We start from the raw sequence: 67,411 nt of genomic DNA, 5'->3' as shown, positions 1-67,411 counted from the left end.
CAGCCAGATGATGGGGTGCACTTGGGCTCCAACATGACAGTTGGTCAGAAATAAATTTGGTTTGCTTAAGCCACTATCTCACCGACTCACCTGTACATTAAAATAGGCGTGTGCTGAGGGGCATGTTACTCACCGGTTACCAGAGTCTGAGCACCATCTGTTCCTCCTTAAGTCTCTGTGCAGCTCTTACAGCCTTTGCCAGATGACACCCGTGCAGGTTAGTAGGGCCACTGGCCTTGTGTGTCTCCTGGCAGTGTATTTAAGAGAGGCTGGGCTGCAGAATTGGTGTTCTCTTCAGTTCTGTGCAGTGTTGGTGTCACCTTTGAGTCTAGATTCCTTCCACAGTTTCCATGTGGCCTTTGTCCCAAAGATCTCAGACACTTGGAGACCTCTGCTTGAGACATGCTTCTCCCTGACCTTGGGTTGCTCTTATCTGCAGGATTTTTATTCTTCTGTCTTGGACATCCTGACTCCAGATGATGTTCGCATCCTGGTGGAGACAGAGGATGAGTATTCCCGGCGTGGGCAGTTTGAGCGGGTGTTCCCCAGCCACATCTCCATGCGGTACCTGCGCTTCTTTGAGCAGCCTCGTTACTTTAACATCCTGTTGACCCAGTGGGAGATCAAATACTACTTGAACAGACACAAAGGTAACTGCCCTCCATAGCCTGGCACAGCCACCTGACTCAGGCAGGCTGCCTGCCAGCAATCATGGGAGACTTCTGAGCTGTGTATGTTGAGGGGGAGCTGCCTGCCTGCATACTAACCCCTAGGAAATGTGTTACCTTTCTAGACTGCTTCAAATATCACAAAAAGCTTATTCTGACTTGATGGGAAGTGATGACTGTTCCGTTATGCACAGCACCATCACTTCTAGGTGCTCTGGGCATGAAGCAGACTACGGTTTTGCCTTCCACCTGTAGCTTTGGCCTCTTACTGTGTTTCTCTGCTCTCTTTTGAGGGAGAAACAGCTGGATTTGTTGGGCTTTGCTCCTGACTAGTTATCTGTAAAGGAAAAATTTGGCCTATTCCCTGGTCTCCTGCAGCTTTCTAATTGGTGAAAAACAGTCAGCATACAAATGTAAATTTTTCCTAAACACTAGAAATCTTGCTAATGTTTCCATGCTTTCAGGACACAGTTCTGTATTTTAATAAAAAACGTTATCCTTTAATGAGGCATAGCTGGGCTGGACTAATTCCTTCTCACCCACGGTTGTCTCTATCAGGGTAGCAGTATAAGCTATTTGGGAGAGAGACAGTGAGGTCTAGCATGAAGGGTTAGAGAAAATAAAAAGAGTCTGGCTCAGGGCTTTCCATCCAATATCTGATCTATATGGAGAGGCTTCTGGAGGAGCTGGCCCTCCTCTGCAGTGACTATATGTGTGCTCCTCACTTGGCTGTCAAGGAGAGAAAGAAGAAAAATGCTTTTGTCACTTTTCACTGGTGTTAAAGCAAGTATCAAAGGGGTCAGTAACAGTCTTTCACAGAGAGATGGTAACATCATAGCCTTCTCCGGCTGTGTTGTCAGCATGTGTCATCCTTTGCCTTGCTAATATCTTTGCTGGATGATCTATCTTCCTCAGCTCGAAGAAAGATTCTGTCATCGTCCTCACTGAAGTCCTGCCCTGAACTTTGCTGCTCAGGCAAGGGTCCTGGTTCAGTGCTACAGCTTTCCCAAAGAAGCCAAGCGAGCAGATTTGCTCTATCCCATCATTGCTCTTTACCTCTGAGCAGAACTCACACTCCCCCTGTCCCCTTCCTGTTCCCCTGTGTTCCATGAAGTACTCTTCTTTCCCTAGCCAGCAAGATGCAAAGCCCAAGCTGGTACAAAGACCCAGGATAAGGCATCTGAGCCACCCTACTCCTCTTGTTCCCTAACCTGTGGGGGCTTTTCATGAGGTTCTGGGACTTGCTGAAAGGTCACCAAGGAACAGGCTTTGGACAGCAAGGATTTCTCCTGGTATCTTATAGAAAATCATAGTAATCCTAGCATCAATAGACTAGCCATTGCTCTGCTGGTTCTTAATTTTCAAGTCACCCTAGCCTTCTGCTATGACCCTTGGTTCTCAAATAAGAAAACAGGATGGGAGTAGTCCTGGATTTCTCAATATTTCTGGGTTGGCCAAGAGCAGTGTTCTTGGCTGTAGTGGGGACAGCTAGAAGGAAGCCCTGGAGGAAGTGGAGCCTGTTCAGTGCAGTTGAACACATGGTGGTGCTTCAAAATGACCTTGCTGTGCTCTGAAGCACCATGTCTTGTGTGTGGTGAGAGGATTGGTCCCTTCCAGTCATACCAGTGATGATCTTGGCCTGTGCCAGTCTTGCCCTCTGTCAGGGATGAAGTCTTGGCCCATGTTAAGCTCTGGATGGATCCCTGTAGGGAGGAGATGATGCAGTGGGGTGCTGCAGCTGATCAGTGCTGTGCAAGGAAGAGGTTGCCTGAGCTGCCCTCCTCTGGGAAAGGGGTCAATGACAGCAAAGCTGCTCTACATTTGCATGGTGGGAACTTTCACCAGTGCAGCCCAAATCAGGTACTGCTGTTGGCTCAGGGGGACAGCCAATCTGGTCTAATTCAGCAAATCCTGTGTTGCCCCAGTTTCCCTGTTCCGCTGAGCCTGCTGCAAGGAATGTCTTGGCTCCCTGGGAGGAAGGCAAGCACTGCAGCAGCCCACGCACTGATGTTTGCTCGTACAAAGGGTGAATGCCCTTGGTTTACCCCGTGTTTGCTGGCACTCAAGCACGTGTTCAAGTAGTTATTGCATAGCATGTGTTATGTGGTCAGTGCAGCATATTTGCATGCCCTGAGCTGGGAAGGCTTAACTCTTTGTAAACCTGGCTGTTCATTCTCACTTATTGTCTTCTGTCACTTCCCAGGTCTGGAGCTACTGAAGAACTGGTGTGTCAAAGGTTACCACACTGGGGCAGGGACAGATTTTGCCCAGATGGTACGTATAACTGTGGGTAAGGTAGGCAGAGATAGTTGTTTACCTGCACAGAGTAGGGTAGAGATCCTGCTTGTTCTGCTTCCTATGGCTCCTGTCTTACCTGTTTGCCTTCTTCCCTCTTTGCCAAGGCCTCCAGGAGTCTGGAAAATCCCATGCTGCCCTATTTCCCACAAACATGAAGCCATAAGCAGTGTATCAGATCTGCAAGTATTTTGTATCTGAATATCCTTGGGTGCACTGGGCACAGCCCTACATATTTGGCACCTGTCCTGCCCATTGTTCCTCTCTGTGAGGGAGTCGTTTCTGTCACTCCTGTGCCTTACAGCAGAATGCTACTCTGAAAGAAACCCACTCTTTCAAACCTCGAGGTGCTCTACTCCCACTTTCAGCAGAGGGATTCATTAGGCAGAGAGCAAAGATTGCTCTGTTTGCTATTCTGGGAACAGTCTGGTGGCAGTGACAATGCGCAGCAGTGAGGCAGCTCTAGCTGAAGCTCTCTAGGGCAGCCTATGGCAAAGCACAGCAGGCTTGAGGGATTTTTGCCATGACTTAAATAGCCAGTCTGTTGTCTTCCTCTCCTCCCACAGTGGTCATCGCCAAAGTCGTTCTTCCTCCAGAAGAGTAGCATTCAATCAAACAGCTTCAGCAAACTGGAACTGGGCAGACTGGGGTGAGTTTGCACTGGTCATGACATTCATGGTGTTCATAATGTGGCTTTTGGACTGGTATCCTGGTAGAAAACTGGCAGCCTGAAAAGCAGCTTTATTTAAGAGGAGAGGAGCAGGTTGGTTTGCAGGCTGTGAAGCCTCTGCTCTGTGGAGAGCCAACAGATGGGGCTGGCATGATATCTGTGCAACTGGGCATGTCTCCTTGGCACTGTACACCCAGCTTAGAATGAAGCTCAGAACAGCCAGATTAGATGATGCTTGGAGCTGTCATGGTGAGAACATGCTGACAAGATATTCCCTGCATTGGAATTTGTATCACTTCTGTGGACACTAATGTGGTTAACAGTGAGCAGAGGCTCTCAGCTGCAGCATTGGCTGGGGGAACAGTGAGGCCTCCAGGTCTGTTGCGCTCTCCTGGCTTCTCCAAGCTGAGCTGGGTTGCTGACAGCTTCCTGCAGCGGTGGAGGACTAGAGTTTGGGTAAGCCAAAGTGAAGGGGAGGCATACCCCGGGTCTCTGGTGCTACGAGAAGGGCCATCACTGTTCTTGTGCTGAGGTCAGGGTGAAGTTGGGTTTACACACAGACAGGGAGACTAAGCTGTGATCCTGAAGTCCTGCTGATATTGGAATACCTGTTGGGGTCAGTGGTGCTGCCTGGGATGGGAGATGGAGTAGGTGAGCCTGGCAGCCCTGTCTCTGAGTCCATGTGTGATGATACAGCAGATGATTATTGCACCATGATCCTTTTGGTCCTTTCTCACTGTCCCTAAGAAGCTCAGGGTCTCCTTTTCATTGCAGCACATGCCTCCCTTCAGCTGGTGAGGATCTCATGAGATGCCTGGAGCCCAGCCCTACTCAGAGCTTACCTCTCAACAAGTGCACTGGTGGAGCCAACCAGAGACCTGCTGGCTGCCTCTCTGACACTGCCCTAGTGATGTGACCAAGCAGCCACCGTCCCTCCCTGGGGACATATCAACCTACCTCAAAGGAAGAGACAGGAGCTGGCTCTGTAGAGCAAGGACTGTGGGAGCCCCTTGCACTGCACACTTGTTTTGGGGCTGGTTGTAGAGAGGGATGTTTTCCTGGGCAAAGAGGAGACCTATGTGACTTCACTTTCTAAAACAAGTGGCAAAGCCTGAGGAAGTGGGGGTTATCTGGCCTTTGTTCTAGACTGTTCTTGAAGCCTGACATGGTGGTTTCTTTGCTGCGTGGGAGCTGACTGAGCCTGCCCTTCTTGTCCCCAGTCATCACAGGCTGAGCCCTTGCTCGCCTGTGTCTGTGTCCTGAGTTGCTGGCAGCTGAGTCTGCTCTTGCCCTGCTGCAGCCTGGCCCCTGGAGATAGGTCCCTAGTCCTCACGCCTGGGAGGAAAAACTGCCCAGTTTCATCCTTTCTGAATGTCTGTGCCAGCATCTTGCTCTCCCCCAGGAACAGGCCCTGCAGGAGATGTCTGAGGCTTGCACCACAGCTCAAGAGAGACCACGAGTACTAGTGTGGCTCCAGTTTGTTGTGGGGGCAGGAGGGCTGCTGGGGAGGCAGCATCCTTCTCAGGGCCATTGGCTCTCTGGTGTGCCCTGCAGCATGTGTGCACAGACTGCAGGCTTAGTGCTCTTCTCCTGAGTCTGCTGTCCATTTTCCCTTTGTTTCTCAAGGATTTCTATTAAACTTTTAACATCCAATTGCTCTCCTTGTTCTCATCCGCCTTCCTTTCCCTGACCTCTTTGTGTCTGGTGGGAAGCTCACCCCTTCCCATGCTTCACTGGGCTCTGGTGCAGGGAGGGTTTGTGCTACCACCCCACTTTTCCCTGTCCTTCCCAGAGCTGAGGGTAATTCTTGCTGCTCTGTGGTAGGTAAACATATTCCCCTGAATGGAAGAGCAGCTCCCAGCATAAATGCCTTGGACTGGGGTCTTCCTTATGTCTTAGGGACTATCCTGTGCATCATTACCAAGGGGACCAGTACAGTCCAGCCTTACAAGAAGGGTAGGAAGGGTTGAGTGCCCAGAGCTGGCTCTTGGTGGTTCAGGGTTCTGTCCCCCCTGTATGGTAGGTAAATAATGGGTGCTTGGGCAGGTCCTTGGAACCCAGAGGAGGTGCTGATGTATGGGGCCTTGGTCTGGTAGAAAGCCCTTCCCTCCCCTCTCCTTGCAGCCCACCATTTCCCAGCTCTGGGCCCTGTTTCTCTGGTCTCCTTGGTGACAATCTCATCTCTCCTCGGCTTCTCTCCAGCACCTGAAAATAGCCTCCGAAAGTGGAGATGCCTGCTCCCTTCCCTGCTGCCAGCACCCCGGATGGCCAGGCTGGAGCCAGGCTGTTCTGCACAGCACAGCTGTAAGGGCCTGGCCCCATGGGCCCCTGCACCACTGTGGGCTTTGGGTCACCATGTAAGCCAGCACCGAGGCCCCAGCCTCATCCCTCCTCCTCATGCCTGGCTGCGCCAGGAAACTTCTTGTACACCACCATGGGCCAGTATCCAGCTGTCTCCTGTAGCCATAGCACCCTGTCCCTTTAGCCACCAACCCTGTAGCTCACTGCAGCTGCCCCGGGCCAGCCCGACAGCCTCCCAGAAATAGAAAATTGAGCCGGGAGCAGGAAGAGAGGGCGAGCAGGAGGGGGTGGCCCCGCATCAAGGAAGGAGGTAACCCCACAGGTCGGGTTGCCCCCGCCGTGGGACCAGGGTCGCCGTGGACAGTGAGCTGCAGCAGGACCCCGGGCAGGGACGGGCAGGGCTGGGCAGCTTCGAGGACAAAGGATCCGCATCCACTCAGCCCATGGCCAGACCCCGCCGTTCTCCAGCATCCCCGTGGAGAGGAGAACGCTGTGCCCCCCACCCACGATGGGGTGGGACAGCACCGGGCAGGCTGGACCGCGTCCCGACGGCGCGGAGCACCGTTCCTGGAGGACGGGGGTCCACGGAGCAGGGTCTCCCTCTGCTGTCTGCCCCCAGACATCCCTCCCTCGGGTCCCCAAGGTCAGCGCGGTCCCCGGGGCCGGGACTACCTATTTCAGCCCGGGGCTGCGGGGTGGCTGCGGGCGGTGCTCGGTGGTGTCGGCCGTGTCCCCCCCCCCGCCTTCCCCCCCGCGGCGGTGGCGGTGGGGGCATGGCTGGCATTGCTCGCTGACACTCTATCTGCCAGGGCCACGCCAGCCACGGGCCCAGAATAGCAGCGCTGCCCTGCAGATAGCATGGAGCGGCTCCGTGGCCCCGCCGCGTCCCAGGTACCGTCAGGCTGGGTGGGGAGTGCGGCCCGACAGAACCCCGACTGGGGACAGGCCACCCCGGGGTTAGGAGAATATGGGCGCCTTACAAACCCCTTCCCACGGACATGCAGCCGTGTGGACAAGGACGTCCTTGTGCAGCTGTGCCAAGTCCCTTGGGAACGGTTGGGGCAGGTGCTGCAGGGTCTCTTCCTTCTCGGTGTTGGCCACTCCTTAGGGAGTGGTCCCTGTCCCTGTGCCTTCATTATTTTAGGGTGGCCTGTAAACTTTGGCTTTGTCAGGCATGTTTGTGACTGGGGTAGCTCTTCCCTCTGCACGTGCTGCTGTGTTATAGTAGGGTCCTCTGGGGACTGAAGGAACGGGGTCAGCCATCCCTCCCTGTGGATTCCCTTCTTCCTTGGGCTGCTGCTTTGTTAATGTAGGTTTCCTGGGATGGATCTGGTCCCCGGGAGAAGCCAATGGGGTAGGTGAGGCTCTCGGCACGGGAAGAAGCAAGAATGGAATTTACATCTTGGGACTGGGAGAGGATGGGTGCAGAGCCTCTGTGGGACATACTCTGCTCCAGCAGCAAAGACCAGAGGCAGGAGGTCCTACCATCCATGCCTTATCCTGCTCTGGAGACCCCTGCTGTCTCCCCAGAGAAGAATGACAAGCTGGGTGTCCTGGGCTGGAGCCACCATGGAGACTGCAGGCTCTGGGGGTCCTGGGCTGGTGGGGGGGCCCACATCCCCACCCTGAAAAAACAGTTCTCTCTGCCTGGCTTGGGTGGGCCAGAGCAGCTGGGTGGGTGAGGCACAATCCATGGAAAAGACTGGGTTAACTCCTTCTGGCTGTGTTGCCCTCTCAGGTGGCGCTGCTGGATGCTGTTTCGTGCTCTGAGGAGGAAGGTGGGTAGCAGGAAGAGTCTAGGTGTGTAGGAGGGGGACTGCCTTACTCATGTGACAATTGCATTGGTCCTCTGCCCAACCTGCCCATACCCCTCTCCTCAGCTGGAGTCCACCCCAGGCTGGAGAACTGCAGTGCCATGTGCTGCCCCTGTGGAATGGGGAACAGGGGCACTCTGTTGGGAGCATCCCCTGCTCCCCCCAGGCAGGAGGGTGCTGAGACAGCAGCTCAGCTCACTACCTTGGGGCTGGGGTGATTTTATCTGCAGGATTTCCAAAGGCTGTATGCCCCAGGGAGGAGGAAGAGGAGGAGGAAGAATACAGGAGACCTGTCACCTTCACCCTGGGAAATGAGATAGTGGGGCTGAGCCCAGAGACCGAGTTTCAGAGCCCTGATGCTGAGGTCTATATGCACTTCTTGAGGAGCCACTGCTGTTATGATGCCATCCCCACTAGCTGCAAGCTCGTTGTCTTTGACATCTCCCTGGAGGTGATAACTTGGGGGATGAGCGGGGATGGGCAGTGAAGAAGCAGGCCTGGGGATCCTCTGAACCCCTCTGCACTCTGCCAGCAGATCAAGAAAGCCTTTTTGGCACTGGTGGCCAACGGGGTGCGTGCTGCCCCTCTCTGGGACAGCAAGACACAGAGCTTTGTGGGTGAGTGCTAGAAGCAATGTCTGGCCCCCTCCCCTGCCTGGCAGAGAGGGTACAGGCAGCACTGCCCACCCCATGTATCTTCACAGGGATGCTCACCATCACTGACTTCATCAACATCCTCCACCGCTACTACCGCTCACCTTTGGTGAGTGCTGTGAGGAGGGCTTGGGGGATCAGGACATGAATGCGGCAGGGAGTGGTTGTCCCCACCACTCCTGGTCCTTCTTAATCACTAGAAAATGACCAGGGGATGATTCTGGACCAGAGCAGCACCCACTTGTAGCTCCCCTGCTTGGCTCCCAAAATGTAATCTCTGTGCTTGGGTGATGGGGTGCAATGCCCAGGGAAGTGTCTCAGAGTGCCCTCAGTCCCCTGTGGAACCACCATGACCAGGGCATTTCCCTGCCTTCAGGTTCAGATCTACGAGGTGGAGGAGCACAAGATTGAGACCTGGAGAGGTAAAAATCCTGTGGGTGGCTGGGCTGATGTTGTCACACCGGTCATGGAGGTGGGCTGTGGGGTCGTGGGGCTGCAAGAGAGGGCTGGAGGACCTCCTCTCATAGCTCTCTTCCTTGGCAGAGGTGTACCTGCAGGGCTCCCTCAAGCCACTGGTCCACATCTCTCCGAGCAATAGGTGAGAGCCTGTCCACTGGGGGAGAGCATACCCCTTGGAGTGGGGGTGCGTGTGCGCCTGGAATGCAGCCCTATCCCACCACGATGTCCACATCACCCACAGCCTCTTCGATGCTGTCTACTCCCTGATCAAGCACAAAATCCACCGCCTGCCTGTCATTGAGCCTGTCTCGGGCAATGTCCTGCACATCCTGACACACAAGCGCATCCTCAAGTTTCTCCACATCTTTGTGAGTGCTGGGGTTGCTTGTGCACACTCATGGCTGGTGCGTAGGGGCACAGACAAGGGTGTCAAGGTACATGCAGATGCCAGCCCACCCCTGACCTGTCCCATTGTAGGGTTCTACCATCCCCAAGCCACGCTTCCTGAAGAAAACACTGCAGGAACTGTGCATTGGCACCTTCCGTGATCTGGCCGTCGTGCCTGAGACTGCCCCGATCTACACTGCCTTGGACATTTTTGTGGATCGCCGTGTCTCTGCCTTGCCTGTCATCAATGATTCTGGTATGTGGGGAGGGAAAAAAAGACATCCTCATGTCCCTCTGCTCTAACACCATCCCTACCCAAAACCCCTGTCCTGGCTCTTGGGCTGCCCTTTGGGGTGTGGGATGAACATGGCAGGTGGTCCCCAGGGCTCCTTCGGCAGCCTCTGCACTGTTTCTTTTTGCAGGGCAAGTGGTTGGCCTGTACTCGCGGTTTGATGTCATTGTGAGTACCCTGCATGTGTGCATACCCAGGCTCAAGTTTGGCCCCTTGGATGCACTGGTGGGGCATGCTCATACCTGTCTGTGCCCATGCAAACCCACCCCACTTGCAGTGTCATGCATGTGGCAGTGCACATCAGGTCTATGCATCTCCTGGGCTCAGTGTCCCTTCTGTGTTGGCACAATGGGGTGCAAGGACACCTTGGGGTGCTGAATGGGGTCATATCTATCACAGCACCTGGCAGCTCAGAAGACCTACAACAACCTGGACATCAGTGTGAGGGAGGCACTGCAGCAACGCAGTATCTGTCTGGAGGGGGTCCTCACCTGCTACCCCCATGAACCTATGGAGGACATAATTGACCGCATTGCCAAGGAGCAGGTGAGTGGCTGGGGTGCCTTGTGCCAGCCACCACTGCCAGCTGCCCAGCCTGCCTGTGATGCTCTGCCTGCACCCACAGGTCCATCGCCTGGTTCTGGTGGATGAGAACCGGTACCCGCGGGGCATTGTCTCCCTCTCTGACATCCTGCAGGCCCTTGTGCTCACTCCTGCAGGTATCGATGCTCTTAACTCTTAGCCCACGGTGCTCTACCTTTCTCCACTTGCACCCTCAATTTCTCTCCACTTCAGGTAGGCGCTACCCCCCCCATTGCTGTGTGCCTGTCCTCTCCCTGCTGCTGGGTCACCTGCCTCTGCCCCATCCAAAGTGGTCCTGGGGGATGGAGGAGGCTGGGGCTAGGGTGTGGCCATGCTGGCTGCACAGGTGAGGACAGCAGGACCCAGATGCTGCTTGTCCCAGGGGTACACAAAGATCATAGGGGATCCCTGGTGACTGTGAGGAAGGATGGGGGCACCTTCCATGGAGACACTCAGCCAGAGCCCCATTCAGGCATGTAGAATGCAGGTTTGGCAGGTTCCTGGGCTTTGGGCTGGATGAGGGCTTTACAGTGTGATGCACCCCAAGACAAAAGCCTATTTTTGATCTTGCCTAAATTCTCCCCCAATCCCCCCCCCACCCCGGGATCTGAGCACATCCAGTGTCATTCCCAAGGGACACAGAGTGAACAGACCCCCACTTGCACACCCCAGACATGCTGCCCACCATTAGCCAAAAGCAAAATGTGGCCAACTCGTGGGCCCCAGCTGGCAGAGCCCCCCATCCCCTCCACTTGCAGCAGCCCCAAAACTGTCTGTTCCAGAGTCAAGGCTCACTCCCAGGTGGCACTGGAACCACACTGCCTGGCCACCTACACTTGGCTCTGCTCACCCACTGCCTGGTGAATCCTCACTGTCTGTGGGTGGGCATGATCCTGGCACCTCTTCAGGGGTGAAATGACAAGAGGGGAGCTGGCTCCAGTTCCCAACTGCTTCCCGAAGGTAATTCTGCTTTTTCGGGTGGTGGTAGACAATGGGTTGGGACAGGCCTGTGCCTACCACTTCCCCCAGCAGTGCCCAGCTGCTCTGCACAGAAGGGGACAGGGAATGGTGTGTGTTAGCCATACATGGGATATCCCCCCTCCCCCCATTCCCCCATCATGGTGCCTTCGCTCACCCTATCCCTGTTGCCCACAGGGGTGGCTGTGTCTGGAGCTGCAGGGGGTCACTGAGATGTCCCTCTCTAGCCAAGCTGCCCTCCCTCCTACCCCAGGGCTTGCATACAAGCAAGGAATGGAGGAAAGACCCCAGTGTCCACTTGGATGGTTGGAGGGGCCATATCAGAGGGTGCCCAGTCCAGCACTGGTTTGGAGTTATGGTGTCACACGCTGTCTTACCCCACAGGCATCGATCGATCCTCACTCTGAAGACACCAGGGAAATGCCACTGTCTTGTCTGACTGGGGGACCTCCTGCATGACCTGTGAGAAGGAGGCTTGGGCCTGAAGGTTCTCTGTGAGGAGGACATGCATGTTCACCCCAGTCCTCGGGCTCGTCTTGAGTCCAGGACTAGATCCTGCCAGTCTTGGAGAGGCAGAAACACTGAAAATGGGACCCAGGGGTGCCTCCTGCCAGTGAGCACGCAGTGATGCTCAGTGGGCACTGTGCTGGAGGGGCTGCAACATGCCTGCAGCTGGGCAGAGACCCATAGAGCCCCAGAGGACCTCACCACCCCTCTGCCATCCAGCTGATGGATTTGAGCATTTCTATTGTGGCTCCCTCCTAGTGAACACAGTCCCACTGTCTGTGCCCGGTGCCTGGTAGCATAGGCTCAGCTGCACACACAGGCTTTTTTATTTTAGGGTCACATGGGGCCGGAGCTCTTTGGCAGAGGTACAGTCTGTGCCAGAGCTGGCAGCAGGATGGGCGCTTGCATGGAGACCCTGTGCACGTTTTGGGGTGGGCAGGGTGGGCAAATATTTATTTGTTAGTCTGTTCAATCTTGCTGTAACAAAGTAGCCTGATCCAAGAACTGCCTCTTGCCTTTCTGGGGTAAAGCTGGGCATGACTCCTCTGGAGAGAACCAGGCTGGGGCAGGGGTACTGGCTGCTTGCCAGCAAGTTTGGCACTGGCAGAGTAGCACCTCTGCCAGTGTGGGTAGAACTGAGGGGATGGGGATACAAGGCATGTAGTCTTAATTGTCTTGGTGGTGTGCAGGTCCCTTCGGGGGGACACACTGAAGAACAGAAGCTTTGGTACTAGCAAGGTTTCTGCCTGCTGCTTCCCTCAGTTCAGGAAGGAAAGTATGAGGGGTTTACTGTTAAAAGTGTCCCATGCCCCATCCCTTGAGGACCCTGGGCAAATGGCAGTGTATCCCCTGCCTGGGGCTGCTGCCAGCTGTGAGCCTTGCAATGGTCCTGGCTTGGGGATAGGGGATGCTGAGCTGATCTTTCTCCTCCTACTTTGCCTGCTTCGAGCCCTGCCATTCCCATGACTCCATATCAGCAACTCAGTGCAGTAATGACTAACAATGGAAAGTCCCGGGGGAACTAAACACCCCTCCTTTGCTGGCTGGCTCTGCCAGGGGACACAATACCAGTGCTGGGTGGTGACATGCCTCCTCCCATCATGGGGAATTTGCTGTATTATTGCTGTGCTTTCCCAGGACCAGGGCTGGCTCTGTCTTTGGGAAAGGTGCAAACCCAAAATGAAGCCAGCACTCAACCCTCCCCTGAGGGCAAGGGGAAAAGTGAGGCACAGAGAAGCTTCTGAGGCCAAGGTCAGCTGTTCAGACAGGACCCAGATGTCCTGGCTCCAGGCACAGATCCACGCACAGCTACACAAGGACTGGACGAAGACACCGAATGGCTGCAAGCCCCCTCCCTGCTTTCCCCCAGCCCAAAAAGAGCTCCCAGGTTCCTGATGCAGCCCAGCTGGGCATGGGATGGGGGAGACAACCCCCCTGCAGTGTGTCAAAGGCACAGCAGTTCCCCAAGCCTCCTGCTGATTTTGGGCAGGGGGATACTAGTGCCCCAGGGGTGATTTGGATGTAATCTCTCATCCCCCCCACCTTTCCCACTGTGGGGCTGTGAGCCCCCTGGCCCAAGCTGGGCAGGGAAGGGGTTTGCCTTCCTGTCCTTGTGAGGCAGTAAGGGGGATCTCCATTTGGCACCCAGGGTAGGGGTGGACGCGCAGTCAGGGGGCTCCTGGGCGAGCGATAAATTCCAGGTTGATGGGCTTGTCAGCCACCAGGACAATGCGGGACACAGATTTCACTTCCACACCACGGGGGTCCGGCCGCACCTCAAATGCCTGGATCATCTGTGGGGAGAATGGGTTGGCAGTGCCTTGGGGACTCCTTGAGTCCCCCATCCCAGCTCATGGCAAGATACCCGAAGTGGGGGGATCCCTACTTACCCTGGCAAGGGCCAGGTGCATCTCCAGCTCAGCAATGCGGCGTCCAACACACGCACGAACGCCGTAGCCAAAAGGGATGGAGCTGAAGGGGTGGTGAGGGGAGCCATGTCCCCGGAGCCAGCGCTGGGGCAGGAACCGCTCAGGCTCAGGGAAGTAGGTCTCATCATGGGACATCGCATAGTGCGCCAGGACAAAGAGGGTCTGCAGGGCAAGAATGGGGGCTTAACAACCCCACCTGACCCCACTGAGTGCAGTGGGGGTCCCCACAGCATGGCCCCCACTCACATTCTTGGGGAAGAGGTAGTCTCCGATGACAATGTCCTTCTCATAGAAGACCCTGGCGTTGGTGGGCACCACAGGGTAGACTCTGGGATATGGGGACAGTTAGTGGGGGAGAAGGACTCATCTGGAGATCCCAGAGAGAGCAAGATGCAGGCAGGACAAGGCTCAGCAACTCCCCGGGGGGGGGGAGGTGGATATTTGCAGTCCAGAGGGACTGAAATCCAGCCTTCCAACCTGCCTGCTTGGTGCATCCCCCCTGGAGCAAGGGCTGGTGACCAGGAACTCAGGGCAGGGACAAGGCTGGGATGTACCTCAGAGTCTCCTTGATAACAGCCCGAAGCATTGGCAACTTGGGGATATCCTCAGCAGCAGGAAACCGGTCGGCAGGCACAACAGCTTTCAGCTCCTGGTACAGGGTCTCCTGGATGTCTGGGTCCCGGGAGAGGTGGTACAAAGCCCAGGACAGCGTGTTGGAGGTCTGGGGGAGTGGAGCACCAGGGGGAGTGAAGGAATTGGGGCCAGTACCTGAGCAGCCTTGTGCCAAGCACAGCATCAGTATGGTACCAGAGAACTCCTGCTCTGGTGTGCAGAAAAGTCAGGGGAGAGGGGCGGCAAGCACAGGGAAGAGAGAGGCAGGGAGCAGGGCACAAAGCAGAGCAGAGGACAGGGTCTATACTGACCAATCCCTGAGGGTTTGCCCCTGTGGGGCATCAGCCCTGCAGCAACCGGGCTAGAGCTCACAAGGGCTGGGTAGAGCATGGCCCCGTGGGTTCGCTGGGGTATGGAGCTCAGCAGAGGATTCTCTGGCAGCAGCTGCCTGGCTCTCACCGTGTCCACACCGGCAAGCAGCAACTCGGCCACGCTGCCATAGACCTCGTCCAGGCTGAGTCTGCCACTGGCCAGAAGGTAGCTCAGGTAGCCGGACACCTCCTTGCCACGCTCCACCTGCCCCTCGAGCTCCTTCATTTTTCGGTCAATCAATGTCTTGCCTGCAGGGACAGAGAGTGGGAACCAGAGCTGACAGAATGAGAAAAGCTGCCAAAAAGACATTTGGCCAGGGACTATACTGCTTTTGAGGGTTCTTAGGGAGTCCAGAGCCACCACACTGGACTCCCATTGTCACAACTCACCGAAGGCGAAAATGGTGTCCCAGCTGTTCAGGTAACGGTCCCAGAAGGGCAGCACCTTGCGGCTCCATCGGGGCAAGACAGTGGCAAAGATGGAGTTCTTGAACATGAGGTTGATGGAGTCAATGAAGCGCTGGGTCTCAGCAGGGACCTGCTGCTTGAGGCACCCGATGCGGGTCTCAAAGAGGATATAAGAGATACCTGCAAGGGACAAACAGCATCCATACCTCTGGGGGAATGGGAAGAGTTGCACAGGGTAGGGGTGAGGGGGAGGACACCCCTACCTTCCAGAGCAAAGCGGTAGAGCAGGTTGGCCACGTCCCCCACCAGCACCCCTGAGGGGCTGCGGCTCCGCTCCTCGCGCAGCCGCACCATCAGGTCTGACACCACCTCCCCGATGGCATCTGCGTACAGCAGCGCCTCCGAAGGTTTCAGCAGCCGCTTGTTGAGGACCTGGCGCAGGCGGTACCAGCGCTCCCCTTCCCTGGATGGGGACGAAGCTCAGTGCTGGGGGCATGGATGGGCAGGGGCCAGAGGCTGGCAGCAGTTCCCCAGTCCCTGTGCACATACTCCCCACCCCAGGCTGGAACCATCCCAGAGGTCATTCCACCCACCGTGGCCATGCCTTTCTATTTGGCAGGGACACGCAGCTTGCAGGAGTGAGAGTAATGCAAACTGGCACCTGGGCCCTACACCTAAGGGGCAGCAGACGTGTGCTGTCCCAGAGAGCACAGCCAGGGCAGGACTCACTCGGTGAAGGGTCCGTAGGGCAAGTGCCGGGTGTCCCGGTGCTCCTTCCACAGGGCCATGTCGCTTCGCATGGGGTACTTGCCCTCCTGCCGTAGCAGCTGCTCCAGCACCACAGGGCTCCCAATGTTGATGTTCCTATAATGTCCGAAGGTTGACTTCCAGATAGGTCCATAAAGGCGTCGGGACATCACCTGTGATGCACAAAGCACAGCAGGCTCAAGCGGATGAGCTGGGTAAGATCCCCACTGTCCCAATACTGCCCTGAATGTGTCTATCTGCACCCATCCCAAGAACCCCTCAGCATCACCTGAGCTCAAGCACCTGGCTCTGACCCCCCCAAAGTGGCAGCAACCTTGAAGTACTTTGCAGATGGCCTGGGCTGGTGTCTCTGGGCTCATTTCCTCTCTCAGCACTAACTACACCAGGCACTGACTCCCCACCACAGACTGGCACATCCTTCACCCACCCCAGAGATGCAGAGAGAGCCTGGTAGGTCTTTTGGGGAAGGGAGAGCAGGGACAGAGAAAACTGCCAAGCACAAGACTGTCAAGATGCAGGACCATTGCAGCAACCACCAGCAGGACTAAGTCCTGCTGCTTCCAGCATGTCCCCAGCTCTGCTTAACCTGGGGACAACAGTCGCTGAGTGGGTCCTTGAACTCACCATCCTGTAGAGGTGGTTAATGATCAGCAGTTGGAGGCAGCACCAGACTAGGGCACGACCGGACTGCTCCCAAAACAGGCTGTGACCTCCAGGGCATGACCCTGGGGTCACAGGCTCACAAGCCAGGTAGCGGATGTTCACCAACATCAGCCCTGCTCTAGGCCCTGTTGGCTGCAGCTCCCCTCTCCTTGTCTACAGCCACAGGTGCCTGGCAGGGAGCACTGTGACCTCCAAGTGCATCCCTTGGGGGCAGCTGGGCACCCCTTTGCAAGTGGATCTGCACAGGGCCATGTCCAAAGGTCACTTTCCATCCCACTCAGGCTCTACCAGAGCCATTGCAGAGCATGGCCAAGCATGGGGGGATGCAGGGACTTAGCAGGGAAGCCCTGGTCCCCATTCCCCGTGGCTGCGGGGATGCACGTGGTACAATCTCCCTTGGTGACTGTCTGCATCGCAGCCTGCGCCTGGATTCAGCTGGATTCGTCACCACGGGGAGACGTTCCTCGAGCATGGTGGCAGGAGGAGGGGGAGGGATGGTCACCCCTGTACTGCAGGCATCTCGTGGGCATGGGGCAGCTGTGCCCCGCCTTGAAGCCTGCCCACCAGCAACTGCTGGCAGCCAGGACCTGACACAGTGCAGGCCTTGGAGAGCTGGGCTGTGAGAAGCTAGAGCTGCCTGAATATGGGGAAAGGCACCTCCAGAGCATGTGGGCATCTTTCTGCAAAGCCAGGCTGTGCTCTGAGTCCCAAGGGCAGGAGGGAGCTCCAGTGCCTACACCCCGAAATCCCACTGTCCTGTGACAGCCCCTTCTCCAACCACCAGTGCCTGGTCCTCTGCGATGCCAGGGAGGCCTGATCCCACACACTTCTCAGGTTGGTCAGAGCTCCGGGGCGCTGGAAGATGCTGCCTGGCTTGCAGCCAGCCAAGCCCATTGCTTGCTTCATCCGACGTATGAGGAAGTGTTGACAGAAGAAAACAAATACCTCTGCCTACCCCTCCCGTACCTCGGTATCATCTGCCCTAAAACCTGCCCGGTGACCTGCACCCAAAACCACTGCTCCCTCCAGCTGTCACAGCCGGGAGCCCGGGAATGCCAGGACCCTGCGAGATGCCCCCAAACCTTTGCCCTCAGCTGCCTGGCCGGCTCGGGGATGCTGGAGCAGCCCTGGGCTGGATGGACCCTCCCGAGGCCACTCTGTTCTGCTAGCCCCTCTCTGCCTGCTGGCCCCAGCACCACCCTACGATGCTGGGTGCCCCTCACCGCCCAGCTCCTCTGTTGCCCTGCTCTGCCGCCCCCGCTCAACTCCCTGCCGTCACTCGTCGGCCGCTAACACCCATCTCCCCTTGCCCCCAGCCCACACCCACTCCCTCCCTTGCAAAGCCACCCCGGGTACAGCATCCTCCCTGCAGTCCCCACGGAAGCCCCTTCATCCCACGCACCCCTCCCAGTCCTCCCCCGCACCTACGCCCCCGTGCAGGGTCGCCAGGCCCCCGCGCAGCCCGAGCCCCGCACCCCCGCAGCCCCGGGCCGGGCCGCCCCAGCGCACCTGCAGCCGGTGCGTGTGCAGCAGGTAGCCCCGCAGGAACAGCCAGACGAAAGTACGGAGCAGTCCCGGCCCCGGTAGCTCCTCCGGTCCCTTCAGCCGCGCCGGCCCCGCCGCCGCTGCCGCCGAGCTCCCGGTCCTGCGCGGCGGTCCCGGGCTGCTGCGCGGCGGCGGCGGGCGGGGGCGCAGGAGCAGCGGCAGCAGCGACCACCGGGCCCCGCCGCTCGGGCCCGCCATGCTCCGTCGGCAGCGCACGGGACGGGGCGGGGAGGGGAGGCACCGAGGGTGATGGGGGGCGGCACCGGGGGCGGTGCGGGGGGCGGCGCGGGGGCGGCAACCGGGCACCGGCACCGGGCACCGGAGACTGAGCATCTCGCTCTGGGTACGGCGCACCGCGAATAGAGAATCGCGCACCCGGTGCGTTGCGCAATGGGTAGTGGTCCTGGCTGCTGCGCTCTGGATGGGGGGTACCGGCTGCTGCTCAGTGGGGACCGGGCACCGGGCAGTCCATACCGTGCGCCTTGTGCCGGATGCGGTACACCTTCTACCGGGCCGTGGAGACCTGCTGCAGTGTACTCGGTACAGCACACTGGGTACCGTGAGTCGTACGCCAAATACTGGACATTGGTGACTGCTCTGCAGCGTGACAGGCCAGGCACCGGATGCTAGGTACTGAAATTGGCATCAACGGTACCCAGTGCCATGTACCAGGTACTGGGTGCCATGTGTTGTGCATAATGGAACTAACTGTGCACAGGGCAGCTGGCAGCCAGCACTGGTGTGGCACGGCAGGTACAGCACCCTGGCACTGTGGAGTCTCTGGCACCAGGTGCTGTGTCCTGGACATTGCACATAGGCGTGGGTGCTAGGCATTGTCTGCCAGGCACAGACACAAGGACTGCACAGCACCAGCCACGGCACATGTGACAGCACTGGCATTGCACTCTGGCACTAGGTATCACATCCCAGACCCTGCATGCCTTGATCAGCTCCATGTTCACCACTGGGTCTGCTCTTCAGGTCTGCTTACCCTCCTGGACTGAGCCATCCTGCCCTGCTTCTGTCCCCTGCCTGTCACTCACTCCCCTGTGTCTGCCTTGTCCCCCAGCAGTGCAGGGTGGTGACGTGGGTAGCTGGGTCCAAACCGTCCCAGGATCTCTCTCAACACTTCCTCCAGGTACTGCCAGCCAGGACCACAGATGGGGAGACCTTGGTAAACCCCCTGTGGCTGCTGGCAACAAACTGGAGGGACGTTTGGTATATCTTCATGCCAGGGAGAGAATGGCACCAGCTCCTGCCTCAATCTGGTGCAGGCCAAGCTGTCCAGCTCTCGAGCAGGATCCTGCTGGGATGTCTGGGACCATGCATGCAGGACATGTGGGCTCTGGCCAGCCTGGGACAGTAGGGCAGGGCAGTACTCTGTCCAGGTGTCACTCCAGGGGTGTCTGGCACCATGTCTCTGGGACGCCAGTGCTGATCATTAACAGCCCTTATCGGGCATTGGGTACAAGGTCTCCACAGGGAGGTTGCGTGAGGCTCGGCAGGTGTCTGACAGCCCCGTGAGTGGCTGCTCTTGCCCTCGGTCTTCTCTCACCAGGGGACTGGGAGTGCCCCGCGCTGTGCTCCCGGCTGATGCTATGTGTGCGTCCTTCCAGCAGGGCCGGGACTGGGATGCAGGACACGGACACCCTCGTGCCTGTAGACACACCTGAGGCACCCCAGGCTGGGACTGCCAAGAATGAGCGCCTGCTGCCATCTCATGGCTGCTCACAGCCAGCTCTGCAGCTTGCCATGTCCCGACCGGGTTCAGAGCTGGAGCAGCAGGAGAGCTTCCCAGCCTGGGAAATTGAGACCCTGTAGCTTTCACTCCCCCCCGGCAGAGGCTGTCTTGGCCTTTCACAGCCTGCTGTAACTGTGCTTCTACTTGTGCGGCAGTGGAACCCTGTGACCTCTTGCAGTTTAAAATAATTACCTCTTGCAAAAAGAGTGAAAACTAGAGTTCCTGGTAAAAGGTCTCTCTCCATCTTTCTTATAAGCCCGTTTATATATTGAAAGGTTGCAATGAGATGTTTCTGAGTCTTCTGCAGGTGAAACAACAAAAATCTCTCACCCTGTCTTCACTGGAGAGGCACTCCAGCCCACTGATCATTTTGTAGCCTTGTCTGGCTCATCGGAACCTGCTCCAACAGGTTCAACCCCTCTTTTGAGGTCTTGAGGACCCCAGAGCTGCTCTAGGGGGTGGGTTCTCACAGGTGTAGAGTGGAGCAGGAACAACCACCTTCCCTGCTCTGCTGGGCATGCTTCTTATTTTCCAGTCTCAGATGTAATCTGTGGGCTGCAAATGCACACTGTCGGCTCATTTACTATTTTTGATCCACCAGTGCCCCTGGCTCCTTCTCTGCATGGCAGCTCTCCATCCATCCATCCATCCATCCATCCATCCATCCATCCATCCATCCATCTATCCCTCCCTCAGACAAAACTGCAAAACTGATACTGGCGTCACCCCGACCTGTGCTCAGGACCTCACACTCGGCCTTGTGGAAGGGCAGGCTGTACCACCGCAGCTACTCCCCAGGCCGGTTCCCGATGCCCCGCAACCTGCTCGGGACACGGAGAGGGGCACCGTTATCCCGGCTATTTGTCGCTGCTGCCGCTAGGCTGTGCTCCCCGTCCTCGAACGGCGGGAGCGGCGGCGGGGACCAGCCGGGAGCTCCGCCGGGGCCACTGCCAGGGCTGTGGGGGAGGCCGTGCTGGAAGGGGGCCGGGAGGGTTGGGTGAATCAGCCCCTTTCAGAGTCGCCCGGCGGGGACTTCCGAAGAGAAAGGCTGGGCTATGACACATCCCCGGCCGGAGGACGCCGCGTGGAGCCGGGGACACGTCCAGCTCCAGGGAGGTCCCCCAGTGCGGGGCCAGCCCAGCTTAGCGACAAACGCAGCAGAGGCGGGAGAGCAAATGGTCTCTTTGGCCATGGGGATGTGGAGCTGGGGGTGGCAGGTCACATCCTGTGTGTCACTTTGCCCCAGGGATGCTGTGACTCTACTCATCCCATAGACCCATTGTCAGGTCTGACCTCATCTCACTGGCGGGACCTATGGGTGCAGATATAGGCACTGTGGGACTCCCTGCCTCTCTGACCCTCAATCATCCACCACACACTGCTCATGGAGGGTCCTGGCTGCTGGTCCTCCTCAGAGGGAGGGACAGCTTCTTTATGTGACTTGGGCAGTGTCACCCAGGAGCTGGAAATCTTTCCCAGAGCTGCACTCACTGACCCTGATTTGCTCTCCAACAGATGGGGGGGAGGAAGTGGGGTGTCCCAGGGGAGGGCATCCCTTGACTCATCCCCAGGAAAGCCCAGGCTGTGAGAAGGCTGATCCTGGGTCCTAAGACTATAAACAGCTCAAAACACTGAGCTGGAGATAGCCTGTTATGTCAACTGTGTGTCACCACACTGTCACTGCCTGAGTCATGAGCCATGCTGGGGCCAGTGGGGCTGCAAAGGGGGACATGGATCAAGAAGGATGTAGACAGATCCCAGTGTGGAGACAGCTGCTCTTCTCAGACACAGAGAGTTCAAGTGGGACTCTCTTGGCCCTTTCCCAAGGGTCTTCTTCCCCTCATTTCCCTCTGTCTAACCCCTCAGACCTGGGCAAGGGCATGGGAACAGCACAAAGCTATTGAAACAAGAGGCAAATCAAACAGCATGATGGTGTGTCCCCCATGACCACGATGGAGTGCTCAGCACCTGGCAGAAGGCTCTGATCCAGGCTCCCCCTGCTTTGTGCCCCATGGGACCCTGGTGGGCCAGGACCTTTCCTGAGGACGTGAGAGTGGGATGCCGGAGAGAACCCGGGGCTGGCATGTTGTTATCACAGGAGACGGGAGGCAGCCCCAGGCTGCTCTCAAGTGGTCCTGGCTGATTAGTGACTTCAAGTGCCTATGGAGTTATTCTAAGTCAAGTAGGAGCAAAGGGAGCCGACCTGAGACCAGCAAGACCAGTGCCGGTCTTTCCTGGAGTTTCCCACATCACCTCTGCTCTCTGCCAAATTCTCCAAGACAGGGAAATGTCTCCTTTTTCTATCTGCTCTCCCTGTCCCTTACTCCTCCTGCAAAAAGCTGTTTGCTCCAGCCTAAAGCAAACCTGATTTTATCTCCTGACTCCAGTTCTCTTGGCTGTGGGCCATGGTCGATGCCTCCCACGCAGAACTTGTGAAGCCCATTCGGGGACCCGTGCACAGAGCAGGCTGTGTATGCTGCCACATGACATCATGTTTACAGCCCGCGGGGGCCCAAGGACAGCGGCACTGCTTGCAGCTCAGATATGCGTGTCCTTCCCATGGATGGACAGATGGACGTGTGGGGAGCTGGAATGAGTGGGACTGGCCACATAGCCATGCCTCCCTGAAGAGGGGTGGTTTCAGCTTTGTTGCTCTGGAAGCCAGTCTCCTTGGCCTCCATTTCCCCTTTGGGCAGTGGAGAGCGGATTGTGTGTTAGCAGTGAGGGTGCACTGCTGCAGCAGCACAAGGTCAGGCCCTCAAATTGTTGTGCAGAAAGAAAGGCAAATTTTCTCCCCTTGGGATGTGGATATTCCCTTCTCTCCCAAGACAAATGCTGTGTGAAACTTAGGTTGTTTGGAAAGACCAACAATGTCCAGAGCTACACGGGCTCACTAAAGAGTACTGCCAGGGCCATCCTTTCTCCTATCCATCCATGCATACATCCATGCATCCATCCACACTTGCAAACAACTTTCTCACAGCCATCTCTCCATCCATCTACTGAGCTGTCTGTATACTCATCCATTCATCCATTGACAAATGCATACATTACTCTTCCCACCCAGCTCCTTACTCACCTGTCCACCCAGAAAGCTACCCACCCACCTGTCAGTTCATCCTCCCATTCACCCCTCCATCCATCTGTCCATCTCCCACCTGTCAGTGCCCAAAGGATGACCAGTCCTCCCTGAGGGTATTGTGTGTGCTGACACGTGTGTACACATGTGTGCATGGATCATACTGACCACACAAAGTGCTGTGGGCCGTGATGTCCCAGGCTTTGTCCAGCCATGGGGCAGGGCCAGGAGTGCTGGCCAGGGGGAGGGGGATTTGTCTAATTTAAGAATGGGCCCCAGAGTCGCTGTCAGCACCGGGCAGCTCTGATCTGGGGACAGGTCCTCATCAGCTCCGCTTGCTGCCCGCCAGCTTGACATGAAAGGGCTCTGCACCCCGATAAGCCTCCAGACGCTTGGTCCCAGAGGTGGGCAGCACTGTGGCCAGGGTTGGGGGACCCTGAGGAGTAAGTTCTAGCATGGCTGTCCCCAAATTCACTGTCACTTCAGCACTATGTAGCTTGTATGTTTGCATCAGTTGGGAGCTCAGCTCTGGGGCCCACCCTCCACTTTGAGCACTGGATCATGCCCTGTGTCATCACCATCTCCTACTGGTGACATAACCCCAGGGAAGACACCATCCTCTTCATCCCCCTGATTGCCGCAGGCCTGCCTGCTGGCTGCTGCCCCGTATTGGAGTCCCCTGGCTGTGAGCAGCCATGGATGGGGACCATGTTGTTTTAATAAGATCATTCTCCTCCTGCCGCGAGGTCGCAACCTGGGCTTATGACATCACAGCGCGCTGCCATGGAAATGCCGGGATGTCACAAACACTGCTCGATGACCTCACTGCAGGAGCAGGAGATGAGGCCAACGTGGGTTTGATTGCCAATGTCCTCAGGAATAAAGGAGGGGAGGGACGCTGGGAAAGTATGCGGCTGCTGAGCGTCGGGGTGTTTGGGTTGGAAATCACCACGCTTTCCCCACAGCAGGAAAGGCCCATTACTTCCTCCCCTGTCCACTCCCTCCCAGCAGCCAGAGCCCCCCCAACCTTGTGGCTGTGGGGTAGAAGGGTTGTTGGAGCAGGGCACACCATCCATGTCCTTGGGGCTGCATGGTTGGGTGTGAGAGACAGAGCTCAGCACAGTATCAGGGCACCAGCCTGGAGGCAGAGAGAGTTCAGTAGGGGGTGCAGGATGGGCCGCTCAGGGGATGCTTTGTCTCACAAGCAGGCTGGGGATCACTGGCGATGCAGGGGCAGAGTGTGCTGGAGTCCTGGGGAGGTCTTTTCTTCCTCAAGAGGACTTCAAAGTCATCCTGCTATTTGGGGACGATTCTCCAACACAGCACCCTCAAAACTGGACCTCAAAGCACCTCTTGGCCCTGCCCAGCCACCCAAAAACTGCCCGCCCCCAGCCCATAACCAACAGCTTCTCCTGGGGTTCTGCCCCTCTGTCCTATCACCCCTACCACAGCTGAATTCCCTATCCTTCACAGACCTTGCCGCCGAGAAAAACATGGCTGGCTGGGGGGCACCCGTCCCCCCACCTCTCTGTTGCAGGGGTGCAAGGGTGTCTGCTCTCCCCCTGTATCCTCCGTCATTAATTTCCATCAGTGGCCAAGCGGGGCCGGGGCTGCCTGGGGGTGGCCGAGGAACACGGCGCTTTCCCCTGATAGCAAAAATAAATACATTAAAATTCTTGCAGGAGGCAGAAGAATGCGGGACGGCAGGAAAAAATTGTTTTATAATTTGTAATAACACAAAAGGCGGGTGGGGGGGGGGGGGGGGGGAGTGAGCTGCAAGAGGCGAGGAAAGGCAGAGACAAAGGAGCAGCTGAGATGGTAGAGGCTGCTTCAGAGCTGCGGTGGCATCCCTGTCACCCTGGATTAGTATGACCACTGTCACCTTGCCCCCTGAAGTAGGTGTGCCTTTGGGTCTTGTTGCAGAAGGGGAGGCAGCAAGAAAATTACTGGGGCTGAGCAAACAGGCAACCACTAGCACCTGCTTAAGCAGGTCTCAGCATCTCTGTGCCTCAGTTTCCCCTTGCTAAATGAGAATTTTTATGCAGCTGTGAGAAAAGCTGCAAAATAGGGGCAAACTCTTGGAATAAACTCCATCCCAGCTCCTCTGATCCAGACACAAGACAAGGAGCCCACCTTTGTCCACTCTGCCCCACCAGCCCCTCCAAGGGGGCTTTGCCGTAGCACCCAGGCAATGGGGCCAGTTCCTATAAGTGTGCTGAGGACATCACAGCCCCCCCGGCCCCCTGCAGCCTCACGCAGAGCTGACATGATAAGGCGAGTTTCAGAGCACCAGCCGCACCTGCTCGCCGAGACGGCACCCCCCGCCCCGCTCCCCTCTTCGGGGCAAAATCAAAGGGATTTTTCTGCCCTTAGGAAATCAGATAAAGGCTTCTCACCTGCCCCGCGCTGCCTTTGCGAGGAGGCCAGGCGCTAGGGGCGGAGGGACAACAGGCACTTTCAACACGCCGGCAGATGAGTCGTGAGTTGCAGTGAGCTCTGCCGGCAGGGGCTGGGCCCCTGGGTACAGTGTCAGCCTCGCCCAGCCTTAGCAGGGATGTCCCCCTCCACGAGCTTCTTGTTGCAGACTATTCCCTTAGATTAGAGGTCGTGGAGTCCCTGTAGGACAACTAGGATGGAGGCTGTGGGTGAAAGGAAAAGGCAACAGGACAGGGCATAATGCAGCAGCCCAGATGGAGTGCCCAGCTGAGGGAAGGTCCCAGTGTCCCTGTGTTCCCATGCTGTGGCTAGGGAAGCTCAGTCGTAGTCACTATGCCAAGGGTGCAGACCAGGAGCCCATTTCCTATGTGGGAGGGCAGAGAAACAGCAGGTGTGAAACCTCCAGAGGTGGTGGGAGTCTCTTACCTCCTGTGCCCAGGAAGGAGAGAATTGTGCCAAGCTGCAGATAAAGCCTGAGTCATTCACCATCAAATGCTGTTAGCAGGGAGTAGACACGTCCATGTGAGGGGGTGAAACTGCTGGTGATCAAGGCAAAGGGAACAGTGATGGGCAAGCCAGGGGCTTGAGATGGGCAGGGTGTGAGAGGCCATGAAGGCAGACAGAGCACAGATGGCTGCTGGAGGGAGGGGCGATCTCACCATCAGCAAGGGTGCTCTGCTTTGCCCATCATGGGTGGAAGTCACCTCCTTTTCCCTTGAGGTAACACAGTGGGCTAGCTGGTTTCTCAGTGGAGGCGGGTACAGAGATCAGATGAGACTCCCCCAGAGTAGCTGTCTCAGTAACCACAGCCCAGATGCTGCAGGGCTGGAAGCTGCATCCCCAACCTCTGCTGGTAGCCATGACTGGTACAAGAGGAATCAGAGATGCAGAGCATTGGAGTGAGCACTGGAAAACCATTTCTGAGGCTCCTCTGTGGGGAGAACTGGTGTGGTAGGCTGTGGGCTCCTCCTGTCCCTAGCTGCCCAACCCTTGTGTGGCCCTTTGCTATCTTCTGGGTCTGTCAGCTTCCTCCTGCCCCAGGCAGCTCCTGCTACTCCTTCTGTTATGATCTGTTGCTGGGGACTGTCTCCGTTCTGGATCGTGGCTGCACCTGAAATTAAATTGCCATACAAGATGTCCATCACTGTACTCTTCTCCTGGTCTCCTTGCTCCTGGGGGCTGGCTCGATCATTCTTCTGTGTGTTCCTCTATCCCAGGCATGTCTCTCCAGAGCACTGGAGCTAAGTGTTGGGAGATGCTTGTGAGGGGTCACTGCTCCAGCTTTCCAAGGTGGGACAGACTGGTCTGAGGACAGGTAGGGTCATGGAGTCAGGGTTGTGCCAGGAGAATCCAGTCCAGGGACAGCGGCCAGGCAGGACTGTGCTGGGGGCAATACAGGGACGGCAGGTTTGGGCAAGGCCATACTAGGGGTGTCAGGGTCCGGCAAGAGTGTGACAGGAAGGTGTCGGGGACACCTCGAGGCCAGGTCGGGTTTGACAGGGCTGCGGCACGACCTCGAGTGGAGCCGGGCAGGGCTGCGCCAAGCAGAGCTGTGCCAGGCAGGTCCGTGCCAAGCGGGTCCGCAGCAGGTCCCGGGGCTTCGGAGGCAGGGCTGTGCCAGCCAGATCCGCAAAAAGGACTGCACGTTCAAACGCGGCGGCGGGACGCGGGACCGGACAGGCTGCGGCCGCCGTCTCCTACCGGAGGGTGCCTGTGCCCACATCGTGTCCGTGGCTCTGCGCTGGGAACGAAGCCTGGCACCCGGGAGTCCCCCCGCCCGGCCCGCCCTGTCCGTCCCCCCGGGCTCCGGTTTCCCTGTCGGAGCAGATGCTTTCGCAGCCCCGTCCCTCCTCCTCCTCCTTCTCCGGAGCAGCCTCCGCGCCGCGCTCCAGCCGCCCGGAGGTGCCTGCCCTGCCCAGCCCGGCCCGGCCCGGACGGCTCCGCCGGCCGCGTTGCCTGCCCGGCCCGGCCCGGCGGAGGGAGAGAACGGGCACCCACCCGCCGGGGCCCCGGCCGGACCTCGGGGGTGCCCGGCTCCCGGCGAGTGGCGTGGAGCGAGTTCGACGCTTTCCTCAGTCCGGGCAGGATGCTGCCTTCCTCCCGGACCCAGCTGGGGCTCTTCTTCATCCTCCTCTGCCCCGCTAACATCATCGGGCTCTGGTGGTGAGTGGGACATCCCGGGGAGTGGGTAAGCAGGAGGGTGCGCGGGATATCTCGATCTCCGGGGGTGGCCCCCCCTCTAGCTGGGGGACAACAGAGTCCCCTACACCCAGGCACCACTTGGGTGGGAATTGCTGCTCACTGACTGCTCTGATCCAGACTGGGGCAGCCACATACTGTCAGGGTTTGGGCACACAAGTGTGTTGGGGGAAGCAGGCTGGGGGATCCCCAGGAATATGGGGCGCACAGGTCCTGTGGTGAGAGTTGCGCTTTGTCTCTCCACACCCCCCATACAAGCCTGGGAGGTTTGTATGCCTGAGGGGTGGGCAAGGGGGCTTAGTGGCTTTCAGACCCCTCCAATAAGTCAAATTTAATTAAAAGCCTTAGGGTCCCTACAGTGTCCCCCCTGAATGGTGGCTTGGACACAGCAGGGACAAAACCCCTATTTGTAATGGTGCCCTCATCAAAGGCAGAGACGGTGCCTTGCAGGATACCAGTGGGGGTGGGGGATTCATTACAGGCACAGAACTGGGACCCAGCCTTGGAAAGCCCAGGTATCTGTCGAAACATGAACTATTTAAATCTATTAAGAATTTCACCCAGCCTGTCTTTATCCGGTTTTAAGTGCTTAGATTCCAGCTCCCCGGCATGCCGTCCGGGCTATCATTCATTATCTGAGGCTATTCGTCTCCACATTGTCACACTCTTTTGACCCCTAAAATAAAGCTTTCCATAAGCCTTTCCCCTCATGGTCCCCTGCCTGCCCACCAGTGATTTATTCCACATCTCCATTCCCTTTGCTAACCCTGGCTCCAGGGCTGCAGTGGGGGCCTTTATGAGTATAAATGGTGCTGTTACAGTCAGTTGTCCATCAGCTGAGAGATTGTCCGTGGAGCTCAAGCGCTGTGTTTATTGCCAGGCAAGGGTTTAACTTGGGTCTGAGAGGGGCTTGTCTTGGGTTTTTGCTAGAAGAGGGGATAGTGTGGTAGGGCAAGCCCTGGCCAAGACAGGGTGCTTGTGGAGGGTCTCCATGCTCCCTGCCACCTACCTCAGGGTAGCTGTGCCACTGCAGGGTGTATGCCCTCCTGTTGCCTGGGACCTGCTGTTTTTCCCTGGCTAATTCTCAGACACACACACACATACAACTGTTCCTTCAGCTGTCCATGCTTTCTCTGCCCCATCCTCTTCAATAGCTCCAAGTTTATGCCCTGAGCTCCAGCTTCAAGGACATCTGCCTAGGACTGGAGCAGGTAAAGGTGAAGCAGAAGCTCACTTTGCCTTCATTTCAGGGGCAGGCAGACAGCATCAACAAGGGCAGGGTGCTGGGGTACTGGTGCCCCTTGCCCCAGCTGCTCATAACTGCATCTCACCGTGGAGTTTGGGTCCTACTGGTGCCATATGTGCACAGGCAGCAGTGACCAAGGGAGATTAGCAGAATTTGGCAGAGGAGGGCAAGGGGTCAAACTTGATTTTTCTTATTTTAAAAAATAGAAGAAAGGGAACCTTTATTTTAATAATAATAATTCAGCTGCCTGGTGCACAGCGAATGCACTGGTCAGTGGAGTGGCTTCAGGAGGATCACCAGCTCACACTCTGCTTCTCTCTGGAGCCAGTGAGCTGGGAAGAGGGGGTGGGTGGATGAGGCCAGCAGCACCACCAAATGGATGTGGCAGGCTCCCTGGGACAGGACATAGGAGCAGCTGGGTGATCAATGAACTGCTTCTCTGAATTTGGTGTTTTGGCCCCTGGTTGAGATCATCTCAGGGAGCCCTGCCTGTGCTGGACAGAGGAGTCTGGGCATTTATGACTGGCATCCTCCCACATGCCTGCTCCTGGTACTGTTCCCCTCTTCCAGGTCTGGGTAGCACTGGTGTCTGTGGGTTTTACTATTGGTGGGAAGGACTTCTTGGGAGTAGCTGTGTTATGCCAGAGCTCCTAGAAACCCCACGTGGCCTTGATAGAGATGTTCCTTACTGTCAGTGATGCACAGGGACTTTGGTGGCACACCTTTGTGTGTGCATCACTGGGCATTTGTGGGTTCTTAGCCAAGGGGGCATTTCCCCCCTGGCCAAGAAAGAAATATCTTTACAACTTCCCCATCCCGCCCCTGAATACATTATCCGTGTGGTCGGGGGAATACAGAGGTTGCCTGTTTAAGCCAACTTTTTCCCCCACTGATGACCTAATTTGTGAGAGTGGTGCCCTGGGCTGTAGCTGGGCTGGACCTCAAGAGGCACAGTTCCAGCCAAGGCAAGCAGCTGGGCCTGGCCACTCAGGGGTGGTAACTGCCCATCGGGATCCTTGCAGATGGTTGCATCTATGGAAGAAGATTCAGGTATGACATACAAGCACTGACATCCTGCTAGTGACATTGTAGCCTGAGAAAGAGCATCCTCATTGTGTTAGGATGTCCCCAGAGAGCTCACTGAAGACACAGACCTTTCCATGGTAAAAGGGAGCAGGCTGTAGTTAGAGCCAATGGAAGATATGTCGCTCATGTGCTGCTGGCACCTTGATTACTGCCAAGCTGCAGGGAGTAGGCTCTCCTTGCTCCCACCAGCTCTACAAACTGTCTTTCTTCCTGCTCCCCTATTCTTTGCACATTTCTTGCTCAGCTCCTTGTGCAACAGTGATTTCTCCCTGAGCAGGACAGGTAGGGACTGCCTGGGGCTCCTGGGCTGGCCCAGAGGCTGCGGAGATACAGAGCAGGCAAACTTAGTGCCTGAGTAGCCCCAGGCAGGTTCAGGGCAGGATTTCAGCCAAGCCGGTTTGCAGTTGGGCTGCGCTTGCAGGAACAGAGGCATTCTGGGGATGGGGGCAAGCAAAGCCAGCTTCCCTGGTGCCTGTTGGTTCTCCATGGACATGGCTGAGAGAAATTGGAAGATGGAAGAGAAAGCAAAGGAGAAAATCATCTCAGCTGAGGGTCTGAGGGGTCCCAGAGGGATGGCCACCTGTCCTCCATCCCCTTCCCATCCATGCACAAGGGCAGTGCACCCCCAGGTTTTCATGGGACTTCATCAGAGGTGCTAAGGGAGGACCCCTCCCACCAGCCCCTGTGGCTGTACCCTTGTTTAAGGGGGTCCCAGTCCCATGTCCCTCAAGCCACACACACTGGGTGGTTTCATGCAACAGTGGTCTCTCCTCTTTCACTGGCCTGACCAGCACCCACACTGCAAGGCTAGAGCCTGTAGGGGCAGGCTGCTGGGCTGGAGGGTAGGCACCCCTGCCTGCATGCCTTGGGGTGAACCTTGTGAGTCACCCCCTGGGCTTGCTGACCCACAGCTGCTACCCCACAGTGCCCAACAGACTGGGCTGCCCAGCCTTCCCCAGCACCAGGTGCCCCTGGAGCAGCACCATGTGGGCAGAAATTAATCTCCCAGTAGGAGAGCCCCTGCCTGGTGCCATCTCCCTGTGTCCTTGCTGGGACAGCTGCTGACTTGCTGGGATTTTCAAGGGGACAATGTTTCTCTTGCGCTCTTCGAGATGACTACTGGCTCTAGCATTGGGCTACTTGTTTTCTTCAACAAAGGCAGCTGAACTTTCCACAATGCTGTCTCTTGTCCCATCCACTCCTCCCATGCTCCTGGTCCCATCCACTCTCCTGTGGTGATACCCAGGCTCCCTGGCTATGCCCTCAACTGGAGGGTTTGTCTGGGTTTTGCATCAGAACCATGACAGCTTCAAACACTCCTTGTGCAGGAGGGTACTGGGCACACCCTGACATCTGCTCAGGCCTTGCAGGGTCCTCCCACAACATGTAGCACCCACTTTTGGGCATGAACTAGCCAAGCCTTCGTGCTACCCCAGCTCCAGCCTCTGTCAGCACCCAGGAGAAGGACACAGTGACCACAAGTAGGTGGACTTCTTTCTTCTTATCCCAGCCCTTCCAGGGTTTGGACATGGCTTTAGGATGACCACCTCTGCAGGTGCATGCTCACTCCATCCCCCCAGTACCTGCAGCACAAGTTTGGGCAGCTCTTGCTCACGACAGCCTGGCCTCAGCATGACCCTGCAGCTAGCAGGTCCATGAGTTGATGCAATGTCATGCCAAAGCCTCTTTCCTTTAGGCATCTTCCCAGCTGTTTGCATACCATCCTTGCCAAGGAGTTATAAGGAGGAGGGCAGGGAATGGGGTCCCCCTTCTCTTCCCAACCCATGGCATTTCCTGCTCCCTCAGTGCCCCGGGTGCTGCTCAGCAGCCAAACCCTGGCTATGCCCCCCAGGGCAGTGACTTGATGCTTACTCACCACACCCTCATGGGCCTCCTGCTCTGTTTCCACACCCAGCTGCCCTGGTTAGTGGCAGCACCCACGCATCGCCCTGGGTGAGGGGCTGAGTGCCCGCCACATGCCTGCATGGACTGTAGGAAAGCTGGATTGGGTGAAAATTCGTCTGTGTGTCCCCCTTGCCCAGTTTGCATGGCTTGGAAAGAGAGAGGCCCCCTTTGGGTTTGATTTGTAGGCTGTCACTCAGTGTGACATTATTGTGTAGGGCGTGAGGTGACCTATGTCTCCAGGGATGGAGGTCAGTTCCCCAGGCCTGTTATCCTGCAGTTCTTGCCTCTCCAGTTGGGTGCAGAATTACCTATGGGCTCAGAGTGATGACCCAGGTAACCTAGGACCCTGCGTCACCCTGCTGAAGGCTTCCAGAGGCTGGGATAGAGACTTGCATGCAAGGCAAGACACAGCCTTACTACCCTAAAGCAGAGTCTCCTTGCCCCTCTGGAGTGCCCAGGCAGCAGTACTTAGTGGGTGCAGGCCTGTCAGGTCCCACATAGAGTTGGCATGGCCCAACCACTGCTCTCTCACAGGTGCGACTTTTGAAAGCTGACTATCCTCTTTCTCACTTCATAATTCTACCAGCCTCACTCCCTTGTCTTCCTGCAAACCAGGACCTCACTGGCTCCCCTTCGTAATAGTCTGCTGACAGGGGCCAGAATTCCTGCTCCACTTCATCCCCATGCCCAAGGAGAAGATGGTGACTTGGTCCAGGCTCCTTGGTCCATGATTTTGGCTAGGAATGACTGGGACATACTGGAAGCTCCATGACTAAGAGCTGAGCTGGAAAAAAATAGTGATTATGGCTCTTAGGAACCCCCGGCTCTGTTGTAGCAGGCACAGCATCCAGAGCACAGGGCTTGCATCAGAAACCCCAGTGACTGCTGTTTAATGTGCGTCACTGGGACTGGGCTCAGCCTGTGGCTGTGGCAGCCTAAGGGGTGACAGCAGCAGGCAGGCAATGGTTTGCAGCCCCTTTTCTGTGCCTCAGTCTCCCCTTTCAGCTGTGGGTGTAATTTCCCTCAAACAGGGGTGTTGGGAGGTCGGAAAGTGGGGCTCATCAGCCCATTGGCTTTTAGAGCAAGAGAGAGGCTCCCAGCAGCAGTTCTGGCAGCCAGCAAAGGGCACCAGGGGCAGGTGGGAAGGATGTTGCTGTGCTGCTGGTTGGGGGCTCCCAGGCAGGAGGTGGCAGGGGCCAGGGTGCCCCAGGCAAGTTGTGGGGAGCTGGGCTGGCGACCCTGTTCCTTCACCAGGGCAGGGGGAGGAGTGCCCGGCAGCAGAGGTGGGGCACCTTAATTGTAGATGCGGGAGGCCTTGGAGCGGGACAAGCTCAGGCAGATCTGGGCCCTGCGCCGGAGCCCTTGCCAAAGTGGTAGCAGTTTGGCAGCATTTTTCTTGCCCTTGTCTCCCCCCATTCTCCCCCCCCCCCCCCCCCCCCCACTCTGAACCCTCCAAAGCAAAACAGCTCTTGGGCTCCCGGCAGCCTTCCTGTGCCAGAAAGCAGAGTCCAGCGGAAATTAATATCGCGTTGGACTTAGGCAGCCCACCCCACGCCTTGTCGGCATGGACAGAAAGCTCCTGCTCTCTCCCACCAGCCTTGCTGCTGCCTGGACCATGGGTGGGGACCCCCGCGGTGCCGGTGAGCCGCCCATCACCCCCCAGACCCGCGGGGCTGAGCTCTTCTTCCCGGCCTGATCCAGCGGGTTGGGGTGAGCCACAGTTCATTATTTGATCTGATGGCCCCGAGGGGCTTTTATATGAGTACAAAGACTCATCTCTTAATGAAAGTCCCATCCCGGCTCCCCCTCTTCCCCACTCCACCCGTGGAGGCAGCCAAACCTCCTCCATCCTGCTGTAGTTGTTGGGAGCCCGTGGTCACAAAGGACAGCAAACTTGGAGACCAACATGGAGGCTTGGATCCCTGTGTGGTCATAATAGGATGGGACTGGACAGATTTTCTGGTCGCTTTCCATGTGGGCCTCAGTTTCCCCATCTATGGAGGACCTGTGCCAGGCAAGCTCTGCAATGCTTCCCCAGCTGCCCCATTCCTTTGCAGAGGTCCATGTGAATCATGCAGCAAAGGGAAACTGAGCTGCCAGGAGCAAAGGGAGATGGGTTCCCCTTGGCAGGAGTGTGGGCTTGCCTCAGTTTCCCTGCTGGAAGTTCCCTTTGCAGGCTATGCCTCTCTGTTGAGCTGTTTAACCTTCAAACCTCTAGCCAAAGCATAAGGGCTCCCTTTCCAGGCTATGGGAGAGGGCACGTCCTCTCCAAGCCCAGCTGAGGTCTGGTGGGCAGGAGATCCAGGCAGCTGGGGAGCCTGACATGTGGCAGGGGGGCCCTGGCAGGGCCTTGAGCTTCAAACAAGGGGCTTGGAGGGGGTTTGTTCTGGGGACAAGATTGCAAGCAGAGTACTGCAGCCTGGTGTCCCAAACACAGCCACACAGCTGCACAAGAGTGAAAAGGAAACCCAGAACACAGTTAAACACTGAGATTCAGCTTGTGATTTTTGAGCCCCTGGGGCTTGGCCAGACTATAAAGCTCTGGGTTTGGAAGCTGTGCAGCTGATGCTCTCCAGTGAGTGGGGCTGAAGGCAGCACGGGCTGCCCAAACACTGCTCCCCAGGGAATCCCAGGGAATGTAGCCTCCCAATCATCAGGCATGTCCTGGTCCTGGAATATGCTGGGTTCAGCCCTGAGGTTGTGTGGGCATCCATGGCCATGGAAATCATGTTGTTGAACAGGATGAGCTCTGAGCCTACAGGAGCAGCGCTGGAGGCAAGGGTGGGCTGAACTTAGGGTGCGCTAAATTCGTGTGGCCCATGGCTCCGGAGTTGCCCATGGCAGAGCTGGAGCATCGCCCACGCCAGCACGTGGGGAAAGTACAGGAGTTTCTGTAGCCGATGGCACACAGGGAGCACAGCGTTGTGCTCAGACTTTGCCTTCAGGGCCAGGGAGCCAGGCACCTCACTCCAGCTGTGCTGGCAAGGAAGAGCTGTCTCTGACATGGGCCCAGCCAAGACTTGCCCTCCCTCCCTGGCATTGGCAAAGCTGGCGATGCCACCTGCATCCCTCCCTTGCACTCCTGCACCCACCTACAGCTCCATTCTGTGGAGTCAGTGCCTGGATTTGGGGAGGCGAGTACAGGATTCTGGCCAGCAGCCGAGGGGCTTTATCAGAGGCAAGGTCACTCATCTAGTCTCCCACGGGGTAAAGTAGCAAATCCCCATGGAGAGGGGGAGACACACCAAGAATGCTGGCTGGGCTCCTTGTTGTGTCCACAGCTCCGGGAGATGCAGCTGCATCAGGCATCAGTCACATGGCAATGCCAGGGCTGGGTTAGGTCAGTGTCAGCCCCAAAGAGCAGATACTGAGTAGCACAATATTTCTGTGTCTCCTACTGGGGACACCATCATCGCCCCCATGGCTGTCCCCAGGGATGTAGAGTGGTATGTGCCAGCATCATCCTATAGCCTGTCCCATGGTTGGAGATCCCCCCATTCCCCAAAAGGATGGACAGGGCAAAATATTGCATGGGTGAGCTACCTACTGTCCTGCCCCCACTGCATATGTCTCTCTGTCCCTTTGTCACCCGGGGCTCAGCGTGGAGCTGGCACTGCCCTGCAGCCTTGTGGGGGTAGGTCTGGTCATGTCCCATCCACACCCTGGTATCTCCTGGGTGCTGGTTTTGCTCTGCTCGCTGTCCCCTCCTGCAGGGCAGTGGGGAGCCCCCTGGTCATGGACCCCAACAGCATCTGCCGCAAGACGAAGCGGCTGGCGGGGAAGCAGGCAGAGCTGTGCCAGCTGGAGCCAGAGATTGTGCAGGAGGTGGCCAAGGGCACCAAGCTGGGCGTCCGGGAGTGCCAGTACCAATTCCGCTTCCGCCGTTGGAACTGCACCAGCCACAGCAAGTACTTCGGCAAGATCCTGCAGCAGGGTAAGGCCAGTGCTTCCTCAGCTTCCCATTTCCCAAAAAGACCTCAGCCTGCAGGTCACGCACCTCCCTGGGACTCCTGGAGCAGAGTCTTCAAAATCTGTTTGTTGTGTGTGTGTGTGCATGTAGGGGGTTGCTCAGTGCTCCCTGGTGCAGTCACACTGAGGTTTTACTGCCGGGACATGTCTCCCTGTGTTGTAATGAAGCAATTACCAATGCTCCCAGACAGTGCAGGGCTTCATGAAGCCCAAGAATGCACCCTCGTCTGGCAGTGATTTACTGCTCCCCTGGGACCCCAGGGTGTGCTTCGGGAAGGGGCCCGGGTGGGAGGCAGCGCGCAGCCGTTAGGAGCTGCCCCTCGCCCTTTGGGTACCCTTCACATCCCTCCTCCTGACCTTGCAGGGAGCAGAGGAGTGTTTGTCTCCTGTCCCTGTCCCTGGATGGACACCCTGATGTCACCCTGAGGAACAGGGCTGGGGGGCAGGAAAGTATGGGCAGGTCTCAGGCAGCGGATACGGTGGTCCAAGCCAGGCCCAGCTGCATCAGAATCAGAGCAGGGGCAGAGCAAGAGGGTACCCGTGAGTGTGTAAGGGATGGGAAAGTCCTGCCATGCTCCTCAGGGAGAGAGACTGGGAGTGGATGGTGGATGCTCCAAGCACGGGGGAATGCTTGAAATACCTTGGGCTGGTAGGATCACTTAGTGGGAGGTGAGTTTAGACCTGCCCCTCTTCCCATGCTGGTCCCTGTGCTATGGCAAATGAAGATGCTGGAGCAAGCCCCAGTCTCCTCAGCCATCACATCTCTTGGTGCATGGCCAGCCCAAGGCAAAGTGGGTATGTCCATGGGCCATGGAGGGGGGTCAAGGTGACATCCCTGAGGGAATTGGAAAGGGCGGTGGGCCCTGGGCATCCAACTGTCTGCAGGTACTATTGAGGGTCAGAGCTGAGCCTTGAGGGAGACATTGGCCCATGGGAGGGGGATAGGCTCATTTAAAAAGCTGATTTGTATATGTGGGTTCCCCCCAACACAGTGAGATGTATTCCGTCAAGAGGCAGAGAGTCAGGGCACATGGGGGACACTCCTACCTCTGGAGTCACCTATTCTCACTATAACATGGTAGTGAGGCTGGTGGAGTCTGTGCCAGGCAGGGATCTAGGCTGGAAGTGGGGTGCTGCCAGAATGCAGGGCCAGACCAGGTGGTAAGTGAAAGGTACTGGCAGATGAGCTGCTGGGTACCCAGGAACAGCTTGTGTTGGAGGAGACACAGGCACATCAAGCATGGGGATGCTGAAGGAGCCACCACATTGGTCCAGCCTCACTGCTGGGGTGGCAGAGATAAGCAATGTTGTAGGGACAGTGGGGTGTTTGTGAGTCCCTGGCACTCTGAGAACATGGGGCAACCCAGCTAGAGGTGTGGAGCTCCCCAGGGCAACAAGATGGGTGTCAGAAGGTCACCCTCAGAGGTGCCAGCAGGCACTAGACTCCTTGTAAGCTTGAAGGAAGTGCATAAAGTATCCCAGCATTTTTGAGGTTGCCAACTCCATCGGATGGGTACCTCCCATCCAGTATCCTTTTCTATCCTAGGATGCTGCAAACCTCCCATTCCTGGCCATGGCCTCCCTGGCACAGTCATGGCTGTACCCTTTTCCCTTGCTGCCACCTGTGCCAGGTGTGGCATGCCAGAGCAGGCTGGCCTGGGGGCAGCCACGTGTCTGGAGGAACTGTCAGAGGAGCAGCATCCCCCCAGGGCCCGGCTGGCAGGGTGGCATGGGGACCTCTGCCAGCTTCAGGCTGTCTGCTGAGGGTTCTGCCAATCCCACGTGGGAGCAGGCAGGTGGTCGGGTGGCTTGCAGGGGCAGGAGGACCTGGGGAGGGGGTGGTATCCCCTCGGTGGCACTGCCAGAAAGGCCCCGGTGTGCCCACTTCCTGCTAACACCAGAGAGATGCAGGTGCTATGTTGGCTTTTGGAGGAGCGGCTCATGGAACTGGTGCCCTGGTATCCCTCTTCCTGCAGCCTCTCCAAGTCAGAATACTGAAGATGGAGGGATGGGACACCCCCCAAAGCCCACCATCCCCTCCCTCCCCAGGAATCCCCTGCAGACCACCACCCTGGGCCAGCCCTGCCCTGGCATTTGGGTGGGCAGGAGTTCGGCTGGCATGGAGCAGGGGGAGCGCGGGAGCCCCCCGAGCAGGGCGCCGCACCCCTGCTGCCAGAATCCCCCGCTGGCTGCGGCTGCGAGCGGCAGGTCCGGGCAGGGGAAAGATGCTTGGAATTCGTGTCCTGGAGCAGACAGAGACAGGAGCAAATACTAATAATAAATAATCCTGCAGGGTGGAGGCTGTGCCGGTGGAGAGAGGGGGGCAGGCAGCTCCCCATGGCAAAGAGGGTAGTGGGGGAGAGCAGGCAGCAGAGCTTCATCACTGCTGCCCTGCAGGGGGTGAGTGGCACCCTCGGCATCCCTCGAAGTGTTTGTTTCCAGGTGCCAGTTAGGAGCTGGGGTTAGGAGTTTTACTGCTTGGAGGAATATTGCAGGGTAGTTTGAGGAAGCTGTGGGTACCATCTAATCACCTGGGACCACCCTCTGCTCTCTGAGCTTCCCTCTTTCCTATGGGGCAGCACCCAGACTTGCAAGAGGAGGCGGGACATTTGTTCCTCCAGCTGAGTGGAGGAACACTGGCAGGGCCTGACCGTCCCCCAGAGTCTTAAAATCTGCTTGCAAGAGGCAGCTCCTGCTCCAGGCAGCCTGTTCCAGGGTGGGTTCATCAACCAGGGAACAGCACCAAACGCATATGAAGAGGGAGAAGGGGTGGCCTGAGCCCCTGGGATGTCAGCCAGGGGGTGATGCTTTGCTTGCTGGAGCTGACCCCACATCCCAGCCCTGTCCGTTCTCCTGCAGATATCCGTGAAACAGCCTTCGTGTATGCCATCACGGCGGCTGGGGTGAGCCATGCCATCACGCAGGCCTGCAGCATGGGTGAGCTGCTGCAGTGTGGCTGTGAGCTGACACGGAGCCGGGCCCCCCCATCACCCACAGCGGGGCCAGGCACAGAGGGCACCGCCTGGGAGTGGGGGGGCTGTGGGGATGATGTGCAGTTTGGCTACGAGAAATCCCAGCAGTTCATGGATGCCAAGAACAAGAAAGGCAAAAATGATATCCGAGCTCTTATTGACCTGCACAACAATGAAGCCGGGCGCTTGGTAAGGCCCCTGCACCCCCTGTCCCCTTCACCCTTTGTGCCCCTACCCAGCCCTCTACCTTCAGTGTCCCCAAGCCATGAACCTGCGCCAGCTTTGGCTGAAATATGACCCAATATCTTTTGGGTATTCTTTGCAGGTGTTTTGGAGCCCCCCACCCAGGCCACTCTCCACCCCCATCCCCTCCCCTCCCCCGGCCCAGGGCAGCACCAAGAGGCAGGGTTTTGGCTGGGGGTGCTGGGCAGCGAGAAAGGGAACCGAGGGCTGAGCATCGCTGTCTCTTCCCCAGGCGGTGCGCAGCTACATGAGGACAGAGTGCAAATGCCACGGGCTGTCGGGCTCCTGCACCTTGCGGACCTGCTGGAGGAAGATGCCCCATTTCCGTGAAGTGGGGGATCGCCTGCTCGAGCGCTTCAATGGGGCTTTCAAGGTGATGGGAGGCAACGACGGGAAAACCCTCATCCCTGTGGGTGACAACATCAAGCCTCCCGATAAACAGGACCTCATCTACTCGGCCGACTCACCTGATTTCTGCTCGGCTAACCGTAAGACAGGCTCGCTGGGTACCAGAGGCCGTGTCTGCAACAGCACAGCCATGGACACGAGCGGGTGCGACCTGCTGTGCTGCGGGAGAGGGCACCGGGACGAGACGGTGGTGTTGGAGGAGAACTGCCTTTGCCGCTTCCACTGGTGTTGTGTGGTGCAGTGCCGCAAGTGCTCCGTCCGTCAGGAGCTCAGCCTCTGCATCTGACAGCCTGGGGTCAGGCGAGGACAATTTGGGAGGCCAGCTCCAGGCTCACAAGGCCCCCCTGGGACAGAGACAGGTGGAGCCAGTGGAAGGGTCAGCGTGGGTGAGCTCAGCTCTGTGCTCCCGGGAGTTCTGGCTTCCCCAGAAGGCAGCATAGGGCTGCCCGGCAGCCACACGGCCCCCGTGGGGGGAGCTGTGGGCACAGAGCTTCCACTAATAAAACTATTTAAAGCTGGTATGCCTCAGCGCTTCCTGGGGAGGGCTGAGAAGCGCTGACCACCGTACTGGAATGGGACTAGCGAGAGAGCTGTCTTGCCCCAGCTGTGAGTCCCAGTCAGTCACCCTCTTGCCAGCCTCTGACCTTGCTGGGACCTGTGGCAAAGTCCAGCTCATTTTTAATCTACTCTCTGTGGCTGTCGAGCCCGAAGATGAGTGTGGATGAGGGCAAGCACTCTCCTGCCCTGTGCTGCTGATTCCATTGCCTGAGCGCTCTTCCCCCCATCATCTACAGCTGTCATTGCTTGGGGTGCCAGTTTGTGTCCTGCCACTACCTGACCTGAGATATTTGCAGTCCATGGTGCCTCCACTCGTGCCTCATGCTGGAGGTACATCTAGCTGCCCTAACACTATGGTGCTGTGCTCTGACTTTCTTGAATGGACCCTGTATTCTTTTCACTTCAGCCATGGTCACTGCAGCCCCTGCTGCAGAGCCTGGCACACAGAAGCCTTGGACAGCGCTGACACTGTTGGCTTGGTGGCATGCAAGGCATTCACTTGGCATGCCATGGGCCACGTGCAACCCCACCTGGATGGCAGGGTGCCAGGCATGTATGTCTTGATAACCTGATCAGCCTGTGCCCCTCATGGACAAACACAGGGTGAGGAGTAGCCTGCTTGGCTGCCCAGCAAGGCAAGCCGCCAAGCCTCTGTTCCAGGGGCTCCAGGGATCTCTGAGGGGGTCCCTCTCATGCTGCAAGGAGCCCACAGAAACTGGTTTCTCCAGGGTTAGCCAGCACAGGGGTTTAGGTAACTGCAGAGTGGAATGTGTGTGTGCAGTGCCTGCTCAGCTGGCAATGCCCCACTAGGCTGAGGCTCCCCAGAGGGATGTCAGCAGGGTGAGAGCCTGGGAAGAGATGTCCATGCTCCTGTGCCCACCCTCCACATTGCAGCAGTGCTGGACACTGGGGACTTTCCTGCCTACCCCTCTTCAAGAGAGCTCTAAGCTGGGGTAGCTGAGGTGGGCAGTGCTCCATGTGCTGGGTACTGCCAGGAGGCACAAAAGCAGAGCTCACAGTGCTGGGCAGACTGCAAGGCAAGGGAGGCTGCATGGGGTGCTGGAGATGCCCACTAGTGGGTCCTTCCTTGGCCATCCAAGGCAGCCAGCAGGAAAAGCCAGAAGCAGGGTGCTGGTGAACCATTAACTTGGCCCAGCAATCACTGGGGAGGGAGTCTCTAAATCTGCCAGCTGCAGCTTTGCAGCTGGAAATTCCCTTCTGACTTAGGGCTACAGTGGTGCTGGGAGAAGGGAGGTACACAGTGCTCCCAGGAGCTCCTGTCCCCATGCCAACCTATGGGAACACATGGGTGGGTGAGCAGGGTAGGGGGGGGTGCAGGGGAATGTACCTGTGCATGCAAGCAGCTTGGTGTGTGTGCATGCACAGGTAGCATGTTTACACTTGTTCATGACCATATGTGTGCATGTGAGATTGTATAACCCATCACTGTGTGTGTGAGACCCTCATGGGTGTGTAAATAAGTTGGCCCATGTATTTTCCTGCATCTCTATGAATACACAGCAAATTGCAAGTGTGTGTGTCAGTGACACTGTCCCCATGTGTGCCTACATGTCATATTGTGTTTCCTCAGATGTGTCTGGGACAGGGAGGACATGTGTGGGTGCAAAATGGCCCTCTGGGAAGGGAACTGGATAGTTGCAGGAGCTGTGTGCTGGAAGATGTGTGAGCTGTTCCATAGGCTCTGCAGGTCTCTCTGAATTGGATGCAGTTGAGTACACCTCAAGGCCTGCACTGCCTGTCAGGAGAGGTCAGTTCAGGCAGGTCCGTGAAACTTTAGGTAACCCCTGCTGTCCTCTGGAATCATAGCTGAGACCACCCATAGAGGGATTTTGAAACCCTCTATGAGATGTTTGGAGTCTGAGCTTCAACCTTCAGCAAGTTCTTTGGATTCTGTCTCAGCTCCCCCACAATGGGCTGCTTTTCTGCTCTGGCCTTCATGGACATGGCTCTGGAGATGCAGCAATGGAAAACCCCCTGGGAAGATATTTAGTACTTTTGAGTAAGGTATCTGACCTATGTTCTCTCTGCCATTGTCCCAAATCACAGCTTCTGAAGGATGGAGATCACAGAAACCAAAACTGTGGAGGGGCAGCACAACGGTCTGTGCTTGTGGGGTAACTCCTCTGCACATCCATGAGTTACCTCTGCACTGTGTCTGTGAGCCTCTTATGAGTGTGCAAACCAGTTGGGCTATGTGCCTTGTTCTCTGCCCAACTGGGGAAAAGGGACAGCTCCTGTGGGGCCTGACAGCTCCTTACCACAGCTGCCTCCTGCTCCTGATCTGTCAAAGCCAAATCCATTCGATAGCCAGGAGAAGCCTTGACACAGTCAAATGCTTCCAGTAGCTTCTCAGAGTCTGGACTGGCCCAGTGGTCTGGAAAGGGCTGAACAGCCAGCAAAGCCCCCTGGAAATCTAATTCTCCAGACCTCCACAGGTCCCCAAGAGCTCCTCACCTAATAGGATCTCACCCCAGATTCCTAACACACCCCAGCAGTCCTAAGGGCAGTTACTCCTCAGGTCCCCAGAAGTCCCCCAGGAGTCCCCCAGATTCCGTCCTGCAGCCATCCAGGCCCTCCAGGAGCCTGCTGAACCCCTTAAGACCCAGGAGCTCCCGCCCTGGGGGGCGCAGCATCCCCGCTGTCGCCATCGCAACCCGGGATGCGGGGCAGAGCTGGAGGCGCGGCGGCAGGAGGCCGCCAGGGGGAGCTGCGGCACGGCACGGGGAACATGGGAATGGGAATGGGATGGCATGGCATGGCATGGCATGGCATGGCATGGCATGGCATGGCATGGCATGGCATGGCATGGCATGGCATGGCATGGCATGGTGAACATGGAAGTGGACACAGGGTTTAGTGACGAATATAGCAGTTAGATGTTTACAGTTGGACTCGATGTTCCTAGAGGTCTTTTCCAACCTAAATTATTCTATGGCTCCATGAATGTGGCTATGTGTGGGGGCTTGTGGAGAACGGGCCTAGGAGTGTGAGTGTGTACAACCCCCTGATTCCCATCCCTGTGTTCCTGTGGGCAGTGGTCAAGCAGGACTCTGTTCTGGGCCAGGCTGGTGAAAACCAGGGGTGCACAAGGGTGGCTGTGTGGGTATGATGATGTGGGTATGATGTGGGTATGATAATGAGTAGATGGAGAGTCTGGGAGTATAGTTGTAGATGTGCGTGTATAGCCCAGATCACTGCTACTGGACAGTTTACATTGCAAAACTTTCAGGATCTTCCCAAGGGAAAAAGAGGAAGTTTATAATAATTGGATTTTAAAAAAAAAGAAAGAAAGAAAGAAAAAAGAGAGAGAGAGAATCCCAGACCCTTGTAATGTCAATGACTTTGTTTTTTGGTTTTTGGTTGTTCTTTATTTTTTACATTTTCTTTCCAAATGGGAAGAATGCATTTTTCCCTTCAATTTCCTAAGTTGAAAGCAGCTGGACAGATTAATTCAATCAAACTTGAAAAAGAAAAATCTCTCTGGACTGAGACCAAAACCAGAATATTTTTGCCCCCCAAAAAGAAGCACTTCAGAAAAGTTTGGTGTAATGCAGATAAGTCCTAAGAGGGGAAGGCCAAGAAACCAGGATGCCAGCTCAGCCAGGCTGAGTAGTCAGGCTTTGACAGTGGCACCCAAAAACTGTGTAAAAGCCTTTTCCTGTGGTTTCACTGCTGGCTCACTGCTTGTCACTGAGCAGGGGCTGCCTGGCCAGCTGCAGAGCTGGGTCCTGCCTGCCCAGCCCTGATCTCCAGGCAGGCCTCTAGCTCTCCTTCACCAGGCTCTGCTGCTCCCTCCAGGGAGCTGCCTGTAACTGTCCTGCTCTGTCCTCACTCCATTTCTCAGTGACAGATGTCACCCAGGCAGCCATGAGCACACATCAACCCCAACATGCCTAGGAGGGCCTAGCTCATCCCTGCCCATTATGGAGGTTCTGCTGACCCAATCCAGATCCTCCTGGCTCTGCCCTGTTTCTGGCACTCCGGTGTGTGCAGTGGCTGCCTCTGGAGTGGGGGACATGGGTACTGGGGGGTGTCCAGGCCTGCTGTGCTGCAGCATATCTGAGCACTCAAGCAAGGGAATATGTTGGGACACAGGGTACCTAGAGCAGAGTGCAGAGAGTAGGCATGAGCCCTCGAGGGACAGGAGATGGGGTGTACAAGGACCCCAGAGAGGCTCTTTGGAGACAGTGCCTATGAACATGAGGGTCTGTGTATTTCCTTTTGCTGTCAGAACCTCTCCAACACTGGTGTCTGGGCCCTGCTCTGTCCACATAACTCCAGCATCCTGAGACTGGCTGTGCTGGCCCAGCACACACACAAACTAGTGCTTGTGAAGGTAAGGGGCTCTGGAGGCTGTCAGGGAGCTGTGTAACACCAGGGCACCCCTTAGCTCCCCCAGCCCAGAAGAAGGGCAGAGCAGAGGCTGCCTCACTCCTGGGTCCTGTCTCTGAACTGCCAACATCTCACCTTTTCCATGTATCTTCCACTCCATGGCCTCATTACTTACCCTGCAACAAAGGCAGCAGCCATCCTCCATCTCTAGGGAGGGGGCTCTACCTATGCACACCCCTGGAAGGCAGAGACACAGGAAAAGTGATTGCTGAGGTGGATTCATGCCCTGATCACTCCACATGGGGACTAGCACCTCCCGCCTACCCTTGTGGTTGTGCATCCCTCCCCACAAGAGGCACCTGGAGCAGCCCTGCACAGATGTGCTCGGAGAGTCATATCCAGCCACCTCCCTGCTGCCTCAGCCAGCAGCCTGGCCCTTTTGGGGACATGGTGTCCTTGCCAAAGGCAGTGCAAGGGTTGGGATCCCCCATCATGGTCATACCAGCTCTGCCATGGGGTGTCCCTGTGGAGTGTGGAAGGCAGCATGCAAGGAGCCTTGCTCCAACCCCATGGGATGGCACCCACAGCAGGGCTTCAACCCCTTCCTTGCACCCTGTGCCAGGTGCTGGGAGGAAGCTGAAGAGGGAAGATCTGCCTCACTGCAAGGATGCTCCCAGGGATGGCCAGAGGCAGCCAGATCCTGCCTTTCCACCCTGACGTGAGGGCAGCGTGGCTGAGTGCTGGTGCTGGCACTCACCCACTGCCCCAGGCTCTGCCAGCGCCCCAGCCCTGGGCAGCTGGGAGGACTGGCCAGGCCAGACCAGTGGCCGTGTGGTTGGTCCTGAATCACATAGAGCAGACTCGGGCAGGCTGTGGGGTGTGAGCCAGCAAGAAGCCAGCCAGATGCTGGGGGCTCCAGTGCTGCTGGGCCGGGGAAGTTTGGCATGGTGAGTAATGCTGCCACAAAAGGCATGGTCACCCTGACCCCACACCCAGCCCTGACTCATGTAGCTGTCGCTCCAGTCCCATGGGTGCTGCCGGGCAGGGGAGTGAGGAAAGCTGCGCTTCAGGATGTTAAAAGCTGGGTAAGTGCATGGCTGCATGAGCTCCCAGCAAATTTCTCCTTCCCTTCTCCTCATCCAAGCTTCACCTCACTTTAAGATTGCCCAGAGCTTCCCCCTGCACCCCTTCAGCCCCACTCTGTGTCATCAGAGCTGCTTCACCTTCCCACACCTGCACACACAGACTGGATGGCCCTGGTGGTCCCAGAAGCTATCAGCCCCTCCAAGGCTGCAGTATGGCCAGGCTTGTGCTTATGCAGAGCAGACTCTTGTCTCCCTGTCCTGCCTTCTGGTCACAACTGTGGGCCCACAGACAGTCTGTAAGAACAAGTAGGAGCAGCATCATACACACAGAGATCTCAACCCCTGCATTTTCCTGCCATGGATTTCTAGTGGGTCATCCTTGGACATCACAGAACCTCAGAGAAGCCACATGACTGTCCAGGACACAGGCCTTGGAAGTTACTTATCACAAGGCAGAAGGGGCTAAAGGAAGGCATATGCCAGGAGGAAAGGAGGGAACAGAGCCAGCAAGTTATGGGCTGAGTGCTGAGGTGCTGGAAAGGAGTTCTGATGGAGATGACAACAGGAGAGCCAGCCCCATTCTCCCAGGGGTGTGGAGCCTGTGGCATGGGGTGCTGGCAGGACCTGCTCCTGAACAAGGGAAGGGGAACAGAGCAGGCAAAGTGCAGGCAGCCTGAGGGCTGGGCAGGAGAATGTGCAGTGTAAGAGATGGAGGGATGGCAAGAGGGATTGAGAGAGAGAGAAGGATGGAGAAAAGGGAGGATAGAGAGGAAGAGGTCTGGATGCTTCCCCAGTCCCCTGCACAAGGCACATCCTGGGGCATCATGTAACCTGCTGAAAGAAGGGACTTGCCTGAGTGCTTTGGCCTGGACAGGGGAGCTTCCTGGGGTATTCCCACAGTATCCTGCACCAGGTACTTCCTCATCACCTTTTGTGCAACTTCATTCCAGCTCTGACAGCATCCCACATCCCTTCCTGGTCTCTGCAGAGTGTGAGGTTGCTGAGTGCTGCTGGAGATGGGGCTACCTCTAGAAGCTTGGTGGTGACAGGTCGCATGACCCACTGATGCTGCTTTCCCAACTGGGGGCCTATAGTAATAAGAACTGATGCAGTGCTCCCAGGAAGCTCAGCTTTTTGCCCTGAGCTTCGATGGTCCCATCAGGACCAAAGCACCCTCCATCAGCTTTGCATGCCTGCCTACACCCATCCCAGCTCAGAGGGGCCAGGTCCTGTTCTTAGACCCCTATTTGTCGAGGCCACAACAGGTGCTTACTCTTGTGCTTAAGTGCTTTGCTGGTGTGATGCAGAAGAAAGGCTGGAGCAGAAGGGTCACCTGGCTCCTCTTCAGCCCCAGGACATTGCTGGGACACAAGGAAACAGGTTCGCCCCTGCCTGCACCCACTGTGAGCACTGAGACTATGGGACACAGCAGGTCCCCAAGTCAGCAGGAGCATGCGAGTGAGACATCTGCTCCTGGAAGTGATTATGAAAAGATGAAAGCGTTTCTCCTCAGATTTTCCTCGGAATTTATTTTGTGCACAGGATCCTAATGAACATACAAGTAGCTGTGCTCCTGAAGCCTGGAAGCAAGGGTTCCTTCCCACAGGGCAGGAGCTTCTGCAGGGAAGGTGTCCTGCTTTCACCAGGGCATCTCTGGTGGGTCCAGGCTGAGGACAGCACATGCCCGGGTGTAATCCCTGGGGTGGCCTGAGAAAGAAAGGGGTGCTGAGGACCTGCTGAGGACACCTGAACCAGGAAGCTGCCTGAAACTGGAGGGTGTTCCTCTGCCCTACCCCTGCCTGCTAAGTGGGGGTTCAGATAATCTGTTCCAGGATGTAAAGGGGAAACTCAACACATGACCCAGGACTTGTGTGAGAGGCAGTGGAGAGGGTGGGAGCAACAGCTTCTGTGTTAGGGACCATTGTGTGTTGTGTCCACAAGTCTTCTGGTGTGTTCTGCCCAACCCTGACACCATAACTTTAATCACCACTCTGCACCTCTGCCTCCTTTGGTGGCAAAAGGCGACTAAAGGGTGTCCTGACACCATTCCCAAACTCCTCTGGGACACTGCACATCACTTGCTGGGTGCTGGGGGATCCAAGAGGACAGCAGCTATGGAGGAAGTGATGAGTGCCAGGTGATGCTGTGCCAGGAACCTCTTTGTATTGTCAGGTCCTTGACTGAGGGATAGAAGGTTCTGCACCCTCACCTCTTGCTAAACTGTGTGGCCAAGGAAGTTGGAGGGTAGATACTGGCTCTGTACCATTGTCCACACCTGCACACAGGCTAAGCCCACCAGGAGCAGAGCTGGGGACAGAACAGCCAGCAACCTCAGGACTACAAAAGGAACCTCAGTGGTGATGTCATACCCCTGCACCCAGGGAGAACCAGCATAGTCTTAGGGCTCACCCCCAGGCTGCAACTCATTTCCCAAAGGAAGCACATTTTCCTCTCTGATGCAAGCAGGAATCATCACACAAGCAGAGGAGGTAGCCCCTGTCACTGCTGCTGTGCAGGTGGGGAAATACACAGCACCCACTGGTAGAGAGTGTTCTGCCAGCGCTAGGCAGCTGTTTATGGCACAAACACCAGCCTCGGTTGGGCTGTGGTGGCTGGGGATAGTGGGGTACTGCATGCCGTCCCCAGTGCCCAAACAGAGGCACCTAGCCCCAGAGTGGGCACCAAACTAAGGGGACATCAAATATTACCATGACTGGGAAGTGGCTGCATTGGGGCAGATTGCATTTTCTGAGAGCTCAGTGAGCCCGGGCTTTTCCAGGGCCATCCTCCTATCCCCAAGGAAGCAGCAGGGAGACACAGGGATAACCTGCAATGCCACTGCACAGTTCCCAGACAAAAGACACCCTGACCATCGGGATTCCATGAAGGGGTGCCCAAGAACTAAACTGATGGTGCCAAGGAGGTGGGGAAAATTGGGTGCCCAACCGGAGAGAACTGTGGTCTGAGTCTGGGAATGCTTGGTGGCCCTGTTGAGGGAAGGCAGAACCACATCCACAGCTTCTCCATAGACACTGGCCTTGCAGCACTGCTCTCCTGGCACTGGGTTGGGGGAACCCAAAATGGGGCTGACACATGGAATGTACATGGCCATTCTCCATGCCCACATACACAGACTCACACCCCCAGCATGTGCCACTCATGCTCATACCCCTGTGCACACTGACAGGCATCCACACACCTCACTCCATGAGGAATGCCTTCCTGCACAGCAACAGCTCGTGCCATATGCACACCTTGATAATGAACCTCCAGCAACCCCTGCACACCTCACACCACAGGAATACTCGCCCCCACTCCTCCATGCTATGCACAGCCCTCTCTCCATGTTCACTCACTCCATGCCCCATGTATTTTCTGTCTGCTGATACACTCATGCCCCACACACCCCACACCATGCACTCTTATCCATCCCCTTTAACACCCATGCTCCCATAGGCTGCCTATTCACCCTATACCTCAATCACATTCAATCCACACTGTCCACACTTGACCACATTGCACACACTTGTTTTATAACCTATACGGCCCACACCCAAGTGCACACATGCATCGGGACTGAGAACAGTCATACTCTCAACACTTCACACGTGCTCACATTTTCTCTGTACTCCATGCACACTCACTCTACTATGCACACTCACTCCATGCCATGCACCCTTATGCCATACCTAGCGCCTGCTCACATCTCCCATGCCCTATGCACTTACCCCACACCACACACACATCACACCCCATGCACCCTCGTCCCTGCCATGCACACTCATCTGTGCACTGCTTTCTCACCGTGCCTGGGTACAAGGGTCACCCCTACTCATGCATGCTGCGCACACTCACCCTTGTCTCACATGCACTCAACCAAGCCATGCACAATCACCCCACACCCTGTGCCCTCACCCACACTCGGTGCATTCTCATGCTGAGCACATTCACTCCACACCTGGTGTATGGTTATCCTACGCCATGCACATTTACCCATACTCTGTGCACACTCCGTTTCCTTGTGCACACCACTAAACCCCACGCCCAAAGCACCTTTTCCCCATGCCTTGAGCACATTCCTCCCAGAAGCGTGCAGTCCCCCAGGTCCTCACGAATATGGTCCCACACCACCCACACTCACCTCGCACCCCACGCGCAGCCCTCCGCACCGTACACACATGCCCACGGGCCACGTACACTCTAGCTCTCCCCGCGCTCCAGATCCACGCCGCACATGCTCGCCCCGCACCACGAACACTTACCCTGCACCCCGCGCACACTCCTCCGCGCTGAGCATTCCCACCACACACTTCTCCGCGCTCTGCACGCTTACCCTACACACCGTGCCCACTCACCCACGCTGTGCCCACCCCACGCCGCCTTCTCCCCCAGCCCCGTGCCCACTCTCCTGCCACCCCTGCCCGCTCGCCCCCCCCCCCGCCCGCTCCCTCCCCGGCAGGCTGCGTGCGACACGCCGGCTCCCCGCCCCGCTGCCACCCTCTGCCCCGTCCTTCCCCCGCGGGCTCCTGTCTGGACGTGTCGGGACTCGGGCTCCGGGCGCTGAGTAATGCTCGGCGCAGCGCGATCCCAGGCACAGCCGCCGCCGCCGCCGCTGCGCGCCCCGCGCTCCCGGGGCGCTCCGGCCGCGACCGTGCTCGCTCCGCCGGAGGCCCGGCGACACCGGCGGCGGAGGGCGGCGGGGGGGCCGCGGCTCCCCATGTGCCTGCGGGCCCCGGGGGAGCCGCGGAGCCGCTCGCCCGGCGAGCCCTGCCCACGCCCGCCGCGGCCCCGGAGCCCCGGGGCGCCCTGGGGAGCGGCGGGGGAGCGCACCCCGCGGGCCGAGGGCCCCCCCGGCCCCCCGGCAGGTCCCGCCATGGGGGGCTGAGCCGGGGGGCTGTGCACTGCGGGGCGGCGGCGGGCAGGGCGGGGGACGCGCAGCCCTCGCCGGGCTCGGAGGGCGCCGGGGCGGCGGGAGGCGGGGGGGGCATCCCGGGAGGATGGCAGAGCCGCCCCGGCGAGCCGAGCCCCGGCGCGCAGGGAGCCAGTGAGAGGGAGGAGAGGGGAAAACACAAACAAGCAAACAACCCACAACAAACAAAGCGGGCAGAGAGCAGCGCCGAGCCCCGCCGCCCCTGCCCCAAAGGCGCCCGCCCGCCCGCAGCCCGCACAGCCGCTGCCCCAGCGAAGATGCGCCCGGCCCTGGCCCACGGACTCTGCTCGCTGCTGCTCAGCCTCTGGGTACCCAGGTAGGAGCTGCACCCCTCCATCCCTAGCCCCGCCGCTGAGAGCCCCGGCCCCACGGGGAGGGCGCCGGGAAGCCGCCGCGCCCATCCCCGCACCGGGGGCGGTCTGCCCGGGGGGCTCCGGGGGGGTCCCGCCGCCCCAGCCCGGCTCCGCACGGTTGCGGCCCCCCGTTCAAGGGGCTGTCAGGGCTGCTGCCCTCTCCGCCTTCCCTCGTCCCGACGGAACGCTGGTGGGATGAGCAGCTTCTCCCGCTGCAGGAGGCTGTCCCCCTTCCTCCCCGGCCGGAGACTCTCCAGCGCACGCCCCGACTGCCTCAGTTTCCCCTCTCGCCCGCGGAGGACGGGGGAATGCCGGCTGGGATGTCACTGTCGTGGGGGTCGGTGCCTACTGGATCGCCCTGCGTCCCCTCCCTGGCTCCGCCTGTCCTAAATGCTAGAGGGGTAAGAGGGGGCCACCTGCTTTCCAGAAAGCGAGCACCCAAATTCACCATCCGTGTCCGTCTTCGCCTTCCCTCTGCCCGCTCCCAAACTTGTGTGCTGCAGGCAGCTAGGGGTTAATCCTGGTGCTGGTATGAGTGGGGGGGGGGGGGGGGTCCCCCGCCCTTCCCCCTCCCTCCAGCCCCTTTAAATATAATTTGTTAACGTTGGGACTTGTATTAATTAAAGCAGCAGCCGCTGCAGCCTGTGACCTGGGGGCCCGTCACCGTGAAATCAAGTTTAAATCCAGATTTAAAGAGGGAAGAGAGCTGGGGGGAGCGCTGTATCCTCCTAAGAAGTGTGACAGTGACAGCTTCTTACCGGTCCCTGGCACTCCTGAGCCCTGGGTGGAGCAAAAGGCAGAAGGACCTTCCCTCTACTCTCCGGAGCCCCTGCCTCAGTTTCCCTTCGGGAAAAAAACCGTAACATCGCCCCCATCCCGGGATGCCTGGGAAAAGATGGCAGACACCGTGTCAGGCTCAGGACACATCAAGGAACGAAGTCGTTGCAGTGCTCGGGGCAGGAGCTCCGGGGCTTGGGGATGGTGGTAGCTGCGTCTTGCTCTGCATCTTTTGTCAGCCAGGGCTTGCTTGGCAGTGGGAATGAGTGCAGGAAGCCGGGAAGATTCGCCCTACTGTGCAGGGGTTTTGGAGGGCTGCACTCCCTTTGTCTCTCTTCTCCACTCCACCTCGACTGTCCCTATTGGAGTCACTGTGGATTTGCACTGGGGCATATTCATATACTACCCATGAAAGTGGTGGGATGGGTATAAACACCCTTGGGAACCTGGAGAAAGCAGCAGCCTGATCCTGACAGTTCTCCCTCTCCCCTGAGCAAGCTGTAATTCAACAGAGACGCTGGGGCTGAACCCTCCCTCCAGAGCTGGAGAGAGCTCAGAGCTGAGTGCTGAGCTGGGGAACTCATCCACTGACAGCTGCTTCTGTCCATGTACCAGGCTTGCAGGGTTTGAGAGAACAGAGCGGGCGGGGTAACCCTTCTCCCCGAGACCTGGCAGCTGTAGTCCTTCCTCCAGCATCCTCCTCCAAGTCTTGTTTCTTGTAATCAAAGTTTAAAACGCTTTGAGCTCCTTGCTTCTCCCAGGGACCCAGCTTTTGCCTGTCCCAGGGAACAGAGCTCCTAGCAGGGACCAAGTTCTCCTGAACAAGCAGTGGGGTGGTGCTGAGCTCCTAGTGGACCATCCTAGATGCTGCTGGGTGTCCCACTGTCTGCTGCTTGCTTGACACTGTTTATCCCAGAGTCCTTCAAGCCGTTCCCTGGAGTTGGGCAAACACTTCCTCCTGTCTCCTTCTCTAGAATTTTCTGTCGTGTGTACCTCTATATTAGCTCCACGCATCTCTTTCTGGACATGCTTTGTCTCCCCACATTCCACATCCCATATCCCATCTCTAAACACTCCGTCTACTTCCCAATTTCCCCAGGTTGCTTCTCTATTTGTGTAAGTACCTGAATCCCTGCTGTGGACCATGTGCCTCTCCTTGCCCCCATCCATTTGATGCTCTCTGTGCTTCTGTGGCCACAGGCATCTGGTTCAGTAGGGCTAGGATGTGACTGTGGACTTGGGATTGTTGCTGGGAGCTTGAGGATAGTTGGCACAGTGCTTGGCTCCATATTTTCACAGCTGAGCTGAAAAGGAAGGCTGATCACTTCCTTTATCTCCCTTTGAAGGACCAGCAGTGTTGGGGGGATACAGGAGATGCAGGGAGGGGATCAGCCAACAATAGGGATGGAGCCAGGCCTGGAATGGGCCTCCTGCTCCAGGGTGTCTCAATTCTCCCAGGGGGAAACCCACGCTTTCTGTGGAAGGGGAGCTGGGGCAATGTGTGCTGAGAGTCTGCAGTGCATGGCCAGTGTGGGAGATCCCTGGGGGAGCACACGGAGGGAGTGCAGTCCTGAGAGATGCTGGGCTCCAGAGGCAGGATGGTCAGGTTTTACTGCTGTTGGGCAAAGGCTGCCAGGGTGTCTATACTGTACTTATGTTGTTGGAGGGGACTGCAGCCCCAGTACTGCTGTTTTTCTCTGCCTGGATAAGCTGCCATTGAGCACAGGGTTTTTCTAGCTTTCTCTATAGGCAATGGGCACAGTGTGGAGCATCTCCCTTCCCCATGTGTGTCCCTTGCAGACTTTTCCCCTTCCCCAAATGGAGAACCAAGTGATTGACACATTGCTTGCTCTGAGCTCAAGGGTGTCCTTTTCCCTTCCAGCTCTTGCTCCAATGAGATCCTGGGCCTGAAGCTGCCATCAGAGCCAGTGTTGAATGCCAACACGGTGTGCCTGACCCTGCCGGGGCTGACACGGCGGCAGCTGGAGGTGTGTGTGCGCCACCCTGACGTCACTGCCTCGGCCATCCAGGGCATCCAGATTGCCATCCATGAGTGCCAGCACCAGTTCCGGGACCAGCGCTGGAATTGCTCCAGCCTTGAGACCAAGAACAAGATTCCATATGAGAGCATCATCTTCAGCAGAGGTAAGGGTTGGATGGTTCCCCTCCTGTCCTACTATCCAGCACCTGCTCTGTGGAGCCCTCATGGATTCCTCCTGGGCCTCTGTACAGCTCTTCCCTGACCCAGGGGATGAGGTGACCTCTTCAGCACCCCCATGGATGAAGGCAGAGGAATGTTATAGTCTGCTAGACGAGGGAACACTGCACTATGGCAAAGCTGCTCCCTGCACCTTTGTACCTGCACTGACCCTTGTCCTGAGCTGCCCCTCCCTGACCAACTCCAGCTGCTCCTAAGGCTCTTTCCAGGCCCTCCTGTTTTCTGGCATCTTCTCCCTGTGTGGTGTAGGCTGTTTGGAGCAGTGCCACGGGTGTGCAGCATAGTTGGTGGGTCTGAAGGTGGATGCCATGTTGTGGGATTTGGTTTGATGGATACAGTCGAGCATCTTGGCTCAGCCCTGTTCTGGAGATGGTGTTTTAGTGTGTTGTGATGAGCTGAAATGCCCCTAACTAGTAGGACATATCTCTGAGCCTGTCACCTTGATGTTCTGCCCTTGTGTTGGCTTTCCAGTGCAGAGAGCTAAAGGCTGTCTGTTTTGTGGAACCCTAAAGCATGATGGTAGAGGGGACAGGGATACAGGCTGTCCTGGGAGCTCACCTGCCCACAGAGCCCCCAGCTGCATTGTTGAGAGAACTCTCCTAGTTCTCCACATTCTGCCAAGGATCTTGGTGTCAGGATCTCATCTCCCTCACAGTCATGTCTGGCTCTGCCTGTATCAGAACCTTCCTGATTGATACTCTCTCCCTCAGAAGCAGACTCTGGGGGTGCAGAGGGGCTGGCCTGCATGGTGCAGATTAGGGTTGTGACCTGATGGGATCTTCTAGAGGACTCAAATGTATGTTTTCACCTGAGTACCCTTTCTTGAAGCCTGTGCCTATTGCTGCAGACTATGGTCAGGAAGGACAGTATGGTGCCAATGGCTGGCAGTCAGGGTGTTGAGGACAGGCCAGGTGCCCAGCACACATACAACTCCTCCAGCTCCCAAGAAAGGTGAAAACTATTTAATTAACAAACTGCTCACATGCCTGCTTTGTGAGTCTCTCAGCCTGATGCCCAGCAGAGAGTTGCAACCATCCACTCTTCTTCAAACATCCTTTCACATCCTACATCTTCTTTCCCTGGGACTATGAGGAGAGTCTCAAAGAGGAGAGGTTGGCAACTTGAGGCTTACATGTCATTGAGGGGATGTGGTGGCAGGAACCCACAGACAGCTGTAGCAACTGGAGAGAAAGCTGGAGAGGGGATCACAGAAGTGTTTTGGTGTCTGAAGATCCCTCATGTCCAAGGCAGCCTGGACAGCTTCACTGGGTGGAATGCTACCTCAGAGCATGTGTGGTATCAGGGCTGTGGTCCTGCCATGGAGCAGCCCTGGTCCCTCTCAGGACCTTGGTGCCTGGAGAAGGGCAGTGTCTTTTCCCTCTGTGGGCAGTGCCCAGGTTAGGGCCTGGCACAGGAAGGGTGGGGACTGTCAGCCCTGATAAGCATCGAGGTATTTCCAGGTCCTCTGAGGAATGCAGTTCACTTCTAGTCTCCTCAGGCGGCAGGAGACACCGACTTGCTGGCTCAAGTTGCTCACACACCCAGACAAGCTTCCTTGCTCCGGGTCCCACCAGACTGGGTGAGAAGCACCAGCAGCAGAGAGCACTGACTTGCATCCCTCCCTCAGCCCACCTTGTCTGCTGGTGGCCCCTGTGACTTGCACCTCACTTCTGTCTCAGATGCTCCTGCAGCCCTTCCTGCTGTTAGGGCTGTGACTGATGGATGTGGGGACTCCCACAGATCCTGGACTTCTGCCCCCGTCTTGAGCTATTGGATATGGCTTAGCCCAGGCTCTCAGCTTTGGTGGGATCCCATTCTTTGGAATGGAGACACAACAGCCAGCAGCAAGGCAGGATGAACGTAGGGCTGGAGCATCAGAGCAGGCAGGCATCTCATTGCACTCCTGTTTTGGCAGCAGAAGTTGCAGGATGAGCCCCCAGCACCCAAGCTATCTCATGTAGTTGCTTGGAGCCATTCTGGCATGCATCAAGCCTTGAAGCTGGAGCCCTGGCCCACTTCGAACCCACTCATGTCCCTCAATAACAGTGCTGGAGCTCTGAGCTTTGCCTTCCATCTGTTACATGCACAGCCTTCAGAGAGGGGATGCATCTCAGTGCTGGAGGAGAGGCAAGGGGTAGAAGTGAGGGGTGCAGGCTCCATGCTGCAGACTTTAATGCATCTGACCTCCAGGGACCAGGTCTCTGCTCTGCGCCCTGCCCCATCCTTGCTGTGCCTGGGAATGCAACGTGCTTGTAGGATCATTGTTTGTAACCTGAAGTGACAGACCCCTTTAATCTTTCATTCCTTTTCCCACTTCTTCTGCCATCAGTTCAGCCGTGCGTGAATCTCACTTTAAATTATTTGTAGCTGGCTTCTCCCTCCCCTCTCCCCGCTTGGCTCCGCTCCCCAACTCTGTCCTGTCCTCCTGCATCTCTCACATCTTCTCCAGTATGGGCATGAGCCAGACAGGATGCAATGCTGTTCCAAGCTGTTCCATGGTGCCTGTCCCACACTCTGCCCAGTGTCCAGGCACTCAGTGGAGCCAGGGACCTCATCTCCTAGGGACAGAGAAGAGGATAATGGCGAATGGGTGCTCGTCTCCTCATCCTGCTGAACTGATCCCAGAAGTTTAAGTGCAAGCTCTGGGGAGACAGGAAGGAGAGGCTTCAAATTGGACAGGGCTGGGAGTCTGGGGTGGCTTCAGAGCAACATAGCTGGAGACAGGGATGCTGACAGCATACTGGACAGAGCACAGACCCTGAGAGATGCTGCCATCCTGGGGCATAGAATACAGTGGCTACAAGGCCCAACAGCAGGTTAGTGGAGGGCAAGGGGGGGGAGCCCAGGAGTTTACCATCTCTGTTGCACAGAGCCACTGGGTTCTTTTGAGATACCACCATGGTCTGTGGGTTTTTCAAGTCTGGTCTTTTCTTGCTGCATCCTTGGAGTATGAGATGTCCTTTGTACCCTCTTTTCATGGCACTGGTCCCTTTTGTCCTTTGTTGAGTCTCCAGTGCCATCTGCACCCCCCATCCTTCGTGGCCCATGTGCCCTCCATGTTAAGCCAGGCTCAACAGTGCTATTGCAAATCCTTCTCCAGTCTTCCCTGGCTCCCCAGCTGGCTGCCTATGTACTCACCACCTTCCTGCCCATTCTCTGGCATTGTCACTTCTGCCAGGACTCTCCAGTGGTGGCCCTGGTCCCATCCTTCTCTACTGTGCCTCCATGTCTCTCCATGTGCTCGCCTGGCTGACAGAGACATCCTCTCTTGGCCTCAGGAGATGTAGAGGGATGGAGCAGTGAGGTGGAGGCAGGTGGCTGCATGTACACCAGCAGTGGAAATAGGTCCCCTGCTCCTGCTCCAAGGGTGAGCAGCACGACTGTGTCCACCTCTGGAGAAGAAGGCCTGTTGTCCTGGTATATTGTCTCACCACAGCATCTGTGGGCTGTCAGGCACTGTGTGGCTTGGCTGTGCTGACCCATGCCTCGTTCTCTGACATAAGCCAAGCTTCAGATGGTGGTGGGTCACTGAGTCTTGGTCCTTGTCCAGTATGTGTGCACCCATGGGTGGGTACAATGCCATCAGGGCTGGGACTGTCTGGCTGCTGGGCAGGGACTGTTTGATGTGTGCTATGGGACTAACTATTCCCTTTTGCTCATCCCAACCCCGTCTACATGGAGCTCTGAAAAAATTAGGACACCCAATGGAGGGGATGGATATCCTTGCAGGCCTTCAAAGGCTCATGGTTGGAGGGGACATGACTCTGGAGTGCAGTATCTCTTGGTTCCTGCAGCCTTTGGAGAAATGGGTGATGCTTCCATGCCCTGTGGCTACCTTAGAAGGGCTCATTGGTGACAAGGGGTCTGCATGGCCATGGCCAGATCTTGATTTCTTCCATCTGGGAGTGGGGAGCTCCCTGCAAGAATGGAAACACCAGGTGCTGGGGCCCAGCCAGCTGTGAAACGGAGCTTGGGGAAGCTTTGCTGTGTGCTGAGGGAGGCAGGTGCTGTTACAGCTATCCAGGGAGATGCTGCCAAGCTCAGGACCCCGGCACCCATCTCTGCAGAGGCCCAGCCAAGCTCCGGTGCCCACAGACCGCAGCGCCTGGCCTGGCGCACCTGCAGCTGGGCTGCTGGCAGGGTTTTGTGTTCCCCCAGGCAAACCAAAGGCTTTGCCCACCTGGCCCCAAAGCACATGCGGGTGTTGTGGATGCTTGGCTTCATCCCTGTGGGTTCCCCCATTCCCTGGACCTTCTCCCTACTGATGGTGCAAGTGAGACCCTGGGGCCAGGCAGATTCCTGGCAATGTGGGGCTAAGCTCAGCTCCCTGCAGCCTGCATGGCAGCAATGGCTGCTCTCTCACAGTGCCGTGGGCGGACAAGGAGTGAAGGCTGTGGGCTGTCCCTGGCACGCTCAAGAAGGTGCAGGGAGGCAAGTTGGGATCTGCAGGGAGGCATTTAGTGCCTGGTGCTGGGCCAGACCCTGGCAGGTTCACCTGCAGTTTAATTAGGAAGAGGGGAGGGGAGGAGAGGGGAGGGAAGTGGAGGGGAGGGAGCGGGGCTGGGGGAGAGGCAGCGTGTTGGGACTGGCCGTCTCGGCAGGCCTCGCAAGAGGTGGTGGGAGAAATTCTCCTCTGCCTTATATCAGGGCTGGGGCAATGTGCCCACAGCTTCTGGCAGCTACATCCCACTTCTGGGGGGTATTGCCATGAAAGGGGCAGCTGAGCATCCCTGGGGTACCCTAGGGTGAGCCTACATGAGGCTGTCCAGCTGGCTCCCTCAGTGCCACCCAGGCATTGCAGTGATGGGTGCTGGGAGAGAGTTGCTGCCTGGATGTGAAGGTGGGCTGTGGGAGGAAGGCCATGACTCCAGCTCTCCCTGGTTTACAGGCTGTAGAGCCCGGTAGCCATCATCACACATCTCCTTGAAAGATGGAGGAACTGCAGCATCCATGGTGGAGCCAGTACTTCTGGGACTTGGGGTGTTGCTGAATGACCCCCCATCTTGTAGGCACATCTTAACAGGGAAAACTTCCCTTCCTACGAAAGCTACTTTGGGATTTGACCTGGGGAAGAGATTTCAGGCCTGTCCTCCTTGCCTAGCATGGCTTTTGAGTACACGACAGGCTGGATACCAGTAGTGGTGTCAGGATTGTGTCCTCCATTCCCTCTTCCCTGCAGGATGCAATACTTCCTGTACATCTTACAGCTACACCTCTTCTGTGTCTCTGGAGGGGTATGGTGACTCAAAAATAACTGCTGAGGTCTTAGGTGGTTGGGGTAGCTGGAGAGCCTCCCTCCAAAGGGCTCAGGGCTGGTAACCACATGCCACTCTCAGCTGCAGCTCCTGGAAGCTTCCAACCTTGCTGAGCCCATGAGACAGGTGATTGTTGCAGCCACGTTGCCCATTGTTTTGCTTCAATTCTCTGTCTCTGGTGTGGCTGGGGTAGAGCAAGGAATGTAAACTGGATCTCCTAGCAGAACTGTACTGGCATGGCTGCTGTGATCTCAGTGCTGCCCTGACCCTCTCCTCCCCTTTGCTCAGAGCTCCCTGTGAGAGCAGATGAGGGAAGAAGAGGGCAAGGCAGGGGAAAATGGTGGGGCCAGGCAGGGAGACACTGAGCAGGGAAAGGACCATGATGAGATGGGAACAAGACTTCCTGAATGCTGTGATGTCATGACCTGGGGGCCAGTCTTTCCCCTGCCCACAGCCTGGGGAATGCCAGCTCCAGGGACAAGGACCCATACCCATCCATCAGCTCACATGTACTTTGAGAGCACTGGGGGAAGAAGGAGGACTGGGGCTTTAACCCACGGGTTTCCCAGCCATGGAGGGTGCCCAATCAACCTGACCTCTTTACCTGTAAGGACCCAGGCTTGCTAGACAGACTGGGTGGGGTAGAGCTTGTGTCTGGGCTCCAGAAGGGATTTTAAGGAGATGCCACACCAGAAATTATTTTTTAGGCTGGAGAAATGAGTGAGAAAGAGGCAAGGCCGAGAGGAGGGTTTTGTGCTGGGTGAAGAGTTTGCTGTTCCTGTCCCCAGCCACTGGCCGTGCTTGGAGCTGAGGATGCCCAGCAGGGTGGGAATGACGGATTGGGCTGTGCCCAGGTTTGGCATATGAAGGGCTAAAGCTGGCCCAGATGGTGGGATCAGAGAATTGACATAGAGAGGCCTTTCTGTGCTGGTTCTCCATCCTCCATTGCTCACCTGAGGACTGAAGTTCCTCAGATGTGGGCCTTCATGCTCCAGCAGTACTGTGGGTGTGTTGCAGGCACTGCCTGCCAGCACTCTCCCTGGGGAGGCTGCACGGCGCAGTGTATGCACCAGCAGCCCCATTACCTGCCCGCTGAAAAATGTTGTTCAACTTGTGCATGGAAAGAGGCAGCTGAGAGCAAGCTTGTCCCACACCAAGGGGAAGCTGGGAGAGGCTCCTGCTGGCTTTTAAGCAGCGCCTTGTTAATTTTTTAAATGCACCAGTGTCAAATTAACACACAAAAGAGCAGCACGACTTTAAATGCGGGTTTCCGGGCTGCATTTCATTTTCCTTTAATAAGATCGTAGCGTTTGCTCAGCGGGCGGCAGCGAACCGTGGAGGAGACATGCGTGATGGGGAGCACTGCCAAGGAAGGGCGACAGCAGCGGCTGCACTCTCATCTCTCCTGACTCTGTGGCACAGGCAGGGAGCTGGCAGAGCTTTGGGGTGCTCACCCAAGACCCCTGTTTGATGGCATGGAACTGGTAAAGAAAACACCCCAAAACCTGTAGTCTGTTCAGCTGTGTCAAAGCCAGGGCCAATCAAACTGCTCATGTCCAACAGAGGGAGAGAGGCTGGAAACTCCATCTATTTATTTATTCACATGTGACGCCACAGCACAAAATCTGGCGCTCCCTCGCTCCTCGCCTCATGCTGGGGCCAGTCACTGTGCACCAAAGCAAAGGGCACTGCAGGCTGCCTGCCTGACCTGGGAACCACAAGCAAAGATACTACTTTGCATTTCAAATAAAATAGAAGCTCCCAGGGAGGAGAGTGTCCTCACCTGGCTTTGGCCAAGAGATTCTCAGGCATCCCCTGCTCACAGCCACATGGAGCCCCATGGAACCCCTTCTGTGAGACTTGTCCCTGGCCCCATCTGCCCTGGCCCCAGATAATGACACTTGTGGATGTCCTCACTCCCTAGTGTTTAACGACAACCATCTGCCGGCTCTGGCAGTGCACGGTGTGGTCACGGCATGCTCTAACTGACTAGGGATGCTAATTTTTTTCCAGCATTTAGAGCTTCTTGTGGGACCTGGCAGGGTTCAGGGTGGGAAAGGATATAGGCAGATGAGTGGGTCTGGACAGGCAGTGCAGCCTCCCCTTTTTACTGCATAACCTGAACCCTGTGAGTAAGCAAAAGTGGCCCATTCTTCAGCAGAAATATCTCTTGGCCAGTGTTATATTTAGTACAGTAGGAAACACTGAGGGGAGAGAGGAGAAGGGTTTGCCTTTCCCATCAGAGCCATGATGCTGATGCCTGAGCAGTGCCATGGTGGCATCTCCTGGAGTGATGTGAGAGCAGGGTGGTGGTGGAAGCTGCAGTCCCAGCTAAGGCAGGGCTGACCCTCAGGGCAGCAGGGTGTCCTGGTGGAGATGGCTCTGAAGAGCAGACTGTGGGGATTCACTCACGGCCTATACGGGAGCTGGTACATCAGGAAAAAGCCAGACACAGCTGAACCTCCAAATCCCTACACCCCAGTGTGATGATGAACTCATCCAACCCTCCATGGGGGCCATGCCCCAGCCTGATCCCCATTTTCTCCTTCCTTGCAGGCTTTCGGGAAAGCGCCTTTGCCTATGCTATAGCAGCTGCTGGTGTGGTGCACGCCGTGTCCAACGCCTGTGCTCTTGGGAAGCTGCAGGCCTGTGGCTGTGACCAGAAGCGCCGTGGCGATGAGGAGGCTTTCCGGCGCAAGCTGCATCGTCTCCAGCTGGAAGCCATGAACCGTGGCAAAGGCATGGTGCACGGGGTGCACATGGAGCACATGCCAGCAGAGACCCCTGGTCTCCAGGACTCCTGGGAATGGGGAGGGTGCAGCCCTGATGTGGACTATGGAGAGAAGTTTTCCAAGGATTTCCTCGATTCCCGGGAAACCTACAGGGATATCCACTCCCGTATGCGGCTGCACAACAACCGCGTGGGCCGGCAGGTGAGTGGGGCACCGGGAACAGTTGTGGGGAGATGATGGTGGGAACAGGGTCCCCAGGACACACGTGGAAAGGCTGTGAGGGACTCATGCTAGCTGCTGTGGAACCATTTGTGAGTCTGGGATTGCACCCAAGGCATCCCCTCTCCCCAGTCATGCCCAGAACAAAGGTGGTGATGCCCTTAGCAGGACAGGGCTGTATGGATATGCCAGTCAAACACCTGCTAGGAACAATACCCCTGAGCATTGCTGCTGTGGCCTTACCAAGGGATGCTGTCCCAGGCCACTGTCACCTCTCTGTGCTGCTGTGGTGCTACTGGGGTGGCACAGCAATGGTTCTGGCTCGTGCCTCTCAGGATCTGGCTGTTGGGCAGCTGCAGTGGGAGAAGCTAAAGACAGGGAGGAGAAAGTCACTGGCATCATGGGGACACAGCACAGATTCTGCAGCACCCAGTCATGTCTCTGCCTCCAGAAAGGGAGCCAGTGCCCTGAGGAGGCAGATGTGAATGAGATTGAGTTAGGCATTTGGCTCCTATACCATTTGGGAAACACAGCATGCCCTTGGGAGCAGAGGTGACAGTCCACGGCCTTGTCCCCCATCTCTAGCAGTGTGCTGGAGCTTGTCCAGGCAAGCAGGACAGCCTCCCCTCCATTCTTATGATGTCAGATCTCGTTAAAGGTACTAATTAGTAGTTCACTCTGGCTGGAAGATGGGGTTTAAAAGCAGCCTGACACTGGAGACAAGAAGCATGCAGGCAGGAGGGGCTGGGAGGATGGCTGTATTTCCCTGCCTGCTTTTGCTCACAGCAGGTGCCTGAGAGATCACATCCATTGAATCCAACAGGACACATGTCCCCAAGACCCTAGCTACATGCTGCCAGGGCAGTGCCAAGGGATATGTAGTGGCTTCAGGAATAAATAATTAAAGGTCAGAATTCCACAGGGAATGCTTCTTGGGATGTCTCAGACATTTGGACGTGCCTCTTGGTTTGAGCATGTTTGAAGACAGTTGTGAGGCGAGGATGCTGTAGAGCAGGACCTTGATGTGTAGCATGTCCTGATGCTGGAGCTGAGCTTTACCACCCTGGAGAAGCCATCCCAGTTTGGCCAAGCTGTATATGCCTGGAGAATACTAAAGCTTTTGATTTGTTTGGTTTCGTTTGCTTATGTGTGGTGAAAGCTCACTCAGTGTTAGGCAGCTAAATCCTCTGCAGGCTGCTCTGGCCCAATCTGGGCAAGACCCCCATTCCAGTTTTGGCTGCAGGGCTCATCCTGATTCCCCTACATCTCTCCATGCCCCGGATCTCTGGGACTCTTGGCAGTGCTCAGAAACTTGTGGTCTGTGTTCCCTATTTCCCAAGGGAAACCTCACAGCCTGCAGAAGGAAGGGAAGGTGAGAGAGGAATATTTGCTCTGGCAAGATGTCACGAAACATTTCCTGTGGGATCCAGTAACACTGAAAATGCCTGAGGTTTCTCGTCCCTGAGGGTGGGCAGGCACGGGACTGGCAATGTCAGCTCTTGGTGGCTTCAGACACAAGATCTGGACTGATGAAAGAAGCCTAGGAGCTAGAAGAAGAGGCAGAAGTAAGACTAAAGGAATAAAGGAGGGAATGGTACCTGTGCAGGTGGGGAAGCAATACCTGGACAGGCTGCCCAGCTCAGGAACCTTGTTGAGATGATGGTGTGAGCCCATGTGTGACGTCTGTGGGTGCCAGGCATTGGAACAAGGAGATGATGCGGTGCCTGGTCTGTGTCTGTTAGTGTCATGCTTATTGCCAGTGCTGGTCCTGGCCACCCCACTGAGGATGGGTTCTTCAACTCCCCACCTGGTCTTTTAGCAATGCTGTGGGTCCCACACCCACCCAAGCCCCACTTACTACTAGGAGCAATTTTCCTGCTATAATAAGGAACAGTCTCCTGGGATTTCCAGGGAAATGAATGGCTGCGCTGATTGCAGCAGCACTGTGGCCCTCCCCTCCAAGTCCTGAGGGAGGAACCTCTTTATCAGAGCAGTGATGTGGACGTGCATGCCTTGTGCCATGCCATGCCATGCCCTGCCATGCACCATCCCTCTCCATGCATCAAGAGCTGCAGCACCCAAAGCTCTCCAGCGTCTCACTGATTCTGAGCATCCTGTCTGTGGTTCCTGCCTGTCCTGAGGGTGCTGTGTGTGTGGGTAAGCCTGTCTCCTGGCTCAGACCCTATAGTGCTGGAGGGAGGTGACAATTCCATGAATTGTGGCACCCAGGAGGCATCAGATGTGGGTTTCTGTAGTGTAGTGGTTATCACATTCGCCTGACACGCGGAAGGTCCCTGGTTCGAAACCAGGCAGAAACACAGATTTTTCCTTTTTACATCCAGCTATGGAGCTGGGCAAGGGATGTGCAGCTGCAAGGGATGTGCAGCATCCTCTGATAGTGGCAGTGGTGACCTTGGTCCTGAGGAATAGGAAGCCCTGGGATAATCGTTGCTTGGTCCAACTCAAGACTGAGGTTGTTGTTCTGCATCCCTGGGAGGCAGCAAGCTCTCCAGCAAAGAGAAGCAGAAGTGTGAAAGAGGCTTTGCAGGTCCTCCTAACTCACCAGATCAGAGAGTGAGAGAGGATGAAAGGAAGCCAGGAACTACCCATTACCCTCACAACAAAGACCTACGATAAAGCTCTTATGAGCGTGCCTGGGAGGAGCTGGGAATGTGCAAAAGAAAGCACCAGCGAGTCCAGGCATGTGTCGAACTTGGGTGTCTATGAGACAGGGAAACGACGGGCATGGATGCATGGAGAAAATTCAATGACAAAAGCATGGGGCCAAGACTCAGATAGGCCCTTCTTGCATCTCCCAGCTCTGTCAAGGTCCTGTCCCCTCTGTGCTGTCTGTGCAGGAGGGAAAGAACAGGCCATGGCTGGTCAGAGATGGATGGGTGTTGTGGTGCTGAGGCTCAGGATGTTCAGCAGTGATGGTTTGGGTGACGGAGATGGCCCCACTTGACACCTTCTTCAGCCCCTGCTGTTGTAACCAGCTGTAACCCCAAATGAACCCCACACCACTGTCATGCCACTGTCCCCTCCTTCCCAATGGTGAGCCTGCCAGCCACAGCCCTGTATGAAGATTTTTCCTGGTCCAGCCAAGCCAGCAGGGAGGGAATGTGGGAAAGGATGGGGTTCCAGTGCCGGTGTGTTCCCAAGGATAGTGACAAGAACAGTGGCAAGCAGCTGGTCCTGGCACACCCAGGACATGGTGGAGAGGCCAGGTAACTCATTACCTGTGAGGGGGAGGCTCTTCCCAGCAGGAGAAGGACTCTAAGCAGGATGAAAGCCAAACTCCAGCCCAGCCCAGACCTCTCTACCGTGTGCCCCAAGCTTCAGGCGTGTTTCCCTGACCTGCCTTCATTACCATAACTGCTTAGCAACTTGGAGATTTACTCAAAAACAAGAGAACAAGGAATAAAAACTGCCCACCCCTACCTAAGCAACACACATGTGCCCCTCGAGGGAGGGGGCAGGAACAGGAGACATGAAGGGCAGGCATGAAGTCAGATAGCTGGGCAGGACCGGCATTGTAGGACAGCACCTTTCACAAGGACAGGTGTCTCCTGGAATCCCCCCACAAGCCTGGAGCACTACTCTGGTTAGGGGGATCAGCCTGTGGTATCGTCTGTAAGCCCCGGCTGAACTCCTGGTGGGGTTTGGGTGTCCACATGGGAAGGGAACTCGCTGAAGTCTGTGTGAGCGCATGGATATGGGGGCACACAACTCATCAGGGAATCCCTGTTGGGACAGAGCAGAGGACATTATAAACTGTGTCTTTCCAGGCTGTATGGGGATGTGTGGCCATGTTGTGCTCCTGGAGATTGATGGGCATGAGCTGTTTCTCTTGGCTTGGCCATAACAGTATCCCTTAGAAGATGGGGGATGTAGGGGATCCCAGCATGCAGCCTGGGGGGTCTGCAGCCTTGCCTATGGAGTCCAGGGAACTCCATGCTGGCCTCTGGCCCCTGCACGAGCTGTGCTTTTGGGCTAGCCCAAACTACAGCCAGAGCCCAGCCCGTGCACCCTGGCCCTTGAAGGGGGTGGATGTACAACACTGGCCACACGGCAGCCTCTACAAACTGTAAGTCAGGGATGTGATCTCTGCTTGGAATTTGGGTGGTGGTGGGAGGTAGTGCTTCAGGCCCCTGGCACTGTGGCCAGGTTGCCTGAAGGAGAGCAGGCAAGAGCCAAAAGCAGAGCTGCTCCCAGGACTCCCAGAACTGGGGCTTTATGGGATGAAGGCCTTGGGGAGGGGAAAGGAAGAGGAAAGCCCTCCCAAACCTGCCCCACTTGTAGTGCTACTGGCTGGCGAGGTGCATGGGAGACCCTTGCATTGTTGGGGGGGGGGGGCGGGGGGTCGGGTCCCAGTATGGCTGCACAGATGCAGCCATGCTGGCTTTTAACTGGGGTCCAGGATCAGGTTCATGCTGCTGGAGCCAAGCAACAGCAGAAGGTGAGATCCAGGCTCCTTCTCCTCCCTGTTCTCAAATTGCTCACCCTCTCTTTTAGGCGTTAATCCCTTGCTGAAACATAAAAGCCAGATGGTATTGCCAGGATGGGAAGGGACAGGGTGTGGGACATGAGTTGCACTGGGCACAGAAACAGGGTGCAGCCTTGCTGGCTTTGCAGTTCCAGAGCTTTGATGGCTACTCATGCCAGCCCTTGATGTTCCCGTAGTGCCAACCCACACAGAGCTCCATTGTGGCTTCTCCAGTCCCCAAAAGGCGTCTCCTTCATGCTAACTCCTCTGTCCTTCCTTCCCCGCCCAGGTGGTGATGGACAACATGAGGAGAAAGTGCAAATGCCACGGTACCTCAGGGAGCTGCCAGCTGAAGACATGCTGGCAGGTGACTCCTGAGTTTCGCCTGGTGGGGTCCCTGCTCAAGGACCGCTTCTATGGGGCCACCCTCATCCGGCCCCATAACCGGAATGCCGGGCAGCTGGAGCCGGGCCACGCTCGGCATCGCCGCCGGGCTGGCATCAGCGAGCTGGTTTACTTTGAGAAGTCACCCGACTTCTGTGAGCGAGAACCGGCCCTGGACTCCTTGGGCACTCAAGGGCGCCTGTGCAACAAGACCAGCCCGGGCATGGACAACTGTGAGAGCCTGTGCTGCGGCCGCGGGCACAACATCCTGCGGCAGACACGCAGCGAGCGCTGCAACTGCAAGTTCCACTGGTGCTGCTTCGTGGCCTGTGAGGAGTGTCGCATCACTGAGTGGGTCAGCGTCTGCAAGTAGCCAGGCAGGGATGGGTGCCCACCCCAGGGTGCCAGGGACAAGCACGCCTGCGTACGGCAGGGGAGGGAGACGGGGGTTGGCGCTGGGGGGGAGGTGGAGCAGCGATACCCGCTTCCCTCTGCTCCGAGGGAGCAGGAGAGGACATGTTCAGCATCCTCCAAAATCAGCACTTTGTTGTCACCTGGGAAGGGCAGGGCTGCCCGCTGCCCCCCAGCCCCACATGAGAGCACCAAGGCTCCCGGCTCCGGGGAGCACACGGCCATGCTGTACAGACCGCCTACACCAGCACCACTTGGGGGGATGGAGGGTGGGCATGGGGGTGGGGGACTGCCCGCTGGCACCCAGCGGTACGGAGCAGGATGGGGTCCTGGACAGCAGGGCATAGGGAGCCCAGGGTGGGAGGGAAGTGGGAGGGACACACACTAGCACTGTGCACAAGTTCCTCCAACCACATGCGAGGTTGTGCTCGGAGCAGGATGGGGTTGGAGCACCCCATGGGATGG

General features: G+C 57.0%; 5 protein-coding genes and 1 non-coding gene across 12 annotated transcripts in view; 5 read left to right on the top strand and 1 right to left on the bottom strand.

The window, feature by feature from the left end:
- TTLL4 (tubulin tyrosine ligase like 4) overlaps nt 1-5,280 on the top strand; it is a 26,234-nt gene extending 20,954 nt beyond the window's left edge. For all 6 annotated transcript variants that reach the window (XM_062498109.1, XM_062498110.1, XM_062498113.1 and 3 more), the window contains 4 exons: nt 440-650; nt 2,872-2,942; nt 3,530-3,612; nt 4,408-5,280. In XM_062498109.1, coding sequence (XP_062354093.1) covers nt 440-650; nt 2,872-2,942; nt 3,530-3,612; nt 4,408-4,549 — 507 coding nt within the window. In that variant the 3' untranslated portion in view covers nt 4,550-5,280. The remainder of the gene's footprint in view (nt 1-439; nt 651-2,871; nt 2,943-3,529; nt 3,613-4,407) is intronic.
- A 2,434-nt stretch (nt 5,281-7,714) lies between these two features.
- Nucleotides 7,715-12,108, top strand: PRKAG3 (protein kinase AMP-activated non-catalytic subunit gamma 3). 2 transcript variants are annotated; one of them, XM_062498247.1, is made up of 10 exons: nt 7,715-8,199; nt 8,284-8,361; nt 8,412-8,510; nt 8,778-8,823; nt 8,945-8,999; nt 9,102-9,228; nt 9,338-9,503; nt 9,670-9,707; nt 9,939-10,085; nt 10,165-12,108. In XM_062498247.1, exons 1-10 carry the CDS (start codon nt 8,119-8,121, stop codon nt 10,279-10,281), a joined length of 954 nt encoding a protein of 317 aa, XP_062354231.1. In that variant the 5' UTR covers nt 7,715-8,118; the 3' UTR covers nt 10,282-12,108. The 2 variants fall into 2 exon arrangements, with proteins under 2 accessions (XP_062354231.1, XP_062354232.1); XM_062498248.1 differs by having other exon boundaries at nt 8,284-8,365; nt 8,452-8,510.
- Nucleotides 12,109-12,959: 851 nt separating this feature from the next.
- On the bottom strand, nt 12,960-18,099 carry LOC134047229 (sterol 26-hydroxylase, mitochondrial). Its single transcript, XM_062498246.1, has 9 exons — nt 17,866-18,099; nt 15,655-15,845; nt 15,189-15,388; nt 14,908-15,105; nt 14,606-14,766; nt 14,089-14,255; nt 13,781-13,862; nt 13,496-13,696; nt 12,960-13,399 (listed from the first exon to the last, which is right to left on the bottom strand). The coding sequence occupies exons 1-9, from the start codon at nt 18,097-18,099 to the stop codon at nt 13,274-13,276; spliced, it is 1,560 nt and encodes a 519-aa protein (XP_062354230.1). The 3' UTR covers nt 12,960-13,273.
- Nucleotides 18,100-27,243: 9,144 nt separating this feature from the next.
- Nucleotides 27,244-39,471, top strand: WNT6 (Wnt family member 6). Its single transcript, XM_062498447.1, has 4 exons — nt 27,244-27,320; nt 35,307-35,527; nt 38,422-38,723; nt 39,010-39,471. Exons 1-4 carry the CDS (start codon nt 27,244-27,246, stop codon nt 39,469-39,471), a joined length of 1,062 nt encoding a protein of 353 aa, XP_062354431.1.
- Nucleotides 39,472-50,368: 10,897 nt separating this feature from the next.
- WNT10A (Wnt family member 10A) lies at nt 50,369-66,908 on the top strand. Its single transcript, XM_062498323.1, has 4 exons — nt 50,369-50,427; nt 53,124-53,386; nt 61,271-61,647; nt 66,441-66,908. Exons 1-4 carry the CDS (start codon nt 50,369-50,371, stop codon nt 66,906-66,908), a joined length of 1,167 nt encoding a protein of 388 aa, XP_062354307.1.
- TRNAV-GAC (transfer RNA valine (anticodon GAC)) lies at nt 63,911-63,983 on the top strand. The gene has a single exon. It is a non-coding gene; the product is annotated as a tRNA-Val (tRNA).
- Nucleotides 66,909-67,411: the final 503 nt, after the last annotated feature.

This window comes from Cinclus cinclus, chromosome 9, assembly GCF_963662255.1.
Source record: "Cinclus cinclus chromosome 9, bCinCin1.1, whole genome shotgun sequence".
In the NCBI taxonomy this organism is placed as follows: Eukaryota; Metazoa; Chordata; class Aves; order Passeriformes; family Cinclidae; genus Cinclus; species Cinclus cinclus.
Note: the sequence above shows the minus strand (reverse complement) of the source record. Positions and strands in the feature narration are given on the sequence as shown.

What these genes read in the sequence shown, in the direction of transcription:
- LOC134047229 (XM_062498246.1), bottom strand. Translation starts at nt 18,099, where the DNA reads ATGGCGGGCCCGAGCGGCGGGGCCCGGTGGTCGCTGCTGCCGCTGCTC. An exon ending in CCCTACGGACCCTTCACCGA is followed by an intron (nt 15,389 to 15,654) that starts GTGAGTCCTGCC and finishes GTCCCCATCCAG; the next exon opens with GGAAGGGGAGCGCTGGTACC. An exon ending in ACTACCTCTTCCCCAAGAAT is followed by an intron (nt 13,697 to 13,780) that starts GTGAGTGGGGGC and finishes CTTGCCCTGCAG; the next exon opens with ACCCTCTTTGTCCTGGCGCA.
- PRKAG3 (XM_062498247.1), top strand. Translation starts at nt 8,119, where the DNA reads ATGCACTTCTTGAGGAGCCACTGCTGTTATGATGCCATCCCCACTAGC. An exon ending in CACATCTCTCCGAGCAATAG is followed by an intron (nt 9,000 to 9,101) that starts GTGAGAGCCTGT and finishes CATCACCCACAG; the next exon opens with CCTCTTCGATGCTGTCTACT. An exon ending in GCCTGTCATCAATGATTCTG is followed by an intron (nt 9,504 to 9,669) that starts GTATGTGGGGAG and finishes TTCTTTTTGCAG; the next exon opens with GGCAAGTGGTTGGCCTGTAC.
- WNT6 (XM_062498447.1), top strand. Translation starts at nt 27,244, where the DNA reads ATGCTGCCTTCCTCCCGGACCCAGCTGGGGCTCTTCTTCATCCTCCTC. An exon ending in CGGCAAGATCCTGCAGCAGG is followed by an intron (nt 35,528 to 38,421) that starts GTAAGGCCAGTG and finishes GTTCTCCTGCAG; the next exon opens with ATATCCGTGAAACAGCCTTC. An exon ending in ACAATGAAGCCGGGCGCTTG is followed by an intron (nt 38,724 to 39,009) that starts GTAAGGCCCCTG and finishes TCTCTTCCCCAG; the next exon opens with GCGGTGCGCAGCTACATGAG.
- WNT10A (XM_062498323.1), top strand. Translation starts at nt 50,369, where the DNA reads ATGCGCCCGGCCCTGGCCCACGGACTCTGCTCGCTGCTGCTCAGCCTC. An exon ending in CTCAGCCTCTGGGTACCCAG is followed by an intron (nt 50,428 to 53,123) that starts GTAGGAGCTGCA and finishes TTTCCCTTCCAG; the next exon opens with CTCTTGCTCCAATGAGATCC. An exon ending in GAGCATCATCTTCAGCAGAG is followed by an intron (nt 53,387 to 61,270) that starts GTAAGGGTTGGA and finishes CCTTCCTTGCAG; the next exon opens with GCTTTCGGGAAAGCGCCTTT.